Below are 69,545 nucleotides of genomic sequence, written 5' to 3'. Positions count from 1 at the left end.
CCCTAAATTCCCCACTGACTCACATAATGTTTAATTCGTGGATACTGGGAAAGAGGCAGCTCGGGGGCCATACGAATCCATCCTTAACTCAGCTGCACTCAGCCGGATCAGGGAACATCGGGGAAAAGATGCTGAGAAAGCCAGTTCTGTGTGGGCCGGGCACTGGGGGCTGGCCGGGGCGCAGGGGGGTCCGTTGGGGCAGCCCCCAGGGCTCAGCCCTGCAGCCGGGCTCCCAGACCCTGCAGCAAAGTTCACGTCGACCGAAAGCCGCTGCTGAAACATCCCCAGAGCCAGGAGGGCAAAGGCACGGCCTGATCCTGCCCCATGGGGAGTCTGCTGAGCTCGGGTGGACCTGGGGTGCTCTGAGGAAGGCATCCCCCCGCTCCGGTTCCCACCTCCCCCCGATGCTCTCATCGGCAGGATAACTCCTCGCTGTCCCCAAATCCGGCCATGCATGGCGACGCCACATTCTGCCCCGTCCCCCGCTTTGCTTTGCACTGGGCAGAGCCGCGAAGCTGCCCCAGGCGAGGCGGGGGGGTGTCCCCAGCCCCCCGGCGTCCCTGTCCCACGCGATCTGGGGAAGCCTCGGCAGCAGCGAGCAGAAATAATGAATCTGACCACGAAACGGAGATGAAAAAACACTTCAGCTAATGGCTGCCCACGGAGGAGGCTTTGAAGTTTATTGGAGCCAGACCTTCGGGGGCTGCGCGGGTCCCGGGGAGGGAGCGGGGGGGCTCAGCCCCGGGGAAAGCCTGGATTCATCTTCTCCTCCCGAAACACCAGCTGGACATCACGTCCTCGCTGGGGTCAGCCCTCGCCACCACGGCACGGGAGGTTGTGGCAGCAGGGACGCGCTGCCTGCACGCACCGGTGAGGGAGCCGCGTCCCCCGGGCTGGGGGGCTCAGCCCAGTGCTGGGGAGAAGCCCCCCCCAGGACAGACACCATGGGCACTGACCCAGCCATGTCCTGGAGGAGACCTTCCCCACCAGAGAGGTGACACATGGGCCCCCACCACCCCGTCGCTGCCGAGGAGGGGTCCCTGCAGCACCGGGACAGGGTGGGTGCTCCGGGCGGGGAGGGGACCCCAGCTCGGGACACAGCCCTGCAACCTCCAGCAGAGGCATTTTGGGGGGCAGCTCCCCCAGACCCCTGCCAGGGGAGGGCACGGGAGCAAGTCACGCTCCACCACAGCCAAAACCGCGCAGCCACAAAGGCGAGCAGGAGCTGGGGGTGCTGGTCCCGGCTGGGGTTTATGGCCGGGCTCTGCATCAGGGACGGAGCCCAGTTTTCAAACTGCTGCTAAGTGAGCGAGCGGGCAGGCTGGTGGCAGGGCTAACGAGAGGGGCTGGGGGCGGCTCGGGGGGCGCAGAGCCCTCACCTTGCAAAGCCAAATCCGTGGGACCAGGCAGCTGCTCCCCGCGCCGGCCATTGCTTTGCAGGGGAGGAAGCAAAAGAGAAAGTCTCTTTTCCCTGCTGGGATGAAGGATGAGCGGTCCCTGAAGGTGCTGCAGCACGGAGGGGAGCAGAAACCCCTGTCCCAAGGAGCCTGGACGAAGCCCGGACACGGGTGCAGCCCCCCGCTCCCAGCCACCAGCTCTTCCCCACCTCCCCTGCAGCGAAGGGGAAATCCTTAAATCATTTAATTCAATTAAGCCTGTGGTCGCTGCCAGTTGAATAGACGGATCGCAAGGACCTCTGCTCTCCCCTCTCCCAAAGCTGATCCTTCATTTAAAGCATTTTCCCAGGTCTGGCAGGAGGGAGGCTGAGGCTGCAGGAGAGGGGCTGGGGGGATGTTGAACAGCCAGAAAAGTGCGTCCTGGGGGGCCAAATCCTGCCGGGGGGGCAGGTGCTGGGCAGGGCTAGGGGGTTGTTAGTGTCCCAGCGTCACTCAGGACCGGTAGCATGATGGACCTGACCCAGGCGCAAGCAGCCCCGGGGGGGACCTTCCCCCCATCTTGACCCCCCAGCCCATGGCTCGCAGGGCCGTGGCTTGGGAGCAGCAGGGTCTCATGAACGCTGCTGGGTCCGGGACCTCCACGCTCCACGCGTGGGGTTTGGGGCAAGGAGAGCCTGAGGCTGAGCCCTCCCTGCTCAGACCGCCGTCACGCCTCCGGGAGCAGCTGCTCCGGGAGTTGATCCACCCGGGAACGCCGACGGCCATCAAAGCAGAGCGATGCTCCCAGCCTCTTTATACAGACAGTAAAAAGGTTTAAACAAAAGCTGCTAAGTAAATAATAAAAGCCAAAAAAGACTGGAGGGAATTTTTGCCCTGATAGGAACCATCTCCCCCCTCCCGGCCCCCCCAGCTTCGCCCAAACCTCCCCGCTGGGGGTTTATTTCCCCGGGCGACGTCTCAGAAGTCTGCACTGCACCAGCTTTGCTCCCCGGGGCCTTTGAATGGAGGTTTTATGGGAGCTAATAAATATCGAGAGTCTAGCCGTTCAAAACGCCACTTGCCAGCGCCTCACGGGGGGAGCGGGGCTGTGAGGGGGGATTTGGGGGTTCTCACTGCAAGGGGCTGGCAGCGACTCCCCCGGCCACGCCGTGGGTCTGACTTGGCCACAGAGGTTTACGCCTCGGTAGATACACGTAACCCCTCTGGACGCGACGCTCCTCGCTGCTGCCAGCTCTGCCTTTGCCCAGGCGTCGGGATGGGGTCACCTTCCTCCCTCCTGCATGCCCCCCATCCTTCCCCACTGCCCTTCTGCTGCTGCGACGGCGACCCCAGGGCTCGGTGCCATGAATACAGTAGCTTCTTTCCAACCCACCTTGCCACCAGCCGGAGGGGATGGGGACGGTCAGGATGAACCAGAGCTCCCTGAGCCCAGGGACGCTCAGCCCCCAGCCCGGAGGCTGCCCAAGGGTGGGGGAGACACGCTTCATCCGAGCTGTCACCCCCGCCTGGCCCCGGAGGGGACCCCGCACCCTCCTTTTTATAGCTTTTCGTGGCGAAAGCATCCCTGCTGCCAGCAGCTGTCGGCGGGGGGAGATGCTCTTTCCAGAAGAGCCAGGAGCAAAGCTGCTGCTTTTCCCAAAATCCTCCCCAGGCTTTAAAATCTTTGGGAACTCACAGCAGGTTGCCCAAACCCCCTCGCTCTGCACAGCTCCCTGGGGAGCACCGGTTAGCTGCCCACGACGGAGCGCCCCTTCCCCGGTGCACGCACGGCCGAGCCCTCTCTGGTTCCTCCGCTTTCAGCCCGGGGACACGCTCAAGGGAGTTTTTCCCAAGGTTTCCTGTTTTACTGCGGCTCCCTGGCCACCTCCCCCGGGCCCCGACGGCTGCGGAGAAAGCGGGACCTTGCAAACCTGGGAGGGGGTGAAGGTGGGTCCCCACGTGGCGTCGCAGGAGGGAAGGGGCGATCGTGTCCTCGGAGGAGCCCCAGTAAGGACAGCGGCTGGAGGAGGTGCCCGGGGCAGGTTTCCACCGAGGGGAACGTGCCTGAGCTGCTTTCTGCCCAGCAGACGCGGTTAGAGCACGAGCAATTCGCTGCGCAAAGCACTTTGGGCTCGAGGGTTTCCGTGCGGAGAGAGCAAAGCTTTCACCAAAGCTTCGTACAGCTGGAAGGATTGCACTGATTCCTTTTTTTTTTTAATTAAATACAATTGTGGGGGTGAAAAGCACGCAGGACAGTTTGTTTTAATTTTAATATCCTTTGGAGGTGCTGGAAATGGAATTTCCAGGAGGGCATAGCAAGGCCGGGTGCCGAGCCAGGCGGCATGGCTCTCGCCCCCAGCACCTCGCCCCGCTCTCTGCAGCCTCCCCGTCCGAACCGGGAGCAGCTCCCTGCTCCCGAGGGGTCACAGCTCCTTTGCAGCAGCCGCCGGGGTGAGCAGAGCCAGATGAAGGGGCAGCAGGGGCTGCAAGGGCACCATGCAGAGCCCCAGAGATGAAGCAGCACGGGAGCAGACAGACTAACAGCCGTGCCGCCAGCTCCCCCACCTGCACCCTTCGGCCTCGGCACTGGTTCCCTACCCTGGGTGTCCCAAGGAAACCTCCCATGAGCAGAAGATGCAGGAGAGCGACGCACGGCCCAGCAGCTGCCTTTGACCCAGGGTAACCTGCAGAAAGCATCGTTACAAGCTTTCCGAGAGGTGGCTGGCTGAACAGCAGCGGCAGACAGAAAACCAACCAAGGGGGAGAGCAGAAAACCAGAGCAGGGAACCGCCGCCGCGTTTTGGGCGAGTCATTTATGCGGAATAATCACGTCAAGCACTCGAGCTGCAGAGACAGGACCTGACACAGTGGATCATGTTCCCATCCTCAGCAAAGACCTCTAGCCAAAACCGACTGAAAGCTCTGAATTTGTGGGTTCAGGTAGAGGGCAATGATTTTTTTATATGTTTAAATACATCTCTGAAAGAGAAAGGATGTCATGGGAAAAGCTGTTTTCCAGCCGAGTCCCCCATTATCCCACCTGTGCAGCCTCAGGGACCTGGCTTGGATGACCTTGGCTCCTCCACGAGCCCGGAGGAGCTCGTCCCCACGCAAGGATGGGGCTGGGGTCTGCTGCTGCCCACCGGGCACCGGCCAGCCCGACAGCGCGAGGCCGCAGCCTGCACTGCATCGCTCAGGCTACGGCGGGGCCGGCGCCGCGGGGCCCGCTGCCGAGGTCCCCTGCTCCCCGAGAGCCTTCGGAGCTGCAACGCAAGGCTGCGCTGGAGTGGGTAGGAGGAAGGGAGCAGGATGCTCAGTAATTAGATCCCTGGGATGCTGATGTTTCAAACACACCATCCATCTATTTTTTTTATTCTGCCCATTGCAAACAAAGCAGGCAGGCACCCTGCTTGTCCTGTTCCCGAGAGGGCTCGTCTGAAGAAGCCCATTAGTGCTCTGCGGTTTCTTTTCAAGCTCAATGACAGCAACCAGGGACCTCCAGAGCAAAACCACCTCTGGGGCCCAAGCTGGAGAGCAGATCCCCCCAGGACCACCACAGCCTGCAGCCTCCAAGGGCTGGGAATGCCCTGGACCGTCCCCAGGGATGTCCTGGCAGGACACACAAGCACCTTCCTGGTGAAAACAAGCGTGGAAGGAGCAGCTCTTGCCCAGGAGCCTCCCAGGCAGCCCTTTGCTCCTGGGAGACCACTTGTGGAGAAGTTTGGGTCCAGGGCTCAAGTGCCCCGAGCTGGCCAGGGGCTTTTCCAAGTGCTTTCCTGTTGGCTCTACAGCCAAGGGCAGGCTTTTGGCGTCCTACGTGCCCTGGAAAATCCTGTCTCAGGGATGTAAGTGAAGCTGGGTGCACGCAAAAAGACAAACCCTCCTTCCAAGCTGCCCTAAGATCCCTCAGCAAGGGACAGACATGCCTCTTTCTTCCCATGCAATGATTCAGCCCAACTAAGACATAAATTGTCCCCGGAAGATTCCTGTCCCTCTCCATTGACTGGAAGGAGACCAGAGCAGCTACATTATTTATAGAAGCATCTCAGTCTGATGCCTGAGGTAGAGACGCAGCTTCCAGAGCGCACACCAAGCTCCCAGTAACCTCGCTGCACAGAATATCTCAAGTTGGAAGAGACCCGTGACGATCATCGAGTCCAACTCCCTGCTCCTCGTAGGACTACCTAAAACTAAACCGTACGACTGACAGCATTGTCGAGACGCTCCTTGCAGGTTCAAGGCTTGAAAGAGTGGTCAGAGAGACCACATCCAGGTTCATCTCCCCGCTCCTGGAGCTCTGTCTCCATCACTGGAGGCACCTCTGCTGCTAGCGGGGATCCAACCACCCAACAAGCACCCCTGAGATTGCAAGCAGGGGAAGCAGGATGCGGCCCAAGGAGCTCATCACCTATATATGGATTTAACAGGGCAAAGCCTCCAGCATCCAGGCTATGGGTTGCTGCAAGGGAAGCTCCAGCCCTGATTTCCTGGAAGGCTACAGCGTTCTTCCAAGCATCCCTTTGCAGGAAACCTGCAACGGATGAATGAGCAAACGGGTGAATGAGGCTCCCTGCGAGGAAAGCTGCTCCGCTTCTCCGGATCTGGGTCATCTGGTCACGGCAAAGTCTGAGAGCTGGTTGAATAACTCCGGTGCATCTTCCACCGCGGGGAAAGATAACAGCGATCCCACCCTGCTTCTCTGCCTGCTCCGGAGCAGGTTGCATATGGGGAGAGAAGGGAGACAGCCAGTGCTGCTCGAGGCCATAAATTAACCTCAGGGTTTCCTAATGGGACCCTGATTTATCTCCTGTCTCTGTCTGAACTAATTGAGTTCATTCCACTCGGTGATTCATGCCATGGAAATGGGTTCCAGAGAAAATGGGACCTCAAGCGGCTTCAGCAAATCCCTCGCTTTATTAGCCAGGGAGCCGTAATGCTTTTAAAACAAGGAGATTTTCAAAAGCAGCAGCCAGCCCCCAGCCGATCAGTCACTGCCAGCGGCCGCAGCTCAGGTTTCAGCCGGGGCTGCGCGTCCATCCCTTCCCCAGCCGGGGCTGCCAGCAGGACCCGGAGGGCAAAATAAGGGGGTTTGCGGCCCCCAGCCCTGCTGGGGGTGGGCAGGAGGTGGCTTGGGGGCTCAGCCAGCCACCAGCACCCCCAGAGCACTGGCAAATGGGTCCCCTGCCCCTTCCCATGCCAGGGAATGGGGAAGGAGGGGGGTGACAGAAAAGCCACCCTTCGCGGCTCTTTCCAGCCTCTGATCAGCACAAGAGGTGAAATAGGGGCTTGGCTTAATTCCTTGCATCTACACGCTGGGATGCTCATCCCCAGCTCTCACCTACATCTCAGCCGAAACCCCAGCCCCCAAGCTCACCCCCAGCCCCATGCATTGAGCATCACACCCTCCTCCTCCTCCTCTTTTCCATCCTGCTGGCTACAGGAGCGTTTCCCCAAACCTCCCGGCTTTCCCGAGCTCGGCTCAGCCGATTCCAGCAGAAATTCAGCCAAAACCCCAAACCAAGGCAGTCACAGGGACGGCGGCTCGCTCAGCCCTCGGCTCTCTCCCCGCACACACATGCTTGTTTGTTGTGCCGTTCGCGTGCAGCTGAGCGGACGCAGGGGAAGGCTTTTGGCGACAGGAACGTCAGATAATGGTTTGTTTGCTTTCAGCATGTCTCGTGTGTCCCCGGGGAGTCTGAAGGCTCGGCCTTGCAGCCCGGGCATCCCGCCCCTGCTCCTCCAACGTGGCGAGGATGGGGCTGTGCAGCTCTTGGAGACCTTGGAGCAAACCACCTGCAGTTTATGAAGATGTTAAAGCCTCCTGCACCCGCGTTTCCCCATCCCGTGGTGCCGGCAGAGCCCCTGCCAGCCCAGCACGGGACCTCTCCAGGTCACCAAACTTGGGTGCAGGCCTTGAGGGCTTGGAGGGATCCACCTCCATGTGCATCCCAAGATGCAGCCCCACTTAGAGCACCCTGGGGCCGGTTGCCTTGGCCTCACCACATCCACCAAGCACACCCAGGAGATGCTTGCCCCAAAACAGGCACTGCTTCTCCCAGGGGGATTTTCTGCTTGCCCAGCCTGCTGTTGCAAACACCAGCTGCGTTTCCGTGTCACTGTCATGTTATGGACCTCATTAAAACCCTTCTAGAAGCCAGAATAAAATTGCCTTTTCCAATTTCCTCCTCGTCCTCAGCATTGTTTACTTACTTGGAGAATTCCAGCAGGTCTGAAGGCCTGCTTCCCCAAGGAGACAGCGCTGCTCGTCCCAATCAGATTACCCTTATCCAATTCATCTTCATTTATCTGACCTTTATAAAGCTCTCACCTGATTTCCAGAGCACAAGATGTTTGCAACGTACGATTTCCCTCCTTTCCCTTCTTGGGTCTGCTCTATACACGCACCCGACTCCCCGGCAAGCAGCCACTAAACCTGCCATAACCCACCGGGAAACAGTGCATTTCAAAAAAACCAAGTTATAGTGAAGCTGTTTGAGCTGAAGGGGCAGGAGCTGGGCTGGGTACGGGCAGGGCGAGGTGTTGGGTGGGACAGAGCTGTAGGCACCACGCACCCCAGGCACGTATGGCTGCTATGTGTGCAGCGGTGCTGGGTTTGCAGAAGTCAGCGGCTGAAGCCCAGCGGTTCCCACCCGAAATGGGGGAGCTGGGCAGCTCCCAGCCCCGCTTTCAGCCCGCTCCTGCAGATGCTCTGGGCTTTGTTGCAAGGGCCGGCGGCTGGCTGATTTGCATAGGGAATGAAGGCAGCAATTAGTTTACCTCATCATCTCAACAGACTAGGAAATTAGCTCCCTTCTGATTCAATCACAGTTGCTGGGAAGAGGCTCCAGGGACACAGAGGGAGCAGCCGCCGCGCCGAGCACCCGCTCCAGAGCCGCGCCAGGCTCAGCCTAATGGGGACGAGAGCCGCCGTCCCAGTCAGCCCAGTCTCACACCAGCACGCTGCGCTTACCCGCTGCAGCTCAGCCTTCGGCATGTGCCCTCCTCATCTCTGGGCTCATTTCTGCCAGATCCCATATGGGTGAAATACAGGAAGCCTCAAGCGCCCACTTTGCTTGTGGAAGAAGCCAGACCTGGCCCCAGTTCGGCATTTCCCCAGGGACGATGGCTCCTGCTTCACCCTCCTGCCCCAGCGGGGATTCCCCAGGGGAGAGCAGATGCCTTTGCCCACATCTTTCACCCCCAGCCCGCTCCCTCCCTCAGCAAGAAGCAGTAATTCTCCTTGAAGATTTATTCCCCACAGGAATATTAATGAGCCTGGAAGGCACAGAGAAGCCCCTCTCCCCATTACGCTCCCAGGAGCTTCACCTTGATGAGCACTTCTCTGCCAGGCGCTGATCGCAGCCGCTCTCCTGCAGGGAGATGGATGGAAATGCATTTCTCCCAACCGCATCGCCGCTGGTTAATGCATCCAGCCGAGCCACGGGCAGGACCCACCGCAGCTCCGAGGCTCCAACCTTCAACACTTTCAAAAGAGTAGAGCAAGGAGCTTGTGGGTTTTCTGGAACAACATCCCAAAAACACTGAGAAAAGTTTTGCTTTTATATCAGGTGCAACACCTTTGCCCTCCCAGCATCATCTCCTGTCTCCCATCTGCCTTAAAAGTCCTTAATTCAGTCCAGCTGGGCTCAGACCCTGCAGGGCTTCCCATTTCTGGGCTTGCCTGACCATTGCTGGGGTTATCAGCTCAGGTTGTGAAGGTCCCCAGCATCCTCCGAAATGGGAGATTTTTGGAGAAATGTAAGATTTGGGGGAAAAGTAAGGGGAGGGGTCTCTGTTGGGTGAGGCAAAGGCTTAAACCCCAGGTTGTCCCCAAACCAGCCTCCTGGGGATGGCAGAGGAGAGGTGGAAGGCAGGCTTTGGGGTCTGGCCATCCAGCATCTCCCGGAGCAGCACGTGGGGCTGCAGCGGGGTGTCACAGCTCTGCTGGCCCCCCAGCCTGGCTCCCCCACGGCTCTCCGGGCAGAAACCCCCCGCTTTCCCACCTCTGCTCGCAGCCCGGCGATGGCACCCGATCTTCAGCCCCGCGCCAGCGCCCTCCGCCCTCTCCAGGAGGTTTCCTGCCCCGCTTTTCTGCACAGATGCGCAGAGCAGGAGATGAAAAGGAGAGGATGCTGCAGCCGGGGCGCTGGAAGCAGTTGCCATAGGGACAGTATCTCTGAGCGGCAGCGTGGGCTTCATTTGCAATCCTGGCCTCCTCTCCTTCCCGTTTCTCCCTTTCGTTATCTCTGCGAGGAGCCCAATTTGGCAGCTCTGCGACGGCCAAATCCCCCTGCACCGGGGGAGCATTGGGTGGCTGCGGGAGGAAAGCGCTGGATGCTGGAGAGCATCCATGGATGGATGGATGGATGGATGGATGGACGGGGTCTGCCGAGGCGAGCGTGGATTAAAGCACGGAGGAGGCAGGGAAGGGCGATGTGGCCAGACAGCTCCCCAAAAGCCACATCCCTTGATGCAAGCGAAGGTTCGGGCTGCAGAGACCCAGCAGTCGGAGCTGCACCGACCCCTCCTCGCCCCGCGGGGTGGAAGAGCGTCCTCCGACCCAGCCCGGGGAAAGCCCAAAGTCACCCCAAATCCCGGGGGAGGCGCAGGCAGCACCTTTTGCCCTTGCTAAAGGCGATGGGAAGGAGCCATCCATCAAGGAGACGGGGCTGGAGGAACCACATGGCGATCTGAGGAACGGGGCCGTTGGGGGTCACTTGAGACCCCCTTGTTAGCTGACATCATCGATGACATCATTATCCCAGGAAAACGAAGGCGGCTCTCTGGATCTCTTTGTTTCCTCCTAAGTGCTCCAAAATGTTTTGCATTTTAATCAAAAGCAGAGGAGACAGGAGCCCTCTGGCACCAGGATATACCCTGCTCTCTCCTTCCACTCTCGCGGGCTGTGTGATTTGGGTGTATAAAAGGAGAAAATGGGATTATATTTGAGCTCCCTCTGCTCAGGTTTGCCCCGCATCCATGAGAGCAGGGCACGATCTGATGCCGAAGGGCTTCAGCTGCTGGGATGGACAGTCACTGCGAGGAGAGGTTCGAGTTCGTTAGGAAGCTGTAATCTGGTCGAGTTCATTACCCCATTTATTACCTGGCTTTGAGGAAATCTTGGAGAAAAGGCTTCAGTGGGCCCCGGCAGGAGGGATTCATCGTTTCCCTTTTCCAAGCAGGGAAGGGGTGCTGGGTTGGGCTGGGCTGGATGGTGGGGGGGGGCACCGAGGTCTTCGTGGGGATGGGATGGAGCTTTTCATCCCCTCCAGCCCCGCTCAGCGGCTGATGAAGATTTCACCAGTGACTTCAGCGAGAGCAAAACCAAAAAGGGGGCTCAGGGGACCCCTGGGGAGAAGGAAAATAAATGGGGCTGGAGCGTTGCAGCTGTTCTGCACATCCCCGGCAGATTGCAACCATCAGGCTAGCTCAGCCCCTGACCCCGGCACTGCCGGAGCTGCTCTTCCCCGGGCCAGCCTCGGAGAAACCTCGCCACGCTCCAGGAAGGGGCTCGGACCCCCTCCCCAGCCCCTGCCCCTTTCTTCCTGCCCCGAACCAGCTGCCCCCCCTTTGCTTGCTGCCAGAAATGCCTGGAGCAGGGGGAAATGAAGGTGATTTAAAGACCCGCAACCTTCAGGGCCGATGCCCCGGGGAGGCAGGATGAGCGATGGGCAGCGGGGCGGCCGCAGCGATGGATCTTGCTGTCGGAAGGGGGCTGGGACGGGGCAGAGCCGCGGGAAGCGGCCGGTGCGAATGTGCAGGTGGCCACGGCGGGACGGTGGCTGATGCGTTCATGACCGGTAGCAAAGGTTTTGAGGAGCCTGAAAACAGCCCTGGGACTGGCAGAGCAGAAAACACCCTGCTCTGCAAACCGACATTTCCAGTTTCACCAATTCATAAATAGAGCCCCAGTATCTCTGAGCACTTGGCAGATAAACAGCTTATCTTCCCACATATCGGTGAGCAAGGCAGGGATCGGCTTCCCTGCTTTATACACGGGGAAACTGAGGCACAGCAGAGTTAGCAGGCGATATTTCTAGCACAACCACTAGTATCATCCCTGCTTGGTGTGGGCCAGATGCTGGGAGAAGGAAAGAGGGAGGCAAAAAAACCTGCTGGATCTCGTCTGGGCTACGCGCACTCTGAAAACCAGTTGGAAAAGCATCCCACCGTTGGACTAGATGATCGTTGTAGGTGCCTTCCAACTGAAATATTCTATTCTATTCTATTCTATTCTATTCTATTCTATTCTATTCTATTCTATTCTATTCTATTCTATTCTATTCTATTCTATTCTATTCCACAGCTGGCTAAGCATTGAAGAAACTAAAATAAATGCCCACTCCCAAAATAAAAATAAAACCAGCAAAAAGCCCAGCTATGAGTCAAGGAAAAAAATACCCCCCCCAGTCCTGCTTCAGCCCACACCGCCTGCCTTGCTCCGTCCTTATTGATGCCACGACGGGTTTGACATTCATTTCCTCCTAACAGCAGAATTCTTGATCCATCAGCAACAAAACTGAATCAATCAGTTCCCAAAAGCCGGGCTGGTGAGAAGAAAGCCAGCCCTGCCCCTGGCATGTGGAATCAATCAATACCTTAAGCAGAAAAATATTGATAATGTTGCTGCTGCGGACATATTTATGTCCTTTATTATATGTGCCACGAGGAGCGATATTCTCCCCCCTGCCTGGCCCTGCCAGTGTTATTTTAAATTGTACAAAATCCTGCTTCTTTCTCAGGGAGGGAAACCACGGTCTATTTTTACTGTCTCACGATTTTGCCGTGGCTCCATCCCGAGGAGGGATCGAGTTTCCTGGACATCGTCCTCTCCGCTCGCCGGAGATTCCTTCGGTCAGTCCTTATAAGGAACCAGAGATTCATCTCAGCCACTGCCATGAATCCCCCCTGCTGCAGTCAGGGTGATGGATCATGCTGGAAAGACAGTTAAAGAAAGGAAAGAAGGAGGGGAGGGAGGCTGGGAGCCGTCAGGCTGGGGATTAGCAAGTGAAAAAGGCGGAGGGGATGGAGAGAGGCATTAGGAGAAATTACAGGCATGGAAATCAAGGAGTGTAATCGAAACCAGACTGGGACACTTTGATAGTAATGGAAATCAGGTTTTTTTGTGAGTTTGGGGAATGCTGCGTCCCTCCTACCCCGGAGCTGTGCTTTTGGGGTGCTTTGAGTCTTCCCCCAGGTAGGTGCCCAGCAGCGATTTCGGGCCACATTCACACCTCGAGGGTACCTGGGGGCCAAAAGCCACGTGAAATCTCTGCTCAGGAGACCCCAAACAGCACCGGGGCGGCCCCGCGGCCCCAGCCCACGTAGCGCCCGGCCACGGGCCCCGCGTGTCCCCGAGCCCTTCAGTCACCCCACTGCCGTGCACGTCCCCAGCGCCAAGGGATGAATCCTCAATTCATCCTTCCCTGATCCACCTGCACCGGCATCGCTGACAGCAGCGGGCCGCATCCATCCCGGTACGTACAAAGGGCCGGGGCTGCGGTTTGATCCTGGCCCAGCCTGCGCTGGAACGGTGTCATCTCCCACCCCTGGGGCCAGGAGGGCAACATCTGAACCGCCTGGTTTGGATGCTGTGGTCCAGCCAAGCCCGATCCCCACGGGAATAACTGAGCCCCATCCCCACGGGAATAACTCCCTGCAGAGCGCAGACGCCGATTTTACAGAGCACTCCCCATTTTCGCAGGCTGCATCCGAAGCACAGCGCAGATAGGATGAGCAGGCGCAAGGCTCGAGTAAGGAAAAGGGGAAGGTATTCAGGGCAGTCCCTCCCCGGCTGGCTAAATCAAGAGAGCAGTTTTTCCCTGAATGGTAAAACTCTGCCGTGGGCGTACGAGCCCGCAGCCGCCCGGCGTTTACTACGCTTCAGCCGGGGAAGATGCTCTGCAGTTTTTGAGTGGCATTTTGAGATGGAGCTGATCTTCCCATCCCTCCGTCACGGAGGACAAATGAGTGGTTTTGGAGCTGGCAGAGGCGCCGAGCAGAGGCTGGGAGCGAAGAGCACACCCGTGCGCCTGCTGCACGAGAGCCGACCTTGGACTCCATCCTTAAAAGCTTTTAAGTGCCTAAATCCCATCGATCGCAAGGAGAGCCAGAGGCCCGAGGACCGCGGCAGCCCTCGGCTTCCTGCGCTCTAGACGTGGGCTTGGCTCTTGCCAAGTGGCTCAAGGTGCAAATTTCTCAGCGAAGCTAGCCTAGAGAGTTCAAACGAAACGATTTCTTCTCTTTTCCTTTTCTCCATTGAAAAAAAACCCAAGAATTTTCCAAAAGGTACCTTATTGCCACAAATTCCTCTCCACCCCGCAGAGACTGACCATCAAGGAAAGCTCTGATGGCTCCCGACGAAGTGAAGCCCTTCGCTGAAGACAGCAGCAATAACCCCAGAGCCTGATTTCCACCCCAAATCTCCCCCCTCTCCCCCTCAAAAAGGACTTTTCCCAGCGCAACAGGGGCAGTGCAGGGTCCCCCTCGCCTTCCACCGGAGCAGCCGGGCTCTGCCACGCACCAGGACCCGTCCCCTGCTCCGAAAATGGTCCCAGCCCACGGTCGCAGGGGCTCTTCTGCTCCCCCCGGGCTTTTCCTTGCAGCCCTTCATTTATGCTCTCAGCCCTGGCTGTGAACAGCTGGGATGATATTTTCCCAACGTGTATTATTTATTCATCGTTATTTATAACTTACCATTACTGTGTTACTGTCTTTGTCGGGAAAGTAATTACCTATGCTTTTTAGTAAAATCAATAAAAAGTTTGAAGGCAGGAGCTCGCCCCGAGTGTTTAACTTGTGCCATTTCTGGGGCTCTGATGAGCCCCGGAGCGCGGTAGGAGAGGGGGAAAGCATCACCCGCGTTTGCTCGGACACCTCTGGCTTTGGAAGCGGCTGGGGGAAGACCTGGGCGAACATGAAAAAAGATAACGAGGGAGAGAGACGGTTGCTCCAAGGATGCTGCGTGCTCTGTCCTTGAGAGAGACTTAATGCAATATTTCACCAAGCTGTAATTGGGCATTTGCTAATTAAAGCTTCCCTTTTCGGGGGCGGGAGGGAGGCATGCTGCTGCACAGCTCTCTCCCTCCCAGGCAGCGATGCCGCCCGGGAGCCACACGCTGCCCCTCCGGTGGGGGAACCCCCCCATGCGTGACCCCCCCCAGCCTGAAGGAAGGTCAGGAGCCAACAAAAAAACCCCAAAGCTTTTTTTCTTATTACAAACTGGCAGCTTGCAGCCAAACCACTCCCCAACCTGCTCTCAGCAAGGCAAACCCAGCTCTGCCGGCGGCCAGCGCCGTGCCAGCCCCTGCGGCATCGTCCCGCTGTGGCAGAGCGGGTCCAGCAGCATCGCTGAGACCCAATTTTGGGCCCCTTCGATGGCCACGAGCCACCGCGGGAGCAGGACTGGCCGCGCTCTGGCACACGGAGCCCATTGCAGGTAGATGTAGCTGTCGGTTGACCTTAGGGGTTGCAATACGGCAGAGAGTGCCGTCTTCCACCGGCAGCCTAAAGGATGCTCCCCCAGCAAATAAACCCCTGGAGCCTTTGGTTTTAATTCTGAGAGGCGACAGCAGACTTTTAAGAGGCTCTTTGTCATCTCATGGAGCCAGGAAAGGGCCACAACCTTTTTGGGACAGAAAAAAACAAAAGCGTGCGGGGGATTTAATGAAAAATGTTAGCGAGTCCCTTCACCAAAGGAGCCGTGGAGGGTTAGGATGGGAGCAGAAGTTTTCACTTACCTTCGCTGGCCACCAGCCCAGCCTCGTGCAGATGCAGCCCAGCTGAGCGGCCGTCTCCGTCTGCCGGGCTTGGCTTTACATCGCTGGTACTGGTTTTTTCCCAGGGTGACTCCCGTGGTGGCATCAGGCCATCGTGCAGCACCCGTGCTCGGGGTGGTGGCAGGGAGGGAGGCTCGGGGACCGCTTGCCCCAAGCCCTGTGTCCCCGACAAGTGCATCCCGCAGTGGGAGGCCACAGCCCAAAGCCCTGCGGGGTGGGAGGATCTATCAGAGAGGCCGAGGAAAGCAGCGGGGTTTGCCACTTGCTGTGGTGGAGCACCAAAAGCAAATTAATTGCGGGAGACCCAGGCTGCTCCCCCCGCTGTGCCCAGCCCCACCATATGTCCACAGGCAGCTTTGCCCCGTTTCCATCCATCGGTGCGTTAAAAAGAGAGCGAGATGCTTGGCTTATCGCTTCCCTCGCTGCCCACCCAACCTGCGGGTGGGCATCCCGCGCCCCACGGCCCCGGCCGCATCCTGCCTCATCCCTACCTGGCCCCGGCACAGCCGTCTGGCCAGCAAACCCATCGCCATGTGGCTCGCACATGTGTTCCCGCGTCTCCGTGCCGGAGAACAAACTGCAGCTTTGGCTTCGGTTTAATCTTATTGAAAGGCACGGCTGCGAATGAGGGACTTTCCTTAAAGCCCTTCCCGGCTGCCGGTCAGAGCAGCGCAAGCCGGCTGGGAACAGCCGACCTCGTGTGCCTCGGGAGGTCGATAATTTGCTTTTCAAGAGGAAATCCAGCTGAGCTGCCCTCAGCCCCGGGCGCTTTGCTGCCCGGAGGGGATGATGTGACCCACGGGAGGAGCCCACGGGGCCGTCGGGAGCTGGGGGAGCTCGAATGGCTGCGGTGGTGGGAAAGGCTGGACCGAGCATCGCTGTGAGGAACCCCAAAAGCACCTGCAGAGCCTGGAGGGGCAAGGAAACACCTGGCATTGGCAGCACACAAGGTTGAATCCACTGTGCAGGGGACAAAGTGGGAGAGGGAAGGCATCTCTCCTCCGCCCCGGCCACGGGAGCTGCCCCGGGGGCCAGCGACAGCGTTTCTGGGCCATTTCCAGCCACGCTCCCTTACCAAAGCCACCAGAAAACCCACTTCATTTTTCCAGTGAACCCCACAAAGAGCGTTCCTGGCACTGACGCACCAAGGCAGGGGCCTCGCCGGGACGAGGGACAGGCCCTGACATTTCCAGCTTCCATCACCCTGGGGTCTGGGCTGGGCAGGACGCCAGGCAGAGTCGTCCTGCGAGGAGCTGGAAGCACTGGGGCAGAGGAGAGCAGCATGCAGGGAGCAGGGAGATTTTCAGAGGCCAAAGGACGTCAATATGGAGTTTTTTTTACTGCCAAGGGTGGATTTACTAAGAGGAACGGGCAGCCGCTGCTGTGGACATGGCAGCATTGCCTGCCTGCTCCCCGCTGGGGGCTTCTCCGTGTCGCCTGGATGGCTGTGACAGCCCTTGGGGTCTGGGTCCTGGGGGTGCCAGCAATCCAGGCACCCGTGGGACGCTGGCCCTTGTCCCATGCAGCCAGAGGAGGTCTGGTCACCCCATGCCAGCCACAGCCGCTGACCTGCCCCGAGCCCCTTGACGGGGCTGCAATATCCTTAACGAACCCATCATGCAGACGGTGACTGGTGGAGGGACGGAGTGAGGGACAGACAGACAGATGGACGTGGGCATTTGAGGGGATGGAGAGAGACGGATGGAGAGCAGAGGAGGGTGCATGGAGATGGATGGATGGGCCTGAATAATTGAGGGGCTGGAGAGAGCTGGGCACCCCAAGAGCACTTCGTGGGAGGGCAGCGGGGGCCGGGGGGGTCCGGGCTTTGTGTGCCGGCAGAGGAGGGTGCTGGCTCGGCCGCTCGCCGTGATGCTCCGGGGGCGGAGAGGAGGAGGAGGAGGAGGGACTTGCAGCCTTTTTCTGGCTGCCGCCGAGGCGGTGGGCGGCAGAGGGAGGGCAGCCCGGCCGCGCACCGGCTCTCGGGGGGGTGACCGGCCCCGCCGCCCTGCGCACCATGGCCGGGCTCCTGCCGCTGCTGCTGCTCCTGCTGCCGGCGGTGAGTGCGGGGGGCAGCAGCCGGGGGGCGGGCGGGGAGCGCAGAGGGTCCCCGGGAGGCGCCGGGCAGGGGTGGGATGGAGGCTCCCGAGGCACCACAGCGGGGTATTTGGAGGCTCCCGGGGGTGCCGGGCTGGCAGGCACGGGGGGTCCCAGGCGTACCGGGATGGGGAGCGCCGAGGGCGCAGGGCGGGAGGTCCCGGCGGTACGCGGCAGGCAGCCGTGGGGCTGGAGCATCCCGGGGGCGGCAGGGCTGGAGGGGGGGAGCCGGGCGGGGGGCCCGGGGGTGCCAGGCAGAGCGCTTCTGGGGGCAGAGGGAGGGGGCCCGGGGGGTGACGGGGGACCCACAGGGATGGCTTGTGCAGCCCCTCTGAGCCCTCTGCACCGAGCTCTGTCATCCCTTTGACTTAGGAAAAAAGGATGACAGCCCCCACTCAATAGGGGAAGAGGGGGGGGAGAAGACACCAACACCCCCAGTGCCCTCATCCCCTGCCATCCCACATCCCCAAAATCTCCCTTAGACCTTCCCAGCTCCACACTCGCTGCCCAGAGTGAAGGGTGAGACCCTCTTCCCCCCGGGGTGAGCCCCCGGGACGGGGGGCACAGCCTCGACATGTGCGGGGGACAAAACTTCAGGGCATGGGGGGCCAGGGAGGAGGGAAACGCCCGGAGCAGGGAAGGACCCACCTACCTGGGGCAGAAACAGGGCTTTTGTTGGGGGAGGATTTGACGGGGGTCCCAGAGGTTTCCTTAGGCAGCAGGACACCTTTCGGGCAGGATATTAAAGCTGGTGCTTTAGCAGTTTCATGCAGAGACCGAGGCTCCGTGCCGGAGGGTCTCCTTCCCCTGGACACCCGCGGTGCCGAGCATGGGATCAGGCTGGCCGAGCTCCCCGGGAACACTTACGGCAGCGGGCGGGTGGCAGGAAAGGCAAAAGCTGTCCCAGCCATATGGATTCAAATGATTTCAGCCCAGGGAATTACCCGCCTCGGGCAGCCCCCCGCCTGCTGCAGTGGGGCCGGGCTTCGGCGTCCCCCGAATCTCCGCAGCAGCCTCCCCAGGTCAGGGCTGAGCCCAGCCCTCGCCAGCCGGGGCACCCGCTGTCCTGGGGCTGGATCTGCCCCCCGGGATTACACCGGCCGAGCCGGGGGGACTGGGGGTGCGCACGGGGGGAGCCCGGCTGCTCCGCTGAGCCCTCACCCCGGCAGGTCCAGATGTGCACCCACAGCTGTGGCTGCAGCCTGGGGGCCACCCCGAACCCCGGGCACCCCGAGTTCGTTGCTCTTTACCTGTGCTGCTTGGCCGGTAGCTCCGCGTGGGAAGAGGCAGAGCCCTCCCAGTCCTGCCGTGCCAAGGGCTGGCCGGATCCGCAGACCTCAGACGTGGCTTTCTCTGCTGCCCAAAGTTTGGGGATTGCTCGGAGCCAGGGGTTTGGCCTTTCCTAGACAGGGTGCTTCACCAAGAAAGGCAGAGCCTGTCTGTCAGGCTCGCGGGCGGTTCGGATCCAGGCTTGCCGCTGGGCCCATCTCCAGCCGTAGCATCCCCTCCCTTCCCCGCTCCGGTGAGAAGCGATTTTTCTGTGGCAGGGCTCCGGAGCTAATGGTGCCGCGCCAAACTCCCGCCCCACATAGCTCCCTCCGAGGCCATCTCCTCAACCGGTGGCATCTGCTAGGACACGAAAACCCACTGACACAACTCCAAAAACAATTAAAAGCTTACAGAGGTGTTGCTCGCACCCTCTGTCCGTGCCCCCCTCCTTGGTCCAGCTGTCAAAATGCTTTATGGTGTTAATACCTGTGGCTTTGTCAACAGGAGTTGTGTTAATAACATGCACATTTCAGCAGGCTAATGCAGACCATGTGCCCCTCTTATAAGTGTGTTAATCTTTATGGGGCTTTCGGTGCTCGAGATGGAGAACTGAAAGGGAAATGCAGGCAGGGCAGGGGGGTGCAGCACCTGGGACTGGAAGTTGCATTTTCTACAGTATTTAGGAGTGCAGAGAGGGGGAATCTGGGGGGGGGGAAGGCATTGGCCACTCCTGGCAGCCCTATGGAGAGGGGACATGTGGCCAGAGGGGGGCCCTGGGGACAGCTGATGGGGGTCCGGATTTCGCACGGAGGAAGCGGCGTTGCCGGGTCCCATCCCCGCGGGCGCACGGAGCCGCTCGCAGCTGCCTGCGGTGTGGGAGAGCTGGCCGCTGCCGGCCCCAGCTGCGCTGCCCCAGCCTTCCCAGCACTATTTATAGCCAGGCTCGTTCGGCTGCTCCCCCAGCCTCGCTCACGGCTGCTGCTGCCACAGCCACGGGGAGGTGGGAGGGGGCAAACCCCTGCCCAGGCAGGGGGGATGCGCTGCAAGTCGGGGCTGCAGGGGATGGAGCAGCGGGGTGAGCTCCAACCAGGTTTGCTTGCAAAGCCCCACCAGCTGGATCTGTCCCCCCAGGAGAGGGGCCAAGCCCCTTCCTCACCCCCAAACCTATTTCCCCGCTGTCATTTGGGGGTGCTGGGAAGCCCCCCACCCCACGCCAAGCCCTCCTGCCTGCACAGCTGGGGCCTAGCGCCGGAGCGGAGCGGGCTGCCAGCCTGGGCTGGCGAAGCAGCGCCAGGGAGGAGAGCACATGCTTTCAAGCGCAGGGTAATTGGAGCACTTTGTCATTCAGATGCCTATAATTGGCGCTCCATTGTCTCAGCCGGGCCGGAAGCTGCCGGATGATGCACAGCGAGTCCATAACGCCGCATTGTGCAAGGAGGTGGCCAACTGGCTGACGAGGCATCCAGATGCACGGGGAGGGGAGCTCCTCCAAGCGTTAGCTGAATTTCTTCCCCCAAAATCAGGCTTAGTTGGATGGCAAAAGGATGGTCCAGCCCCGGAACACGTCCGCCTGTGAGCAGAGGGAGCAAAAGGAGCCCTGGCAGAGCTCAGATCACCGTGAGCATCTCAGCAGCCCTGCACCCAGGCAGAGATGGGTCCTGCGCCGCACGGCCCTGGCCAAGAGGTGTTTTGGGGAGCAGCCATCCTGCAAATGCACCCCGCTCCCCTGGCTGCAAAGTGCACGTGCAGGGTGGCTCTGACCCCACCGCTCGTGGCGTGTTTATTGCTTCCATATGTGACGACAGGTTTTATAAGCAGACACACTTACTTCCATTAGACAGTAACCTTGCTGAAGCTCTCGGTGCTCCCTTCAAAGGCTTCATTTCCATCAGGGGATCTGATTTCTGATCCCCATGTGCAGCAGAAGCGCTGTGCAGAGCTGCCACCCAAGCTCTCCAAACCCTCCATCGGGGCCGGCAGGTCTCCCCACCGCCAGCCCATAGGCAATGCCCTGCCTTCCCCCAGGGTGGGAAGGGCTGAACCCTTCAGGATGGTAAAGCATCCTTAGAGGAGACAACTCAGGTGACAGACAAGGGCAAATAATGCTGTAAACCCACAGAAAAGCCCACATCCCCCCCCAAAATACCCACCAGCCCCAACTGTGGAGACATGGCCTTTCCTGACCTCCCTCCAGCAGCAGCAGCACTTGGCAGGGGCTTTCTTGATGAGAGAGTTTTGCATAGGAAAGTGATTTCTCCCAAGACCTGTACTTCATGTGAGCCCCCTTTAGCCCCGACATCGGACACCCACCCCAGAGCGGGACCCCACCTGGATGGGACACACTTCGCCTGCCCTTGCAGGTGGGTCCCATAACAAGGGTCACCCCCCCGGCTCTGTTTTCTCCCCCAGGGACCCACCTGGGGCTCCAAGGACAAGTGCCCCACCAAGATGTACACGACGAGCGGGGAGTGCTGCAAAGCCTGCAACCTGGGAGAAGGGGTGGTGCAGCCCTGCGGGGTCAACCAGACCGTCTGCGAGCCCTGCCTGGACAGTGAGTACCCGCTCCCCTCCGCGAAGCACCGCAAAGGGGCTGGCACAGGGTATGGGGGGAGCTTTGGGGACCAGGAGTGTTAGCAGGCACTTGGGTCTCCCCACGCGCATCCTCTTTCCCTCCTGGAAGTGTTGTCTGGGCACAATTTGTGCTGTTTGCTTCGATCTTTCCATGCACAGCCCTTGCACAGATCAGCTCTGCCCTGCATGCAGCCTTGCCAGGCCGCCCGTCTCTGCACTGACACCAGGGTTACTGCCAGCGTTTCCCCAGAGCATCTGCCCTGCAAATCCCAGCCAGCGATGCAACATCTCCCCCTGTTTTGGGACCCGTTGGTGCCAGGCACCTTTGCAGATCCCCCTTCCAGCACTGTTCCCCTCCCAGTGGCTCCCTGGCTACTGGCTCGTGGCCAGCATTTGCCTCTGAGACATTCCCCTCCCCACACTGACTGTGCATTGGTCTCAGATCCAGCCACGGGGATGTCTCCCAATGAGCCACCTGTATTATTTTTCCTTAAACCTTGTAAAGACTGCAAAATAAAAGCAAGTTTGAGAGGGGAGAAGCAAATCACATCGGTCCCCAAGAGAGAGGGGAACAGTTTTCTCCTGGCCAGCTCCAGGCGCATTGCCTATGTCAAATGCTTCATAAATGTCGGTCGGAGATGTGTGCTGGAGACCTGCTTAAATGCTTACAGATGAAGTGGTCCAACTATTACTGTTTAAACAATGCCATGATAGGCATAAGCAATCTGCCCTTCAAATTTACTGCTGCAAACCCTTTGAAGGCCTAAGGACAAGTATTTGTAGGAAAAGCTGTGCCAGCCAAGCCCAGATTGCTCCAGGGATGTGCTTTGAGAGGGGGAAGGGACAGGGTATGGCTGCGGAGGAGCAGAGAGGAGGCAAAGTCCGGGGCAGGGGAGGGAGAGGGGGGAGAAGCAGTGTAAGCAGAGCAGCGCCAGCACGGAGCAGGGGATGGAACAGTGTCAGGGCAGTGCTAAAAATACCTCTGCTTTCCTGCAAAATCGATGAACAGTGCTTACCCTCCCAGCGCCTGGCTGCAGGGGCTGAATCCCACCGGCTGCAGCCTCGGGGCTGCTGTGCAGCGTAACCGCGCCAGGCTCGGACCCATCTTGCTGCGAGCTGCCAGGGCATCCGCTGTGCCGTCCATCCCCATGAGCCCTTCCTGCAGGGAACCTGGCCGGGGTGTCGGGCTCCAGCTCCCGGGTGTGCAGGGCTGTAAATCCAGAGCATTGCTTTGCATTCCTCGGGATGCTCAGATGAGCCAGCTTCCCGTAACACCCTGCACTTCCAGGCTAGCAGATGGCTTGTCTCCCTGATTTTTCTGGGAACTGAGGAGATAAAGAGAATTTCCACCCTCCCTAGAGGACACGGAGGTTATGGAGAGACCCGGACCGTGACTTTGGGCGCAGTGCTGGAAGCCCATGCATCAGCTGGGGTGCGGGTGCAAGTGCCATTGCTCTGGTTTGCATCCCAGCCTCACGCATTTGCATTTTTGCGGGGAGATTAACATCAGGCAGCAGCTCTGTCGGGTCAGGGAGCTGAGCTGGAAAGTACCAGGACAAAAGGGTCTGGCCCCTTCGTCCCTGTGGGGATGCGAGCAGCCAGGAGCAAACATTGCAGCCCCAAGGCCTCCCAGCATCACACCCAGGCTGAGAGCAAAGCCCCAGGGCAGCACTTTGTGCCTTGCTTGGCTTTGCTGCTGATGGGCCAGCACAGCTGAGTGCTCCTGGCCTCCAGGCAGCTGCTCTGGGACTGCCAGTTCCCCTCTCCGTGCCTCAGTTTCCCCTACAGCCCTCCACTTGCCTCCCAGTCCAGCATCTCCCAGCCCTGCCGCCCCCGGCTCGGGGTATCTATCTCCCATGTTGGATCCCACTCACTTACGCAGCTGCACAGTGCACGCCCCAGGGCAGGATCAGGCAATTATCATAAGAAGCAGCACCAAGGGGGCAACCCGCTGCCTCAAAGAGGGGACCAGGAACCACAACAGGGACAAAACCCCTGCAAACCCTCCTGCTTTATACCCCCAGCCTTGCCCCAGCTGTAGCCTTTTATGCATTCATTAATGGCAGCATGGGCTAATCCCCAGAAGCTCGTCAGCTGGGAGCTGCTGGGTGGGGGTGACCATGGGGTAACTCATGGGTGCAGGTGCTGCAAGGGGGCAAATGCTCCCCCCAGCTCTTCTCTGACCCCTGAGCGGGATTTTGGGGTGGGGAGAGAAGGAGACCTGCAAACCCCATCGTCAGCCCTTGCCGGGATGGGGAGATGGTCCCTTTGGACCTGGGCTCACGGCGGATCCTGCTGCCGCAGGCGCTGGGCAGGTGCAGGCAGCCCCGGTCCCGGCAAAGCGCCCTGCCTGCCAAGCGTGAGCCGGCGGGGAGGAATGCGGGCACGGCCCTGGGCCGCCGAGATCCCCACCTCCACCCTGGGCTGCCTCCGAGCTCTCGCCTTGGATTTCTTCCCGATCCACCAGCCAAATTGTTTTGCAAAAATTTGCTACAACCAAAGCACCACTCCTGCCAAAACCCATGGGGCCGGAGGGGCCAGAGGAGATGGTCCCTGTGTTAGCCCAAATGGCCACTTGCTTTTTTTTATTATAATTTTCCTTCTCCCCCGCCTTGCCAGCCACCCCTGATTGCTGCCTCATGATTTATTTATCCTCCTCGCCAGCCTCCATCGCTGCGGGCGGGAGGGAGGGGGCCCTGTTTGAATCTCAGCTGTAATTGCTCAGCTCAGATACCTTGCTGCCACTGAAAATGTGCCCACTCAGCCGTATGCCTTTCCTGGCCACTTCCCCACTCTAATGGTGCCTATCAATAATTCAGAATAATGCAAAGGATGAGCCCAGGTTAATGGGAGCTGCGCACGCTGGCGGATGACCCGGTGCTGCTCTGGCTCTGCTCACTCGGCCGGGCAGCGGGGCAGGGGCTGGTTGCCCACCCCGGGGCAGAGCCAAGGCAACAGCTCGGGGCCGGCAGCGGTGGAGCGGGTTCATCCCCAGGGTCCTGCAGTTCCAGGGAGGGCACAGGGCCGGCCCCGAAAGAGGAGCAGGACACTCAGACACAGGCACGGGGCAGGGGGAGATGTTGGGGGGTGGAGATGTCATGGCTGTCACTGCTCAGGGTTCACCGTGGTTCACCTCTAACCCTGCCCATCACCAGGGTCTCGGGGCTCTTCATTCCCCTCTACCTTGAAAGCAGACAAAAATTAAGCACCTGAACAGCTCTGCCCTGAGCCTGTCCGTGGCTCGGTCTCCCCTTGGCCACCCAGGGAAGCTAGAGGCCACTGAGGGTGGGAATTACCGTCTCCCACAATCATTCTCGGGAGACAGGCAGGTAATTAAAGATTAGCACGTGGCTGAATTGACTTCCCAAGGAGCAGGGCTAGCAGAGATCTCCCCGACACCTTCTCCATCAAGAAGGCTTGGCTTTCCCTGGGTGTTTCGGACGAGGGAAGACAGGGCGTTGCGGCAGCACGGGCTCCGGGGGGATCGATGGGAGGCAGCCGACGCAGGGATAGCAGCTGTGCCCTCCAGGACGGGAGCTGACCCATCTTCCAGGGCTAAAAATATCTTCAAACACCTTTGGGAGCGGGCAGGGGGAGGGAGAGGGCACGGGGGCGGCTTGCCGGGCTACGGGAGGAGGATTGATTTCCCCGGCAGAGTCAGTCCTGCAGGGTGAAACCGGAGAGCAAGAAGGCTCGGGGTCAGAGGAGAGTCAGCAATTAGCGTTGTAACCTCCTGTTCACATCACGCCCCGCGTCGGGGACACGCGGCTGAGGAGGGGGGCACAGGGTGGCAATACCCTGAGGGACCCCCCGGGCAGGATGCGAAGGAGAAAGCGTTTGGGGTGCTGGGGAGCAGCGATGGCTGGAGGATGCCCATGGCGACCATCTGGAGCTTGAAAATGGGGATTGTGCTCTGGCCAGGGGCAGGGATGCTCGCCGGGGGACACGGGCACTGAGCCCTGGGATGGGCACGGTCAGGGCAGCATCCAGACCTGCCCAGGCTGCAGGAGCTCGAGGGCTGGATCCCCGCTGAGCTGGGGAATTGCTGCAGAAAGGGTGTAATTGTTAATGGGAAGTGGAGCCTGCGGGCGGGGGGACGCTCGGTGGTGTTGGGGTGCTGCAGGGGGGGACACCTCTCCCTCTGGCCCAGAGAAGAGGAAAAATGGTGAAAAGGGAGATTGTCCCCATCAGCAGCTGCTGCACAAGCCCGTCTCCCCAGCTCAGCACCATTTGGTGATGGGATGAAGCCAGCGCTGGGGAACAAAGTGGCCACAGGGATGGGGACGCCATGCTGGGACCCTGCTCACCTCACCCTCTGTCCCCTGCCAGGTGTCACCTACTCGGACACGGTGAGCGCCGTGGAGCCATGCAAGCCCTGCACGCAGTGCGTGGGGTTGCAAAGCATGTCTGCGCCCTGCGTGGAGTCGGACGATGCCGTGTGCCGCTGCGCCTACGGCTACTACCAGGACGAGCCGAGCGGGAGCTGCAAGGAGTGCCAGGTGTGCGAGGTGGGCTTCGGCCTCATGTTCCCCTGCCAGGACTCGCAGGACACGGTCTGCGAGGAGTGTCCTGAGGGCACCTTCTCCAGTGAAGCCAACTTTGTGGACCCCTGCCTGCCCTGCACCACCTGCGAGGAGAACGAGGTGCTGGTGAAGGAGTGCACGGCCATCTCGGATGCCGAATGCAGAGGTAACGCCGCCTTTTCTGGGGAGAGCCATTGCGGAGGGGAGAGCTGGGTTGGCCGGCTCTCCTGTAGCGCTCCTTGCCTCAGTTTCCCTTTGCACCACAGCAATGGGGAGGCAGGGGAATGTCCCTGGGTTCGGAGAAGAGGACCCCAGTGTCCAGCTGAGACCCCCAGCCCTTGGGCGTTGCAGCATGCAGCTTCCTACCACGGCAGCGCTTGCCGTGAGCCCTCACCTCCCTTGCAAATCCCCGGCCCCAGGGTGTGCCCAGCCCTTTCCAGCCACTTCCTTGGCCAAGCTCCTGGCAGGATGCTGCCGTGGGTGCAGGCACTCTGCCGGGTGGCTTTGGGTGTCCAGGAACAGCGAGCAGAGCCCAGAGGTTCACCAGTCTCAGATGCCGTGCTTGCCACTGCCCGAGCCTTCATCAGGAGGGAACTTGGCAGCCGATGGGTTTCTGATGGGAATTAACTGCCCTGAAGAGCTGGGGAACAGCCGGCCTCACAGCCCAGGAGGGTTCGGTGCCCAGGGGAAGGGGGAGAGCATCATACACTGGCAGCAGCCCCCCGCCATGCCAGCCTGCACCCCACTACCGTGCACAGCCTCTCAAGGAGCGGCAGGGCTGCTTCGGCTGGGGACACCCCGGTTGCTCCTTGGCAGTAGCAGCGTGATTCCCTGTCCCGAGCCCGGCCGAGGAGAAAAGAGCTTTGTCCCGGCCGCCGCTGATTCACAGCGCGGGGGCAGCCGGCGCAGCTCCCTTGAAAGGGTCGAGTAAATGGAGCCATAAGTCAAGGAGCACAGGGCCAGCTTTGTTAGCTGGCAGCGGGGCCCTGCCGGAAACGGCCCTGACGGCCACCGAAGCGCCGCTCCAAAAGGGCAGCGGGGTCTGGCTGGGGGCCGCGGCCGGGAGGGCTGGCAGGGCGAGATGCCAGCTCCCCGCCGTCGCACCCGCTCCATCCTCACCGGGCCGGTGGCTGTGGCACAGCCCCGTGGGGCTCGCTGCCAGCGGGCGCAGGACAAGCCCCTGGAGAGGGATGGGGGCGGTTTGGGAGGGAGCCGGCACCCAGGGGAGGGGATGGGGCAGCCACAGGTGAGAGCGTTTTCCTGGGGCAAGACAAGACGTATCCACTCGCTCCGCGGGACACGCCTGGGTGCGGCGGGAACAGGGTCACTCCCAAACGGGGCCGGGCTGGCAGGGTACGTGGCTGCAGACAGGGGCCGGGAAAGGGGCAAATCCAGGCTGTGGTGCTGCTGGCAGCAGACAAGCCTGGCTCTGGGCGAGCTGCGGAGGCACCTGGGTTGCCTTACATGGGTCCCGGTGCAGATGTGCGGGGATGGGACTGGGCTGGGGCTGGGGCTGCTTCCCTGGGCTTTGGTACCAGCGATGGGAGCCTGGGGCTCAGTCTGCAGCTTGCACATGGTGGAAAGAGCTGCTGGACTGGAGCAAACCCAGTGCTGGGAAAGAAGAGCTTACAAAGCCATGTCCATGTCCATGTCCATGTCCAGCCATGACCAGGCACCATCGGCCATTTGGGGCAGGGGACAGCTTCAGCTTGTCCTGGGGACCAGGGAGGGCCGGTACTGTCTGGGGCCGGCGGACAAGGTGGTTTGCAAGGACAGGCCTGCGGGCAAGGGGATGGGGCAGAGCTGGCACCTCCGCAAGCCCCACAGCCTTTGGAAGAAGATCCCTGCAGAGATCATTGTCCTTTCACCAATTCACCTGCCACAGCCCTTTACAAGGCATGGCCGGCTGCATAACTAATTACTCTTATTTCTTTTCCCCTCCTTCCTGGCAGACCTCCATCCTCGCTGGACAACACACACGCCATCTCTAGTGGGCTCCGATAGCCCCGAGCCCATCACCAGGGACCCCTTCAACACCGAAGTGATGCCCAGCACCCTGGCAGACACTGTCACCACCGTCATGGGCAGCTCGCAGCCCGTCGTGAGCCGCGGCACCGCCGACAACCTCATCCCCGTCTACTGCTCCATCCTGGCAGCCGTGGTGGTGGGGCTGGTGGCCTACATCGCTTTCAAAAGGTGGGGGACCAAGGCAGCACCGTGGGGTTGTGGCAAAGGATTTGGGCAGTGGGAAACAGGCTGTGCCCCCCTTCAGAGGTCCCGCAGCCAGAGCTGTCACCAACAAGGGAGGGGAGGGGACCAGGCTGGGTGGGTGGGAGCCAGATTTCCAAAAATGCGTGAGAAATCAGGTGGTTAAGGGTGAAAAAGGGAGATGGCAGCAGGGTGGGGGAGCCCTCATCGCACCCCCCCCCAGCCCTTGCTCGTTCTGGCACGCCGTGGGCAGCCGTCACGGCCGATCACGCTCAGCAGCTCATCCCTGGCTCGCTGGGTTTGCACCTGGCCTTGGGCAGGCCGGGGCCAGCTCAGCGGCTCCCTGGGCAACCCGGGCTGGAGGCACCCCCATGGTGGGGGGGACCCGCAGGCAGCCCCGGGACCCCCGCGAGCTCCAGCAGCACAACTGCATTTTTGCAGCAGATCCATGCAGAAGGGAGCCCTGCCCTGGTCCCTCGCAAAGCTCAGGGGCTCGGCACCCACTTGGCAGCTGCAAATGCTGATTTAAACTGACCCGGCCGCCGTCCTGGAGAGGTTGAGGCTGCAGGAGAAATGCTTCTCCCTGGGAAAAGTGGTCTCAAGAAACGGGAGCAAAGCAGCAAACCGGCTCCCAGCCTGGGGGACGTTGCCACCAGCTGTCACCTCCCCGCTCCTCTCCCTGCAGGTGGAACAACTGCAAACAGAACAAGCAAGGGGCCAACAACCGCCCGGTGAACCAGACGCCTTCTCCGGAGGGGGAGAAGTTGCACAGCGACAGCGGCATCTCGGTGGACAGCCAGAGCCTGCACGACCAGCAGCCGCCAAGCCAGAGCACCCAGGGGCCAGGTAGGGCGAACCGGGTGCTGCAGGGTGGGCAAGAGCACCCTGGGGATGGGCCTAATGCCGCTTCATCCTTCCCAGCGCCCAAGGGAGACGGGAACCTCTACGCCAACCTGCCGCCCAGCAAGCAGGAGGAGGTGGAGAAGCTGCTGAGCAGCTCCGCGGAGGAGACGTGGAGGCAGCTGGCCGGGGAGCTGGGCTACAAAGAGGACCTCATAGACTCCTTCACCCGGGAGGAATCGCCCGCCCGGGCTCTCCTGGCCGACTGGTCCTCCAAGGAGACGGCCACCCTTGCCGCCCTGCTCGCTGCCCTGCGCAAGATCCAGCGCGGGGACATCGCCGAGAGCTTGTACAGCGAGTCCACTGCCACCTCTCCCGTCTGAAGGGTGGCCTGGGGTGGCCGTGTGGGGTCCCCTTCCCCCTTCGCCCCCTCACCTCTTCTCTCCCCGGCACCTAGAGCCCCGGAGAGGAGGGTGGGAAGGAAGCGGGGGCTCCCCAGGCCCCCCCAGTTTACGGTCCTGTATGCACTGAGCTCCTGTTTTCGGTATCGCCCCCTCCCATCGCCGCCTTCCCCCGGCAGCCCGTAAGCAGTCAGGTGCAGGGCTCAGTCCCGCTCAATGCCCAAAGCCCGTCTGCTGCCGGAGCATCCTCTGCAGCCCTGTGAGGCTGGACAGACGGATGTAGGAATGAGCACCGCGCTCTCAGCCCTCTCCTCTCTCCCCTTCCAGGCACTTCTCCTTCCTCCTTGGGGCTCCAGTTCTCTTCCTCCTGCCCTTCCTCCTTGGCTGACCCTGCCGCTGTCTCCGGCTCTCCTCCAACCCCCTGAAATCCAGCTGCTTTCCCCAAACTGCCAGCGAAGGGCAGGGCTGGGATGGGCGCAGAGAGAACTGGAGCTGCTGTACCGGGATGCGGGGAGGGGTCTGGTCCTACGGCCGGGCTGCGCCACGGGAGGTGGGCTGGGGGAAAGGACTTGGCTTCCAGCAGCCCAACCTACACTGTGAAATTTGGGGGGCGCAGCTCCCACGCGCGCTCCGCAGGGCTTCCAGTGTTTGGTCTCGGTGAGGAGCAGCCGGGACCACCCCAACGTCAGGGACCAGGTGTCTGGGTGCCACCACCTCTCTGGTATTGGAGCTCTGCGAGGGGACACACCGAAGGTCTAAAGGGCTGAAAAAAGTGCCTGCCTGTGGTGGGGACATGACGAAAGGGCTCTGCTCATCCTTCCCCTGGCACCAGCCCCGGCGTCCCCATGCTGCACTGACCCAGGAGCAAAGCCACGCTGCCGTGATTGCACTGTCCCCACTCGCCCACAGACCCAGCTGGGGCTGGCAGTCCTGACCCCCTGCTTGTAAGGGCTCCTTCTCCTCCAGCTCTGTGAAGGGGGGCTCAGAAACACCCCTGCCCGCTCCGTGCAGGCCCTTCGCCTCCGTCCGGGTGTGCGGCGGGCGCTGCCCACCCTTGGTGCACCAACTGCCTCCCCGGAGCATCCTTGGGTGGCCCCAGCACCTCCCTTTGATGGGACCCCACCGCAGCCCCGGGGAGGAGACATCACTCACCGCCTCCGTGTCTCCAGAGCTCTAAGCGCATTTTCTTGGCATATCAGCTCCCTGCCCAGCACCCAGCTCTCTCATGGGTGATGCTGGAGAGCAGCCACCGGCTGGGCAAGCACCCCATTCCCTCGGTGAGCTGCCACCGAGCAGCCAGCGCGGTCCTGGGGGATGTCCCCAACACAGCTACGGCTTCGACATCTCGCTTGCCTGGAGCATCACAAGTTTTTTGCAGAGAAAGGACTGCAAGGTGAGCTGGTGCACAGCACCGGTGCTGGGTACATCTGCACCTACGGACTGCCCCTTCGCCTCCAGATTCAGCCAGAAACTCTTTCCTGAAGGCAGAAGGTGATTTTCCTCCCCTCTTTCAGGAGATAAGCAAGACTTGTAAATAATACCATGTCGTTTTACTAACTGCTCGATGTTTCTATGTGTGACATGGGGTGATGGTGCCCACCCTGGCCCCTCTGCTCTTCCTCACAGCCTTTCTGCCTGCAAGGCGAGCTTTCGTTTTGCAGTCTAAGCCCACCTCGTTTCTGGCCTTAAGGACTCAATGGGGAGGCAGGGAAACACGCACACCCCAAAAATCACCACAGCAGGTCCACGAGAAACTTGGGAACATGGAGGGATTTGGCTGTTCCCAGCGGAGCTGCTGGGCATCGGGAGGGAGAGCTCAGTGCTTTCTGAGGGACTGCAGCTTGCGTCAATAGGATTTGAGCACCCAGGTCCTTCAAAAGCTTTGGGGAATTTTGCCCCTATGCTTTGGATGATAAAGCAGCACAGGCTGAATCTGGATCTCCAGGATGGGATATTTGATGCCTCCTGCCCTTGTGCAATGAAAGAGCAAAGATCCCTTTGGAGGAACAACTTTGGCCGCTGGTTGCCCATGCCAAATCCGTTGGTTAGAAACACTTGGCCTTGACAGGGCTGCGAGTCCCACGTCTGAGTCCCAACCCTCTCCCATCACTAAAATCCAAGGAAACTGCCCCAAATTTGCAACCGCACTTGCAGCGGGTGACTCTGGCTTGCGAGCCCCCGGCTGGGGTGTCCGCTCCTTGCAGACCAAACCATCCACAGGGATGCTTTTGGATGAATTTAAGTGTTGCTTATCATCAGGTTGTTTTCATCGATCCCTTTTTTTGGTGAAGCAACTCAAATACGAACTAAGGGCGACTGGAATAAAGTGCCCAGATCAAAAGGAAAACAAACCGCCCGATTCAGTCTGACAAGCCAACTTGGCCATACCTTGCCAGCTGGAAATTGCTTTTCTTCAGGACAATATTGCCATGGTCTCAGGTTTCAATTGCCATAGTAAAGGGATTTCCTCAGGGCTGAGGAAACGGAGACAAACTCAGCATCCAAAGAGAAGCCAGGGGACGCCTCAAATCCCTGGTTGCAGGAAATAAAAATAAAATTAAAAAAAAAAAAAACAAACAAGGAGGGAAAACCAAGCCAAAGTTAGTGCTCGTCGGTATGTTTTGTGTCCTTTTCTAATGTTTCTGTTGTACAAAGAATGTGTGTTTCTCCACTCACCCCTGTGTAATACCAGTGCCGATTTATTAGCAAGTTTTACGGTGAAGAAGTAGCCGTCGTAGAAGGAGTTGGGGGGTTGTGGGTGGGGCGTGAGCAGCATGAGGTGGGGGGCGATGCACGGGGGTGGCGGGCCGCTGCGCCGGCCGGCTGGGGAGCTGTCCTTGTGTATCCATCGGATGCCAATAAAGAGCATCACTACATTGGCGTGCCGCTTGGTTTTACCCACCCCCGCGAGAACCGAGGTTTGTGAATCCATGATAGGAAAGACGGCCTCAAAGCCTTCAAGGGTGGGTTTTTTTTTTTCTTCTTTCTTCCCCATCTTCCTATTTTAACCTTATGAATGGCAGGAATGTAAAGTCTGATCTTATCTGGTAGAGGAGGATTTCTTGGGAGCGCGTGGTGGAGGCTCGGACCTCAGCCAGGAACGCGGCGTCGGGAGCTTCGCCCGACTTACCCAGCTTCGTACAAGAGTTACACAAGCGGCTGCGGTGCTGGGCAGCGTCCCAAGCATCCCCCCAGCACTGCCCACCGTGCTCCCGCCCCGCTCCCTGGGACGGCGCAGCCGGTGCACTCCAGGAGAGACCTTCGATGTTGGGAAAAAAAAAACTGAAAAAAAAGAGGGTAGCTTCCTCCTCCTGCCCCTCTGAGTCACTTGGCTGCTGCAAAAGAGCATTAAAAGGCTCAAGTCCACTTATTTTGAAGCATGTGCTGCTTTGGGCATGAAGCACCTATTTCTGCACCCCGGTGCTGTTAGCAATGCTGCCCTCGGCACCCCAAGGGGCAGGATCAGCCTCAGGATCCTACACAAAATCCCCAGACCCAGGGGAGATTTATTTAGGTGGAGGAAAGTTTTTGCAACGAGTCCAGGAAGGTCTTGGAGGGCTCAGCTGCCAGGAAGGCAAAGGGATACAGGGCACGTTTCTGATACTAAATACTCACACAGCCCTTGGGCAGCCAAATTAGGGGGGGAAAACCCCCCGGCACGGTGACAGGTAAAACTTCCCCCAAACAAGAGGTTGGCTCTTGCCTCAAAGAGCTTCCGATGGCTCCTAGGAGGGTACGTGTCCCCAGCAAACGTGGGACACGTGGGCGAGGGCAGCTGGGACCTTGCGGGGCTGGTGTTGGAGTTGTCTCGCCCAGGATCGCGTGTGGGTTTGCACACAGAAGTATTTACACATTGCAGTTTATAAGAGCTTGAAATAGGATGCTCAAATGTAGCTGGTTTTATTCTTGGCTGGCCTGGGTCGCTCTCTAGCAGGAAACGTAATGAGGACCAGGACTGCACACACATAAAGAGCGTTCCCTTTCCTTTTTTCAGGCTCCCACACGGTACTGCAAATAAACGAGGGAAAATAATTGCAATCAATCCATTAGGTTTAATCTGCTTCCTCTTAATCCCCATCCTCCCCTGGGAAAGAGGCTGGAATGGAGAAGAGGAGCGGAGCCCGGCTGCGAGCGTGAGCTGAAGGGTTTCTGCCGGGAAGGGAGCCTGGAGCCGGCAGGCGGGACCCGGGGGTGGGCAACGAGCATCCTCCCCACCCCGACTCTCCCTGCATCCCAGGCCAAAGCTGTGCTGGGGGGAGAGGGAGGGACGGAGCTTTGCGAGGTGGTCTTCATGTGTGGTATCAGCTGCATCAGATGGTCCTTGGGGAGAGCAACCTGATTTATGGTTAGTGCAGCACGGGGCGGGGGGAAAGAAAAAAGAACAATAAGATCTGGAAAGGAGCCTGATGTTTGCATCGGCTGCTGAGCAGGGCTGGGGAAAGGGCCCTGAAAAACTTCCTTCCCCTTCTTTATGGGTGCCTGGGGAGGGAGAGAGCAGCCCCCTGCTTAATCTCGCATCTGCTGGAAGGAGCTCTGGAGGGGGTCCCCCGGCTGGGGCTGGACTCACGCGCCCACTCTGGCCACCGTCACCCCCAGCAAAGAACCACCGCTTTGCTAAACCACTTGCCGTCCCCAGCACGAGGTCTCAGATAACCTCACCGGTCACTGAGAAAAAGGAAAAAAAAAAAACCAAAACATTAAAACCCCAGGATGGATGGAGATGCTTTTCATTTTCCTCGTGGCTTGGCTCCTACAGGGAGCTGGGACCTTCCCTTCACGGAGGGACAAAGATGGGAAAAGAAAGCTGAGCTTCCAGAATAGCAGCAGGGCTTTGCAAGTGAAACAACAGCTCATGGCACCCAGCTGCAGCTGACAAACGCTAATCTCACCTATATTTCTTCCCTGTCCATCTGTCTGCCTCCAGAAGCAAGTCGAGCAAGCGTTCTTGCAGGTTCCCCCAGCAATTCAGCCTGGATTTGGGGGTGCAGCCAGCCACAGGGAGGGGGGATTTGGAGATGCTTCATTTCCAGACCCCAGAGACAGCCCTGACCTGCCAACAGCCCCGTGGTACCTGCCCCGAGCGGGGCACGAGGGCCAGTGCCGGCATCAGCAGCCCCATCTCCCTGCTTCACACCCCCAGGCAAAATCTGCCTCCCATATGCCGGCGAGAGCCACATTCCCAAATAATGGGAAGCAGGTCAGCGGCAAAGCCGGGAGCGCCGGCGCGATGGCCGCGTGCCAGCGCCGGGCACAGCCCGTCCCCGAGGCTGCCTCGTGCCATGCGAGCGCAGGGGCTGCTTGGAGGCCGGTGGGATTCAGGCGGGAGGTAACAGCCCCCGGGAGAGCTGCGTGGCACCCTTCCTCTTTTAACCTGCTCTTAGCTCCTCGCCCCAGGCTCTTCCAGCCCTGATGGGGAGAGACGGGGCTGAGCAAGGTACGGGTTTAACCCATCATCACACCTCTATCGACCAGGCTCAGGGAAACACATGCATGGTCCAAACCTCGAGTAATTGTGGATGCTGTTGCAGCATCCAGAAGCTCCAGCAGAAACCGGGGCTGTGCCTGGCCCAGGATAAAGCTGGCCCAGGATAAACTTGGCCCAAAAGGCAAAGGGACAAGCCAGCGGGTGAGAAAGGGGCAAAAGCACCATGCCCAGGTGCCTGGCAAGGCAGGGCAGAGGTGGGAAAAGTCCCTGTGTCTCAGGGTGTCCCCACAACCTCATACAGGGCAGGGGACACCAGGGAGTGGGACAGGGGTGTCCTGGCACAGGTTATCACAGGACAAGGACATCTGGGCAGTGGCAGAGCCAACACCAACCCCTGCAGCCACCTCGCTCGTAACCACCCCTAATTCAATGCATCTAAGAGATATTGCATCTCAGTTGCTCACCTGGGAAGGAGGGACAGCACTGCCACACCAGCGGGAAGGGAAGGGAAGGGAAGGGAAGGGAAGGGAAGGGAAGGGAAGGGAAGGGAAGGGAAGGGAAGGGAAGGGAAGGGAAGGGAAGGGAAGGGAAGGCCCTGCTTCTTCCCCAAATTTCCCCCAGGTGATTCTGCTTTGCTGCAGCTGCATGCAAACCCAGAGAGGTGGTGATGGGGCTTTACTTTAATGGATGTGGCCTTCCTGGAGGGAGCAGGGAGAGGTTAAACAGCCCCAGATGGATGCGTTTGGGGGGAGTTAGCAAGGGAGAGGAGGTGAGAGGGGATAGAGCGGCCAGGGCAAGGCAGTGGTTCCCCCCAGGCACATGCCATTCCTGTTGCTGCTGTTGAGTCATCTCAGCAAGACCCAGCACAGAGGGTCTGGCACAGCGGGTGTGAGATGTTGCCCAAAATATGCTGAGAAAACCCATGTCCGTCCCAGCAACACAAGAGTGAGGGTACGATGGAGCCACCCAGGGCACCCCAAAATAACGTCCCCAGCCAGGCAAACCGCAGGATAAATGGGGGAAAACACTCCGGTTCCCCTCAAAGCATCACGCTCAGATGTAAATTGCCGCTGGCTGGTAACTCCACTGACATTGCAGGCTCCTCTGCAAAGGCTGGCTTCATCTGAAGCTGAAAAGAAGCCACCTGGGTATTGAGCAGTGCTTTTGTTCTGGCAAAGAGACAGCAAACTGCCATCTCGGAGCACCGGGAAGGGAGCAGAGAGACACAGAAGTGGCCAAATCCCTCCGATGGAGGTGTCGCAGCAGCTCCCCGAAAGTCTCCCCTGCTCCCATGAAGGGCTTCAAGCGCTGCACAGCACCATAGCGCTGAGTAATTTTGTTGGAAACTTGCCAACAGCTCATTTTCCTGGTCTTTTAATTATTTCCTTTATTTGAGTATGAAAGGGAAAGGGGTGGGGGAATGATTTACAGAGACTGGGAGAAAGTGGTCAGGTTGGTTTCCTTACAAACACGGCTGAAGACAAAATCACCGAGAGCAGGAAAAAGCCTTCGAGGGGTCTGGAAGAATTGACTTTCTCCTGTTTCCAAGGGAGGATGAGGCAGATGAAGATTTTAATTCCCAGGCAAAGCGAGATGAGCTTCAGCCAGGACACTGCTGCTTCAGAGGAGTCTTCCAGGGTCCCTTGCTCCCAGGGTGAGCATGCAAGCCTTCTCCTGGGAAAATTGCACCACTTGGGTGCAAAACCAGGCTGAGACCCAGACTGGAAGGATGATAAAGAGGTTTTAATTCCCTCGAAAGGGGAAAAACCCCATGCAATTCATTCCAGTTCATCAGCTCCCCTTGGCCATTAGTTGGTGACTCATTTTCCCCATCTGAAAAACAAAGTGAATATAAATCCTCCTCAGATACAAGCTCCCAGGTTAGTTTATTACTCATTTTAAAATAAATATTTTATTCTTCTTTTTTTTTTTATCTCCGGCTGCTGGGTGTTGGAAATGTGTCTTTGTTTTAGAAACAAAACAAAATAAATCAGAATAAAATTTTCATTAGATGCAAAACGAGACTGTTCCAAACAAAGCGAGCAGAGCGCAGCCTCCGATCCCGGCTGATGGTTGCCGGAGTTTTGTGTTGCAAACTCTCGCGACCGTCAGCCGGGACCAGAGGCTGTGCTCTGCTTTGCAAAACTGCCAGATTAAGTACTTAGAAATACAGATTTCTGGTTTTCCAACTAGGGAGGCCGGGCTGGGTGCCAGACGAGCCGTGGGAAGGCAGCAAACAGCGGCCAACTCCAGTGCACCGGCACTGACCCTCGTGCATGCTCTCCCTTCCCATCCCCGGGCACGTCCTTGTCCCCCCTCGGTGGACAGATGCTGGGAAAGGACCCATTTTTGCAGCCCGTCCTCCAAAGCCAAGCCAAATCTTAGTGCAGCCGCATCTTTCCAGCTCCCTGCATCACTTCATGTCCCTGTGCTGCCAGGGATGGGTCACCACCACGGCAGCCTCATGACAAAACTCGCTAATATTCATCAAGCTTGAAGAGGGAAAAGAAAGAACCGATGTGAGGACAGCGGGGATTTTGCTCGGCTCCTGAGCGGGGAGGAAAGTCTCCCTCCCTGCAGGTCCAGCCTGTCTTTAAGCTCAAATCCATCCCACACAAATTCTCCCCCCTGTTTCCCTTGTGCGGTTCCGTAGCTGGAAGGGTTTTGTTCCATCTCTAATTGCTTCAGACCTGCTTTTCAGCCTGGAATAATCAGGGCTTTCTGGAGAGATGCTTCGGCTCAACCCTGGAAAATACCCAAGGCAATGCACACACAACTGCGAGGCCAAAAAACCAGAGGCGTAAAACAGTTGCAGATACGTGCGTGGATAACCACCACCACCAGCTCCAGCTGAAGCCCAAACTGGGGTTTTCCAAAATAGCCCGAGGGAAGCAGCATCCCGCCCACGTGCCTGGACCACGCAGGGCACGTGCATCCTTGCTGCCCCTCGCCCATTCCGGTGACCTGAGGCCAGAGGTACCAAAATGGCATTTTGGGGGCTAAAACCTGGTGCAACCTGAAGTACCGGCGCACTTGGGCAAGGTGCTGGATGCGGGGGGACGTGAGTCCCCGGTGCGGTAAGGGGCAGCCTGGGCTGGGGGGTTTGAGCAGGGTTGGTGGAACAAGAATGTGGGAGAATCATTGAGGAGGGAAACAAAGTCACCGGGGCTCTGGCAATGCCCATCTGAGCCGGGCACGGAACCCCGGCACCCGCAGGCCCCTCCGAGAGAGGGGCCACCCTCTTGCCACCCCCCTGGCCAGGCTCTGGGCTCAGGGGTCCTTCCAGACGTTGCCTTACCTTCCTCCCCCCAGTTTGCTGCTCCTGCAAGGTGCTCCCAGGCACCCAGCGCTGCTGGAAGGGGAATGAAAAGTGAGGCGAGGTCGATGGGTGCTGCACCATGCCCAGGAGCGTGGCTGGGGATGGGGGGGTGATGTGCAGCCACCCCCCAGCCCCATTCCCCAAAGGGAGCCCAGGTTGAGGGCACTCAAGGGGACACGGGCTGGGCAAGCAGCACAATCCTGCTCTCCAGGGCTGGGTGAGAAAAATATTTGGCCCCTGCAGATGCTGCCCAGGGGGTGTCGATCGCAGCCACACGCCTCCGGGACCCCCCCCAGGCAGGGCTGCCTGCACAGCCCCAGGAAAGAGCCGCCAACCAACCCATTTCCTTCCAAAGAGCCTCAATTTTACACTTGAAGTGAAAGGATTGAAACATTTATGATTGAGCCCAGGCTAAAAGTTCCTGGGAATTGCCCTTGCAACCATATGGATTTGTTCCCTGGCTTAAAAAACACAAACACAAAACCCCAAAGACCCCAGCCCCAGCTTCCCACCCCCTTCCTTCCTCCCCTCGGCTCAGAAAAAGCCGCTCGCTCTCCAGCCACAGCCGCTGGTTTCAATTATCTCCATGATTAACTTTCTTCATTTTACAGGCGATTCCTGCCAGGCGCCCCATTTCCACCCCGCTGCGGTGTGGGGAGCAGCGTGGCTGGGGAGGGCAGAGCCGCAGAGCACCCCAGGGTGCTGGTGTGGGGGTACGGCGATGCTCCGGCCCCGCTCAGCGATGGGGAGGACAAACCTCTGGGCAGGCTGGCGGGATGCTGAGCTGAGAGGCTGCAGGCAGGAGGAAGGGGAGAGGGAGGAGGAAGAGGATGGAGGCTGAGAGAAGGGATGAATGGGGTCAGGAAAGGTTCGGAAATGTGGGATTTGGGGAAGGAGAGAGCGGGGAAGAGGGGGGACCTGGTGCTGGGCTTGCGAACACAGCAAGGAAGAAGGAAAGAAGGAAGGTGTGAATGTCAGAGAGGAGACAAGAAGGGAGCAGCAGGTGATGTGTTTTAGCTCATTGCTCCCGCCCATGCTCAGCCCCTGGGATTCAGCTCTGAGCCCCACCAGCCACCCCCGTGGCACCCATGGGTGCTGCGCCAGGGCATTGGGGCATCCCTGCCTCCTACAACAGCCGTACCCAGCACCCGCGGGAACCCGGCTCCTGCAGGGCGCGGTGGGCTGCAGATGGCTGTATCCAGCACAGCGCAGCGCTGACGCCCTTCTCCATCCCTCCCTCGCCACCTCCTGCCCCTTCCACCAGCTCCAGGCACTGCTGAGGATGTTTTGGTCCAGAGATCGCAGGGAGCCTATCGGTCCCCATAGCAGGGGGGTCACCTCCAGCCCAGGCCCTTCCTCGGACCCTCCACCCTCCACAGCAGTGGGAGAGGAGCAAGGAGGGACCATGAGCCCCTTCATACCGGCCAAGACCCTCGGGGGAAGCCACAGGATGCCCCAACCCACCTCGCCCCAGCCATAAATCCTGCCCCGATTTCCAGCAGGCGCTAGAAGCTGATTTGATTCTAATTTCCTTCTCTTGACTCAAGATTGAGCCTTTAATCCCTTCCAGCAAGCAGTCCCCGACCGTACCACCTCCTCCCTCTCCCCTTTTCCTTCCCGTCCCCCCACCAGCCTCCTGCCCAGGCTGGGCAGCAGCGGGGCCAGCTGGGCTCCATCGCCAGCCCCGAGGGGCTCCCCCACCAGCCCGGTGGTTATACGACCCTTCCCCGGCTGCTCAGCCATAGGGGAGGCGATTGCAGCTCACATTGCTGCAAAACCTGAGATGGGTCCCCCCTTGTGCCGGAGAAGGGCAGGATGGAGAAACCAAGGGGCAAATCTCCGCCTTTAAGGGAGGACAGAAGGTTTCAGGGCTGCTTAACCCAGGAGAGAGCGGTATACAGAGCCGGGGAGTATGCTGCGGTGTGGAAATTTGCTGCAGGCTCATCACCTCCATGCCTTTTGGGCCAAAACAAGCAGCAAGAGGTTAAATCACAGCTGGGGGAATTCCAGCTGGATGACTGGACACACTGGGAGAAAGCGGCTGCTGCATGGCCATCGCTGTGGCTTTGCTAAGACCGGCCCGGCTGCTGGGGAGGGCGATGGGGCAGATGGCTGTGGTCTCCCCACGCAGGGTTTGCTGTGCTCGGCAGCCCCCGTCTCCCTGGCAAACATGACGTGAGGATGCGGTGGATCCCCCCAGCCATTCCCACACCCCTCTCTGTCCAGCACAAGCTGGAAGCCGGCACCCAGCTGGGGCTGCATGCAGACAATTAGCAGATTGGAGCATCGTTAAGGGTCCGTGGGCTTCTGCCAAGATTTCCTACCCATCCCCATCTCCCCCCATTCCCTGACGGCCCATCACGCCTGGGCTGCTGCGCTCAGTCCCTGCTGCCGAGTGGATGCAAAGCCCTAGCGCTGGCTTGAGAGGGAAGATGCTGATGTGGGAGAAAAATGGATGTTAGGAAAATATGGGGTGTTTGGCTCTGAAATCCGGGGACAGAGACCAAACTCCGGAGGTGGGGGAGCAGTGACGACTTTATCCAGGGAGTTTTGGCTTACAGGAACGGGCTGGTCGAAGCTGCAGAGCATCAGCACAAAACCAGGGGAATCTGTGTTTCATTTACCTCCTGCCATACGCAGGGGTTACAGACCTTGCTGGACTCGGCGGGGGAGCAGAGACGTTTTGGACCCAGGGCGGGGGATACAAGGGGAAGGGGAGGCAAGGTGGGTCACCGACCTTTCTGCACCTCCCCGCTGTAATCCCAGCCTGGGCGACCGTAATCACCCCCTTTGTCCGGATGAAAAGCGGGGAGGTTGGGTTACCAAATTACACCCATCTCGCCCTCTCCTTCCCGCTTCGTCCCGCGCCGGCTGCCCCCGCTGCCGGCTATGGTTACCCCACGGACAAAGGTGCTGGCAGCAGGGGGCTGGGGGTCCCCAAACGGGGACACAGCCTGGCCCACAGCGCTTTCATCTCCTCCCCACCAGCCTGGGGAGCAGAGATAACCCCTGCCCTGAGCAGACTGCCTGGCCAGATAAGATCAGAGCCAGCAGGTAGACAAGGCTCGGCCCTTTGGCACCTGAAACCAGAGAGTTTCTCCAGTGCCTTCTGCCCCTGCAACTCAACCCGCTCCCTCCCCTCGCTGTGCGGGGTAGCACAGTCCCGAGCAGCTCCGGCTCCAGCAAAACTGCAGCCGTTCCCCTTCGCCTGGTCCTTGCACAGCTTTTCCTGTGCTTCCCCAAGCCGTGCCGCCCCTTTGGATGCAGGGGACAAAATGGGAACTCCTCTGGCACATTACATCCCGCAATGGGCTCAGTGGCTTTGCCAAGCAGCTCAAACCCGGGCAATCCCAGCAATGGGAGCACCCTGGGAAACCAGGCTGCATCCCAGAGCGCTTGCTGCGGTGGTTACATACAGGTTAATTCCTCCACCGCCATCTCCCCCCGACCCGGTGCCCTCGAGCCCCGAGCCCCCCCTGCCCCTCATGGTCCCCACAGCGCCTGGGAAGCATCTCCTGGTTGCAAGAAACAAGCCCCAAGGTGCTGCTCGGCCCTCACACGAGCACCCAGGGCCAGTGCTCTGCCAGGGCGGGAGGAAAAGCGTCCCCCGGCCACGACAGCATTTCTTGGCTGTCGGGAAAGGTTGTTTCTTAACACAGTTGGAGGCTCAGAACAGGGGCTGGGGAGGAAAAAAAAGCATCGATCCAACCGAGCGCTGCTCACTCTGACATCCCGAGCCTTGGCCAAACTCGGCTCCGGTAACACTGCCTTTTCCTCAGAAGGAGACGCAATATTTGTCTGGGACGAGGGAGCTGGAAAGCTGGGTGTTTCCGTGCTTTCCCCACCGGCCCCTTCGACGGCAGAGGACTGGGACACATGGCAGATCCCTGCGTGGCTGTGGGCACCTCCATCGCTCCGTGCAAGGTGGGTATCGGTGCTCGTGGTCTCAGCCCGCTTGGGGACGGGCTCCTGCAGCGTGGGATTAGTGCACAGAAAGCATCTTCCTCCGGGGACGCGCGCTTTGAACAAAACCAGGGGTGCGGGGACAGAGCAGAGGTCCAGCACCCAGCAGCGAGCGTTAGACGGTGCTTTTCATCAGAGACCTGACAACCCACTGAAACGATGACTTTGTTCCCGAGAGAAACCTGCCCCTTCTTTGAAGTTACTGGAAGTCCTCTAGAATAAGAAGGCTTTTACAGAAAGGATAATTGCTCTTCATTGCACCAAGAAGCAGCAGGGAGAAGGAATCAAAGGCAAACAGCCTCCAGAGCATCTCTCCTGCGGGTAGGAGAAATATTGTGTCTGGCTGCCCCCGCCGCTCCTGCCCGCCCTGCTGATGCTTCGGTCACCTCTTGGGTTTCATTCATGAGGTTCCCAAAATAACTTTTCTTTTCTCATCAGGACAGGAAGCCGTAAGAAACAAATCAAAGTCCAAGCCCGCTCCAAACGCTGATTCCTCCAGCGTACCGGGCCAGCTGAGGCTGTGAGAGTCTGGGTAAGCAAGAACAGGAGAAAGCGCTTTTTAATTTCCTTGAAGCACAGCGAGTCACGCGAATTTTGGCATCGATGCTTGCTCTGCGCTGCGTTCACACGCTGCCTCCGGCTCCCAGCAGTGTCGATGTCGGTAAATTTGCCCCCTCCTTTGAAGTTTTGCGTCGCAGGGACAGCTTCAGCAGCCATCACCCAAGCTGCTGCTGTGACCCCTGGACCTCCCTCGCTCCCAGCCGTGTCCCCAAAACTTAAACACGTCTATTTGCAGCACCCCAACATGTAGGAGTGGCTCCCATATGTTCTGGCGGAGCAAGAACTCAAGGTAGGGCTTCCAAATCCCTCCCCAGCCCCTGGCCACTGGCTCCTCCATCCTGGCAAAGCTGCTGACCCGGGAACCGCCGACAAACCACCGGGTTTTGGCTCCGAAGCGCTGGCCGGGAGGATGATGCAGCCGAGGACCCAACGTTCCCGAAGAACCCTGCCAACTACCCTGGGGGCTCAGCCACTCCCGCTCACACCCGCGACCCTGCCAGGGCTCTCCCCGTACTGCAGCGACCACCGTGACGGCAGCCGGGGCTGGGTGAGGCCGGCTCTCGCTGGCCGGCACGGCTGCTGCTGGCAGGGATGGCTGGAGAGATGCTCAGCCTGCTCCCGCGCTCCGTCCCGGCTGCCAGGGAGGATTTTGGCCAGGTTATAACCACGTGATGCTGCAGTTGTTGCAGTCTGGGGGCTGATGGCCGCTGTAGGTCCATCCTTATGCCAAGGTGTGGGGCGAACCCTCGTCCTCAGCCCCTGCCTGGCTCCAGGGCACTGGCAACAACGGAAACAACAACAAAAAGGTCAAAATGCCCCATTTCTGCTGGCAGGAGCCGGCACCGGGCTCGGACCACTCCTACCTGAGGAAGGGGAAGGATCACAGCAGAGCGGTCCCTTTCCATCAGAGACCTGACAACGCGCTGAAAGGATGACTTTGTTCCCCAGAGATGTTCCTGAGATGCTCCAGCAAGGCCCCGGAGCCGGGGAGGGGGAAGGCGAGAGCTTCGTGCAGCACATCTGGATCTGGACGAGAACATCTGCCTACAGCCCACTGGCTGCAAAACACCGAGCGTGCAGCGAGGGAACCGCAGACTCCCCCGTTTGTGGGACAGCGTCTGATCCAGTACAGAATTAAAACCAAATATTTTCACAAGATTCCCAGGAAGCACAAGGGAAGGGGGGGCGAGGAGGGGATCCCCACGGCCACCAGCGTGTCGGAAACGTTCACTTTTCCCTTCCCTTTTACATCTCTTTTATATGCTTGTTAGTCAGTGGTTTTAATACACTTCTGACCCACCCTGTCATATTATAAGACTTAATACTTGGCGCTGCAGGAGTTGTTTAATGCATTGAGTCGGGCCAGGGCGCGAGGAGAGCCTGAACCCCATCTGCATGCGTGGAAAAGCACCGTTGCTGTAAAAACACATGGGAGCATTTTGTTCCTTCATTGGATGACAAAAATGCATTAACGGATTATTATTATTAAGCTAGGGAATGACAAATAATCCACCTCTGAAGAATGCCCTAGTGAGAAACAGCTGTGTAACATTTAGTTATAGCAAATATTTCCGTGAGGACCAGCAGCTGGCTGGGACGGACCGGTGTTGGGAGCCTTGGGGAGCAAAACAAGGGGAAAGAAGTGTCTTATCAAGAAAATATTTCATCCATCAGGTGACTCAGTTTGCTCTTTAGCTAAATGAAAGGCACCAAAAATAGAAGGCATTCAAAGAGTTTGCAGTGAATAAATAGAAAAGGGGGGAAATCGGGTTTAATTCTGGCTTCCAGGCTGCGGGGAGGGCGGCGAGCGCAGCAGCAGCCCCTGCAGAAATCTGGTCCGAGTTTTGTGCTCATAACAAAGCTGCAACCTCAACGAGTTTCACATGGTTTTGTGTTTCTCCTGCAGCATTTTCCACAGCCACAAAAGCAGGGACTTGAAAAATGACCTCAAAATTTTTATCTGAATTGAGAAATCTCTCCCTGGCTGCTCTGACTCATCCCGTCTATGAACGGCCGGAGCATAAAGCAGGGGCGAGGTTAACACATGCACTGAAAGTGTGTGGCACAACCTGCCTGCGGATGTAAATCCTTTCCAGCCAGGGCCAGAGCTTCGCTCCGATTTCCCAATGCCCACGGCCACGCTTCTCTTTCCTTAAGCAATGGCTCAAGCGACACAAACCCCCGTCCCCAGCCCCTCTTTGACCGCCCACGGGGCCACGGCAGTGCGATGCTGCTGGGAAGAGAGGTGGGATGTGATGGGGACCACGGGAACAGCGATCCCGACCTGCTCATGTATTTCTAGGGGTGGCGGGGAAGCGATGGCTTGCTCCCAGCGCTGCCTCTTCCATTCAGTGCCGAGAGGCAATTCTGTGATTTTTGTTGCATGCCAGTTAATTAAAATATCTCTGGCTGCTTGATGTACGCGGGGATGTGACAGCACCGTGTGCCCATGGGGTCTCTCCGTCGTGTGCAAAAAAGGGGCAACGCATCAGCGCTGCGAGATGAAGCGTCTTGAAAGAGCTTAACACTGGCTGCCTCCAGGACCCGTGGGTGTCTGCGGTTCAGGCCGTCGCTTCAGCTCTCAGTCTCCGAACGGCCGGTGCCTCCAAGGAGCTGGCGGGGCACATGCTGCCGGCAGCATCGTCCTGTTTGCAGCAGGATCAGGCCCCCGTTTGCAAGGAGGGGAAGGAGATGGGAACGATTTAGCCCCAGACGTGGGGCTGCTGCAGGGCACGGGGATGGAGCAGCCGAGAAGCGGATTGCGATGCTCCAGGGCTGCAGCAAAGCGTCGGCTGGCAGTTTGTCTGTCCCGGACGGGCTTTCGGCGCTGATCAAACACCGCATCACCCCACGTGCCTGCCCCGCCGGGCTGGCTTTGCAGCTGAGCAAAAGCTGCCTTTTGACAAGTCCTGTTTTTTCTCTGGAGCGGGAAGAGCCTGGGAACATCCACCTCCCCGACACCTTCGTGGCACCCCCAAAACACACTGTCCCCCCGGCTCCCTTCGCTTTCCAACCTTCCCCAAAACAGCATCTCCAAGAGCCTTAGCAGGTTAAATGGCAAAATGCATCCCCATCCTCAGCAGTGGGGCCTTATCCCAGGAAAATCCAAAGGTGGGACCTCATCCCAAAGACATGGCTGCACTTGCAGAGCTCATGGAAGATTTTGGACGGGGTTTTCTTGAGTTTCCTCCCCTCTTTGCTAACAGAAGCACCATGGGACCCCAATAAGCGGCACCCTGTTGCTTTGCACTGTACCTGCCTGCATCTCCAGGGCTTTCCCCAGGTCCTGCTCTCGCTGCTCCTGCCGCCACTGACCGCGAGCTCTCTTTGGATATTTGGGATGGGAGAAGGCTCACCTGAACAAGCAGCAGGTTAAACCCGTTACCGCCTCAATGCCACACTTCCCTAGGAGCGAGGGGAAAGGAAAACAGCTTTATTATCCCTAATTGAAGTGAACTCGCAGACCTCTCCCTCCCCCCCGGATGCAGCGAGAGCTTCCCGAAGAAACGGGGAAGGTCGTTTTTCCCAGAAAATATTCCCTTCACCTTCCAGCCTCCCCCACACCTCCCACATTAATTTAAAACAAATTAAACTCTGGCTACACCTGGCTCCCTGCCGGCAGCCCCGGCTGGATGGAGGCCTGCGGGGAGTCCCGGGGGGATGCAGGTGAGCGGGGGCGGGGCGGGAGGGCGGATGCGGCTCCGTTCACCATCACCTGGGCCTTGCAAGGAGGGTGCCAGACCCCGCGATCCCCAGCGTGGGATCCCAGGGGATCTGCGGATGGGCGGTGGGTTTTGGCTACGTGACCCTGGCTGGGTCTGTGTGGGGTGTTGGACAGTGGGAATGGGGGTTCAGGATGGTATTTTGCAGGGAAGACAAGGCTGTAAGTAGCTGGGAGGGCTTTTCTGCTTGGTTGGGATTTTTACCAGAAGGAAGATAATGTCTACGAGCTTTTCTGGGGGAAAAAAACCCAACCGATGATGAAGACAAGACCGTTCAGTTTTACTGCTCCATAAATCAGCCCTTGGGCCCCCGGCCTGGGGATCAGCCTGGCGATCACCCGGGTAATCATCACCTCTTCTCAAACAAAGTCCAGCACCAGCACGAGTGGGAACGGGAGGAAACATTATCCCGTCTTCCATCCCTGCTCCCCCCCTTTCCCTTGGGAGGAGGTTTTAGGTTTTCAGTGAAAGTCACTGTATATACTTATAATTCTAGTTTTTAGCAGCTGACACTTCCCCTGCTTTCCGTCAGCTGCAAACTCTCCGGTTCCCAAAGAAAGGAAGAAACAAATAAATAAAAGCTGCTATAAAAACAGCCACATTCTGCGAAGATTTGGGGTGAAATGAAAACCCAGCTTCCTGTTTACCAAAAAAATAAATGAGAGGGGGAACGTGTTTGATATGACCTTTAAGCCAGTCCGTCCTCCAACCCTGCCTTTGCACTGACGACCTCGAGGTTTGGCTTTCTACCTCCTCTGCCCTCCACAAAGAGAGAAAATCTGGAGCAAGCAGGGAAAAACTCAGCTGGGGACAAATGGTGCTGCCCATTCGGGGCTGGGTGCAGGCAATCCCACAGGAGCTTCGGGCTCGCTTCACGGATGCTTTCCTGCATGGATGCTCTTTGGAGAAGGTCGTGCTCCCACCAGCCCCCTGCCTCCGCACCCTGGGGGGCTGCAGGGATGGGGCAGGGCTGCCGAGGCCCCCACCCCACCGAGGCCCCCCGGGAAACGGCCTCACCGACACCCGCGGGTGGCTGCCTGTCCCGTCGCTGCTGGAGCATCACTTCACTTTCCTGACACCGCCCAGCGCTGCTGGCTTTCTGCGTCCTATTTATTTTGGATGGATTATCATACAGTTTTTGGAAACACAGCCCGCTCCCCCTCCGCATTCCCCACCGGTTCCCTGCAGCAAGGAGGCTCGATCGGCGCTGAGGCCGTGGGAGCCTCGGAAAGGGGCTGAAGCAGCTCAGAAAAGGAGCCAGGAGGTTTCCCCGGCCCCAACAAGTTGTGGGAAGGGCCGTGGGGGCTGCAGCCCAGCTGTGCAGGCTGGGCGGACACGGGGGAGGGCTGAAGGGGACCCGGAGGCAAAAATCTGCTGGAAAGAGCCTGTCCTGGTCCCCTCCACCTGCCCCACGGACAGCAAGGAGCCCAGACATGAAATCACTCCCGCGACCCTACAGAAATGCCTTTTCCCCGTGACATGAGCAAGGCACGGCAGGCAACAGCTGGGACGTCTCAGCTTCTGCCTCTTACCTCCCGTTGCTCCCAGTTTCGGGTCCGAGGTTAGCATGGCCCGTTTCCCCAGGCTGTGGTTTATGGTTGCACTGGTGCCTCGCTGGATGTGTTGCCTTCACCATACCTCAGCATTTCTGCCCAAAAATCACCTCTAAAATCTGCCCAAGGAATAAAGAAAACTACTCTGGGAGCTCCTCCAGGCACAGTGACACATTGGCGCTGATTCCAGGAGGTTTTCCTTGGAGAAACCAGCTCCATGGGTGCATTTTCCCAAGCATTTATGCCCGGGAAAAGAAAGGATGGTGCAACAGCCCATGAGCAAACAGGTCCATGAGATGCAGTTGGATGAACACAGCATCCCAAAGGACTTGCTTGCACCAGGCACCAGCTCTGGGCTGCCGCAGGATCAAGTGTTATTCTGTGGATAAATGCCCCTGCCGTGCCCCACCGGACACCGCAGAGCCACGGTAGAAGCCAAGCACCCAGCTTCTTTCCCAAATTTCTGCCACCAGCACCACCCCCAAGAGCAACACTGCCATTATCTGTATTTTCAGGCTTGTGGACCCATTTCCTAGCATGGATGGGGTGTAGGAACCGGTTGTCTTCTCCACACAGAACCCTGCCACGGGCTCGTCCCCAGCTGCCACCGTCCCCTTTCCCCAGCCCAGGGTGGCTGCAGCTCCCCGTCCCCTTCGCAGCCTTTCCCGGGGATCTATATCGGATCAATACACGTCTAGTCAGGAGGTGAAAGGTGAATACATTAAAATACACTTAGTAAACACCATCTGCAGAGCTGGTGAGAAGGTGAAGGCAAGAAATCATTGTAAAATAGCCCCTGGAAGACACATAACAGGAGAGCGCTGTGTCCAAGAGCCGATAAATCTCCAGCCGTGGGTCTGAGCTCTGGAGGGAGCAGCTTTGGATTGAGCGGGGCAGGGTCTGAAGGCAGCAAATTTGATGGGATTCATTTGCTTTGCAGGAGGGATATTTCCCCAGATCCTCTCCCTGCCCCAGTTAATTTGGAAAAGCCTTGTGTTTCGCAGCAGCCGGGCACAGGAGCGGAGCAGCAGGGATGTGCTTGGGAGCCCTGCGAGATTTTTTGCGCCCAAAGCATCTCTGGTTTCTAAGTGATTTAAACCGGGACCTTGGAGGTGGCAAGAAACATCCCTGGGAAACCCCAGCGCCGGTTTGCAGCCCTTCAGACCCCGGTACCGCGGTCGGGGGGAGCAAACTCCCCAAACCTGCCCATGGGACCGTGCAAAAAAGCAGCAAGCAAAGCCAAAAGGAGAGGGGATCCTGGGGGAAGGTTTGGGAGGTGTTTCGGGGGGTGAGGTAGGACATGTGGAAAGGCCTCAAAGGTACCAAAAAAATGCTTCATTGCACTCAGAGCTGGATTTGGGTGCAACAGATGCTTTGCATAAAGATTTTGCTGGGTTTTACCTTCAGATGGAGAGGCAGGAGGCAGGACGGACAAGCTCCTGGTGTGCAGACAGCATGCCACCCCTTGTGTCTGCCCAAAAACAGCCCCTTTGTGCCACCAGCCGCCATGTGATGGGGACAGGGAGGCTACGGCAGCGCCTGCACCCACCGGGTACCCAAAGCTTGGTTTAGTCCTACTCATCAGATCACAGCGATCCATGCCCAGAGCATCAGCACCCAGGAAAAACAGGGATTCTCGCTCAAATCAGGATTAATTGGGACAAGTGGGAGGCATTACAGATTCAATAAAGTGCTCCTCCGAGCCCTGCTTAGGGCAGCAGGATTTCCAGCCACTGCTACTGGCATAAATTGATCTGGGAAATTTATTCCCTAGAGACTGACAGGAAATGGCTCGAATCAATTTAGACCCAATTATCACACCAGCCACCTCAGAGCAGGGTAAAGAGAGAGCTTTCCTCCCTCCACCGCAGCAGAAGGAGAAACCCAGTAAAAATGAGTGTATCACCCCAGGCGGGACTCGTGGGGATCTTTAAAGATGCCCCGATATTTCCAGCAAAGAGTTTAAGTCTTCAAAACCAATAAAACAACATCCCTGGGGAGCAGCCCAGGGTTTCCATTTGGAAACTTTGGCTCTGTTAGCAGGCAGACCAGCTTCCCAAACCCATGGAAAACACCTTCATGCCTGCACAAGAAGTAACATCAAATATAACCGGTCTAACCGAGAGCTCCCGGAGATGCTGACATGGCATATGGTCCTAGCAGCTACATCAGCTTCTGGAGAGCAAACCCGAGCTGATCTGCTCCATCCATCCGTGCTCTCGTAGCAGTGACCGTGGCTTGCTAACACGAATATCTCCTTTCTTCTTGGCAGAGGTCCCAGCCTGGGGGCGGCAGGTAAATACAGGGACAGGACGGATGGGACAACAACGTGGGAAAGTCTGATACGTAAAGCACAACATATGTGTGCTGTGCATCCTCGGAGGAGGAGCACACCTCTCCTGCCCGGTGACACGGACATCCCGCCCAGCATTGCAATATGGCAAAACACTCAGCGCCGTCACCCGCTCGCCTCCGAGCTCGGCCCAGAAGCATTTGCCTGGGCTGAAGCTCTGCAGACCCAGCGTGGCTGGCCCCACGCCGTTCCTGATGGCCGCGGGAAGAGTTAACACAGATGTTAGGAGGCGAAAACGGAATAGAGGATCAGCAATAAATCCTGCCTGCCCCCGGCAGGGAGCAGAGCAATAAGAAAGATGAAAGGAAGCAACCCAGACCTCTGCTTCCATCGATAAACAAGAAAACAACAGCAAAACAACTCTGGGATGAACCCGGCAAACGGAAAGCTGCCCGCACGGCTGCCGGGGGCATGAGGCCACCGAGCCACGCTCGCACACGTGTTTGGGACGTGCCCTTTCGCTTCAGCCTTCTGGCTGAAGCTTCCAACAACCAGAAGCAACCGTGGATCCCACGCAGCGACAGCAACCCCTGGAAAAACGAGAGTCCCTTCGGGATCGTTTGCTACCACCGACCAACCGAAGATCCTTAGAAGATGCAAGAAAGAAATCTATATTCTCCCAGCACAGCCTCCTCCCCATCCCTTCCCTCTTTGCCCTCTGGGCTTTGGTTTCCTCCATTATTTTGTTTGTTTGTTTGTTTTGCGGTGTCGGATAAGGGCCCCTGCGCGGGGAAGGGCTGTGAGAACCCAACCCCTCCGCAAACCCAGCGTCTGCTCCTGCTCCAGCACCTGCAACGCGCCAGGTTTATTCTAACGGGGGATAAAAGGGGAGAAAAAGGGATAAAAGTAGACTGAGAATAGTTGAATGAGTGATAAGTTAATAACAAAAAAAAAGACAACCATGACCTTTGTCAGGGTGGGATCTTTTGCATCATATCCTGGAAAAATGTAATGATGTTAAAGGTTTTTTGGCGCCCGGATCCCAAAAGCTTGCACTTTAGAAAGTGTTAAACAAGCCAGTGATTGCACACCAGCAGGGTCGTGTTTATACTCAGATTACAAGCACTTAACACCTTTTGGTTGTCTTTGCAAAGCAAATCAAACAGCAGATCCCTGCTCCAGACCCCATGAAACGAAGGGTAACCTGCAGGGACAAAGCCCCTCGCAGGAGCTGTTTTCCCCTTGTTTTAAGTCCCATGGGGAAAGTAGCCCTGGGCCAGCACTCGCCATAGAGAGGACGAGGAGACGCTGCTCTCTCGGAGCCGCCAGCCTCGCACCGAGAAGGCATTGAGCCGAATCGATTCTGTCCCCGTATCCCATCTGCGGCTCCCCCCGTCACTGGGACAGCTGGAGGGGCTCAGGCGCCCGAGCGAAGCCTGGTGGCTCCTCTGCCCGGGAGCTGCTCCCACCTGCCCCTGTGGCATCGCAATTACCCGCGGCGGTAACGGCTGTGATGTCAGAGTGGGAGGATTATGACTTCAAAAGGAAGAATAAGCCAGAGCAATAAATGACATCTTTCTCCCAACACGAGCGATGCCCAAATGTGCGGGTAATGCTGCGAATTAAGGAACAGAGAAGGCGCTGGCAGCGCTCCTGGCCACCGATGCTGCAGGCTGCGGGGGGCTGAGGTCACCCCACCGACAGCCCCAGCTTTGGGCAAGGACCACCCAACGCCGGGACCTCCAGGCGTCCCTCGGGATGCCCGGCCGGTCTCCAGGCACGGCTTCACGCTGGATCCAACCACCAGCAGCTCTCGCAGGGTCTCTGGAAGCAGAGAGCACCTGAAGACACCCAATTAACAGGGCAAAGTCTTCAGCCGAGCAGCCCCACAGCCTGCCTGGTCCCGAGTCTGCTCTCTGACAGCAACCAGCCCCACGGGTATCAAAGGGAAACATCGCGGCCCCGCAGCCAAGGGCAGAGCCAGGCCTCCCAGACAACAGCCTACTCTTAATTAACTCGAGCTCAGTCTCAGCCTCTCCTCCAGGACTCTTTCTGCGAGCGTGAAGCGCAGCCAAGCCTCTAAGCACTCATGTAAACACTCGGTTCCTCCAGAAAAAGCCAGTAACTCATGTGACCCACACTATTTATTTTTGTAAGACCATTTCTCCTACCCTGGCACTGCGGATTCTGCTTTTGACACCGACTTTTCTCTTGGAGACCAAAAGGCACAAACCCTTGGTGTTTAACCTCACCGTGCCCTGGGTCCCTGGCTGGGGACAGTCTGCCTGTGCGGGTGAGATGCTGAACACGGAGGGATGGGAATCCTATAAACACCCTTGATTATTCCCTACCCCCTTGCTGCATCTTTCCAGCAGCCCTGCTGCCTGCATGCCTTCCCCAGCCCTCTTATTTGCTTCTGCCTCCCAGTCCCGACCTCCCGAAGGCACTGGGGCCCCCATCCTCCCCCAGCCCGTCACGAGTCAGGAGACTCGGGTGGGCTTCAGAGGAGACCGGGGCGTTTCCCCGCCAACGTGTGTTATCCTTGGCCCCGTCGGTGAAGGCGGGAGGGGAATCTGCCGCTCGCGGAGAGCGAGGCTTGGGGGCCAGGCTGATGGCAGGAGCAGACGCTGGGAACCAGACTGAAATTACAGAACATCTGGCCGGGAGCAGCCACAGCCACCCGGGCACGGTGGCCAAACACCAGCCCAGCTCGCTGGAGTGCTCCCGCAACATGCACCACTTCAGCAGGGCCAGAGCAGGAGCCCCGCTCCCTCCTCTGCTCTGAAACCCAAATCCCTCCTCCCTCTCCCGTCCCGCGGGGTTTCCTCCCCACGGCCCCACCACCCCACGGAGCAGCTCGGCACCGGCTCCAGGGTGCAGGCACGGTGCTCGCCTTTGCTTTCTCCCATCGCTCTCCGAATGGGCTGCGAGACCGAAGCGGTCGCTGCCAGGCTGCCGGGAACAAGCCGGGCTCTGTTAGCGGAGCCTGGGGACAAGCGTGCTCTCCATCCACCCTTTTCCTGGCAAACACTCAGCTGCCATCAGGAATCATTCAGCGAAAAGGCAGGGCCGTCCCTGGACGCTTTTCTTGTAAAATGATATCAAGAGGAACCTCACGCCCGTTTTCCCAGGGTAGTGGCATGTTTGACCCTGTGAACACCAGCGATCCCACTTTGCAAACCCTCCTTCTTCCAAACCCCCCATCCCCTGGGGGGTCCATAAAGCTGCAATGGCAGAAGCGTGGGGAGGGATCCGTCCCCCCGTGGTCGGCATCACCCGGCTGCACCCGAGCGGGCGATGCGGGGGCACTTGCATTGGGGGGTATTTCCAGACCCACGTGTTCCCAAACGCTCTGGGGAAGGGAAGAGTGGAAGGCACCTCTCTCCCCCGCATTCCCAGAGAGGCATTTTTGGCTGGGAAGGAAATGGTTGCATGTGCTCAGCCACAGCGGGAGCCAAGCCCTGATATTTGGCTCGGCAAGAAGGTCACAAGAGGCAACCCGCTCGCCTTCCTCCAGCCAAGGGAGGCTGAAAGCCCAGGCTCCAGCCAGACACACGCAAGACCCCCGTGGCTGAGCTGAGGTGCCCACCAACCCCGCGCCGCACATGGCGGGGCACACGGGGGCCCGGGGGAGCTGCCGGTGGTGGCCACGATCCTCAGCAATGAGGGGTGGCAGCCCTCGGCCAGCCAAAACACCAAGCATCTGGCTGCGCTTCCCACTGAGGAGATCCAGACTGAGCAAACACAGAAAATAAAGGATAAAGCCATCGATTGAGGAGGACAGCTTGCCCTGGCCATCGCCCCTCGGCACAGGGGCACGGCCAGCGCTTGACTCACATCTCCAAACCCTTCAAAGGGCTCTTTGTCTCCCACCAGCACCAGCCCGCTTGCCCAGGAGGGGGGCAGCGGCGTTAGCCCGCCCGTGGGGACGCTGCGAGCCCCGGGGATGGCGAGGAAGGAGCTGCATGCACCCAGGGATGCTCTGCTGTTCCTTCTGCAACGGGATGGTGAAGCCTTGAGGCAGCTCTGCTCGCCCACACCAGGCTTAAACCCCTTCAGAGGGGGCTTGAGCCAGGGGCCCGTTGCCCGTGCACGGGAAACACGTGCACTCCCCAGCATTAAGCTGATATCGCAGTCGTTTCGCCCCCCACATTTGGGGCGCCGGCTGTGCAGCCCAGGCCCCCGGAGCCAGCTCGCTCCGGCCGCAGACTTGGGAGCTGATCCCTCCAAAGGAACCTGCCGCTCTCGCAGTCCCAGCCTGTGATTTATTTAATTGATCTTTGGATAAAATCCTACATATATTTCCAGTTTCCCTGGGAGGTTTGGATTCTTTTTTCCTTTTTCCCCCGCTTTGGCATCAGCTGTGCTCTCCCTGCAGGGTCAGAGAGGAGGGGGAGTGGGGAACGCAGCCGGAATCAGATTGCAGCCTTCACACATTTCCAGGCTTTTGGAGCCGTGTTTCCCACCAAGAAAGCTGGAAACCTCAATCTGTCAGGCCACCTAAACAGAAACACATGGTTGCAGCTCAGCTTGCCAGCCAGCAACGTAAAGCGAGGAATCAAAGCGAGGGAGAAATGAAAGGGCTGACCCACGGGAGCGGGGTAGGCAGAGCCAGCGCGGGGCAGCCAGCCGGGGACGCGGGCAATTCGGTGGCTCTCGCAAAGAAGAGGAGATGAAAGATGTCCAGAGCTGGAAAAGAGCAGAGGAGTTTGAAACCTCAGGGCAGAGAGGAGAGGGATGCTGGCAAGCCTGGGGAGCCCTGCCTGAGGGGATGGGGAAGAGCACGGCTGTTACACCCGCTGCAACCGGGGGAGATTAATCGAAATTTCCATCAAAACAGGAGCTACTTGCATGTGGGTTGTGCAGCTAAACACACCATTCCAAGGAAAAAAAAATCCCACAGAAGCACTTAAAATATTTGCATTAAATACCCAACAAGCCTATCAGGATTAATAGCATTACAGTAAATTCCAGACAAATTAATAACCATTAGGCCGTCACGTAAAAGCACTCCTGGAGCTGGCTGGCCTAAGCCTCACTGTAAATCACTTTGCTATCAGTAGCCAATCCTCCCTTCACAAATCGAGGGCTCCTTTTGCCAGCAGCGCCTCATGATACAAATAAAAACATCCAGACGGCATCGCGTGTCGGCAGCCCGGGTCCCCGCAGCCTGACAACGAGGTGCATCTTCACGTTATCACAAATAAAAGCCACCAAGACTCCCCCCAAAAATTGGGCATCACTTTTTTTGACTTATAGTATTTTTTGCGATCCAAAAGCACGAGGATAAAAGCTGTTCAGGAGCTCAGCTCTTACCTATTTGCTGTTATGTATAGGGCAAAGCTTTCAGAAAGGTGCCCAGGGAGGAAGAGGGATGCTTTGGGGTTAATGGAGCACTGGGGAGGATGCCTCTGATTTCCAGCTGCCACCAGTTCACTGCAATGATCTTACCCAATTAATCCACCACCCTGGCTCAGTTCCCTCCCCTTTCCCACCCAGCAAAGCAATTTTGCATCCAGGGATTTGCAGCTGGGTTGTCCCGTCGGCTGCGCACAGCTGGCCCCAGACCGCGACTCATGCGCCCGCCCCAGCCCCGTCGGACACGGAAAGGGAGAGGGAGGGTTTGTCTGTACTGCTGCCATCGCTGGTACAAACCCCTCCAGCCTCAGCTCCCAGAAAGTAGAAAAGATGAGAAAAAAGCTTCCCAAAACCATAAAAGATGAGCAGAAGTGGGGGCAGGGGGCGGATGGGGAGAATTAACATCTCCAAAGCAATTACATCACCGCGTCTCCCAACCAGCTTTGAAAACGTTGACCTCTACCACATTCAGTCCCTGAGATTAATTACCTGGGTTAATCGCAGCTGTAATAACTGCCTTAGTCAGCATTACGACACCCTCTCGTCCTGCGGGTCTGCTTCTTACCTGGAAAAATGATCCCTTTTCCCTGCCCGTTCAACAGGACTGGGGGGGAGGAAGCTCCTGCCTTCCTGCAAGGCTTTTTTTTCAGCCAGGATTTACCTACTTTTTTTATGCAATCGTGGTTTTCACCCTGCCCTCCTGCTGCCGTTGGGTGCAGGGAGGCACCCGTGGGTAGCTCATCACCCGTGAAACCTGCCGCTATTCTCCCAAAAGCAGCTAGCGGAGGCACCGCTATTTCTGTCGGCGTAGCTGGTGTTTTGCCCCGGCCGTGTAGAGCAAAGAAATCACCAAGCCCTGATTTCCCACCTTAAGGGCTGGCCGACACTCAGACAGATGTTTTCTATAAATAACAAAATAAGGAGCACACAAGCTGCAGAAATAGGGAAAGCAAATCCAATTAGGTTAGAAAAATTCTTTGCTGGGCCTTGCAAAAGGTCTGTGGTTAATCATCTCGCAGGGTGCATCTCTATCAGAATAAGAGAGAGACTTTGGGGTCCTAGTTCAGCCTCTCCTTTGGGGTAAAACCTGGCTGTGGGGGCAGGGAAACGCATCCCCATCCCTATCTCTTTGTCCACTTTAGAAACAAGAATGGGAAAATCTGAGCCAAAAAAGGGATCTGCCAAGAGAAGAAGGGAAAGAGAGCTTTGGAGTTTGCTTGATTTCCTATAATAAGGATTGATTTTTCTCCCACTGCTCTCTCGGACTTTGGCTCGGGATCTGGGGCTCCCCTGGGAACCGGACTGCAGTGTAGGTTTCACTTAAATGGACAATTTGTTGCTTTAACTTGCTAAAACCTCAAAAGCCACAACAGGGCTCAGTTGTACAAGCTGTTTCTTTCCTGTCTCAGGTCAAGCGACAGCCGGCAGCGCGGCCCCTGCCAGGTTAGCCGGGAAGCCACGATGCCGGCGGTGGCTCGCGTTTTCAAAGAGCCCCCCTGCGATTTTTGGTGTTTGAGGTGGGCCAGCTCAAGACCTCTTGAAAGCAGCCCCAATTCCCTGGTGCAAAAGCTTTTAATCTAGCGGCAAAAGCCTAGCTGAGATGCAGCGGTGGGATGCTTAAGTAAAGCAAATTCAGCCTCCAGATACGATTTTTGTTCCTAAATCAGAGAAAAAATTAACCAGCAACTGGTTGGAACGAAATTAAAAAAAAAAAAATAAAAAGACAGAGAGATCTTCTCATGAAGTCATTCAACTGAGGCTGGAAATTGTCCTAAACGGTCGGCTCTGCCGATGAGGACGGCAAAGCCGAGCCGTGGGTTTCTGTCCCCGCTCCAAGGGCTCCTTATGCATTTTGCATTAAGCAGTAATTGGATAAAATGCATAAACAGGCGCTGGCAGAGGAAGGAAACCCAGGGCTCCCCCTCCCTGGGGTGCGCGGCTCCGCACGGCCTCCGGCCGCAGCTTTCAGTGAGGGGTGGTCGCCGGTGGGGAGCCGTGCCCTGACCCCCGGCCACTCGCCTATGGATGAGGGACACGTGTGAATCCTCCACCAGCAGGAAAGAGGACCGGGATGTCGCCTCCCCCAGCCCGGAGGAGGACCGTAAGCCACCCCACAGAGGCACCAATAGTCCCCACGACTTCTATATGCTCCAGTTTTGGGTGCTTCTCCCAAGCTAGTCTGGGTTAAGCAAGCACCCTTAAGCAAGCATCCCCCAACACCCCCTGAGGCTCATCTTTGGCTTCGCCTAGTTGGGAGGAAAAAACAATCTTGCATTCACTGGGAGACTTTCTGATCTAATAAATCCTCCTTCCTCCCCAGCTCCCATGAATCGCTCCCTTTGCGGCCGCTAGAGCTCGAGGCGATCGGACAGAGGCCGCTCGCCGCTTCGTCCCGTGAATTAGAGCATCAATGGACCCAGAGCCTCAGCTGCTTCAAACTGGCCCTGATCCACGAGCTGCTCTACGCTGTCTGGGATCCGGCCATTGGAGTAATTAGGAAAGCCGCATCGTTATCCGAAGCACGGTTTTCCAAGAGCAAATCCATCTGGGTTATTCCCTGGGGAGTCTGAGCTTGTCAACACAGGCTTGCACAACGCGCCGCGCTCTGCCTCCTCCCACGACGGCAAGCACGGGGTTTGGCTGTGGGAAAGGGGTTTGGAGAGAGCAAACAGCCTGGTTTGGGGGTAAAATGGGCGATATCACACCAAAAAAGCGATGCCGAGAACAGTGTTGCAGCCTTTTTGCTTGTTAAAAGCCACTTTCCCCCCCACTGACCTTCCAGCTTTCTCAAGCAGAGCAGGAAAGGCTTAAAATGCAGTGAACTGAAAAGCGGAGCCTAAAGAAAGGCAGAAATTCCCCCAAAGTCCTTGAACAAGCAAAGCTCGATGCCGCGGCCCCGGAGGGCAGGGAAGTCACTCATCAATCACGGCCCCGGTGCCGGGACCTGCTGCCCGCGTGGCCCCGTCCCCTCCTCGGGGACAAGGCTGGGCTGGAAGCGCAGGTGTCGAGGGGGAGATTTGCAGCTTTCTGGCTGGATTTGTTGCTTTTCGGCGAGGATAAGGCAGCCGGAGGGTCAGGGGGCGAGCGGAGCCGGGGGGCGGTGAGGCACATGCAATCGCTGCAGTATTTTCACTTGGGGTTCCAGACGGTGCCTTATTTTGGGGAAGAAGCCAAGCACAACCGTGGGCTGCGTCTCAGCACGTGGGTCTGGGTTGAATGTGTGCATCCCAACGCAGCCGGCTGCTCTCAGCCTGCATCTCCCACGAGGACGAGTCGGCAGGACTGAGCCCCCCGGGAGACCCCAATGCCAGGTCACAGCTGAAGGCTCAGCAATGGCAAATGGGACTGGGCTTGAAAGGCTCAGGTCCGCCTTTCCATCACTGCTGAGGTGGATGGAGGATGAAGACCGGTGCCATGATGGAAAGAAGGGGCTGAGAAGGCAAAGCCCCCCGGGAAAGTGCAGGGTCTCAGCCGCACGTCACCCCACGGGGAGCCCCCGAATGCAGAGGCGAGGGCAGGACTGGGGCTGATGCTGCTCCGGCCCCACAGCACACAGAGAGCAATGGAGATGTCGCTTAAAAACACACGTTCGATGCAATGAGTGGTCACCTCCTTTTTTTAAAGCCCTGAGCACCTGCTCCATTTGCCTCTCTCCTCCTTCACGTCTCCCCAGCCTACGTGCTGCTCAGCCCAGCAGCCAAATCCCCCCACCTCTGCCCCGATCAAGCCCAAAACACCTGGCCCAGGCATCTTTCTATGGGCAACCTGATCCCCGGGACGGAAAGCAGCTCTGCTCCCGAGCCCACCGGGACGGGAGGGCTGCGCTCAGCCAGCGCCGGCCGCCCCCAGCTTGGACCCGACCCAGGCTGCTGATGGAGTGCGAGCGCTGGAAATGCACCACTGAATATCTGCCCTCCGCCTCGCCTGCTGGCCCTTCGCCACCCTCCCCTCCGCACGGGCTGCTAAAGAAATACATTTTTAATCATTACAAGGAAATTTTGGGGTGGGGGGGGTCATTAGCCAAGCCTGCGAGAGTGCCCAGCCGCCCCCCAGGACTGCCGGCTGCTGCTGTGCGTCGCAAAAATGCGTTTCTGTGTAATTAGGTTAGCGGAGTCATTTGAAGTCTCGCTGAGCACCCAGGCAGAGCACGATCAATGCCGAACAGCAGCGGGGAGCCCCGGGAGGGAGTGGGATGGGTGGCCCCGCGATGTGCAGCACCACGCACCCCACTGATGCTGGCAGAACGTATAGTCCCGGGTGGTGTATCCCCCCGTGGCAGCGATGGGCAAGGTAGGATTTAGAGGCAGGTATTTCTTAGATCAGCCAATCCAGCTGAAAAAAATAATCAGGTCAGGTTTAGGGCATGAGAGCCCTTTAGAGGAGCTGCCTTTGCCAGTCTCCTAGAAGAAATTACCTCTCCCAAGAAACCCCGCCGTGCTTGGAGCGCTCAGGCAGATGTAAAATATTAGCAAAAGGGCCCCTTGCCTTGAATTTTTCCTGCTCCGACACGAGGTGAAGTTGGAGCCCTGGAGGCAGCGGGGAGGGCTGGGAGCCCTGCGGCGGCCGGGGCTCCCGGTCCTGCCCCTCGTCCCCCACCGAGCGCACGGGGAGTCTCAGCAAGGGGGGGAAGAAGCGTTTTGAGATGAGGCTGGAAAAGTCCTGGGGGGGGGGAGTTATGGCCCAGGCCGCGGGTGAGAAGCTCTGGGAAAAATGATAATGGGATGGCATGGAAAACAGGGCCAGCGCCGGAGCCCTGGTTGCCTGCTGGACTGCTCAGAGAGAGCAGCTTAAATATTTCCAGTGGGGGGCGGGAGAAAAAAAAAGAGCAGTTTTTCCCCTTTTCCCAATTTTTCAGGAAAAAAAAAATTACCCTTTTTCCCCAGTTCTCATCCCAAGGCACCCTCCCCGCTTCCTTATCCCTTTTTTAATGACAATAAGGCAAAATTTTCCATGGGGAAAAAAACGCCACCACTTGTCCAGCCCACTCTAGCGTTAAGAAATATTAATCATTAGTATTATTACACGGCTCCTAGACAGGGCTTATCTCCCCTCCGCAGCCAGCCCGGGGAAACAGAGAGGCACCAGCGCCCGACACGGGCACGAGCACGGGAAGAGGCAGAGGGGGACAGGGCCGAGGGGGGAAGGTTTGTCTAAAGCAGCTCTTATCTAGAGACGAGCTGCGGGGGGAAACCGAGGTTTTCGGAGGCGAGAGAAATGAGAATCCCTGCCTGCACGCGCTCAGGAAGAGGCATCTGAGAAGTTCAACCATCTTCCTCCAAAATGCGCCTGAGAAATTAAGATTTTTCTAGCAAAGCTGTGTTAATTCAAGGGGCCTGGCGGGGGCATCTCCTTCCTCTGCTGTTAGATACGCACCGGTCGTCTTCCCAAACCTCTCTCTGCAAACGTCAGGTGTTTACAGCACATTTAACGCAAGGTGAGATCCCGGCCTGAATCCCTTGACTCCAGCAGCTACGACTTGAATATCAGCCGACGTGAGGCGGGGGAAAAGCAGCCCATCCTAACGCAGCAGAGCTGCAGACAGCCGCTCTTTTGGGGCCAAAGCAGAGCTTTCAGCCTCCGAGATTTGCTGCTAAGAGGTTTTTCCTCTCCTTGCAGCTCGAGCAGCAAACTGTAAAGATTTCGGCCTCTTCTCTGTCCAGACTAAAATCGCATGGAGGGCATTTTGCATGCGGAGACTTTTTTTCCCCCCCTCTCTTTTCAAAGGCATGCAAACAACTCAGTCCCAGCCAGAGGCATCACAGCGTTTTTACTGATCATTTTAATGTCATTCAGCACTGCCCCGCTCCAAGAGCTGGGGCAAGAAACCCTGACGGCTGCAAGCCATGCAGTTTTTGTGCCAATAGATTGTATCGCGTTTATATTGCCTTTTCACCATGATAGGACCGTGATGTAAATATGGGACATGACCCAGTAAAATGTTACTGGGACGTGAACCCTTTTCATCTCCAATTTATCATTTCGCATCTGCCCTGGAAACCCGGTGGCATTGCTGTTTGCTGAGCCCAGCAGAAATGAGCTGTTAATCTCCGTCCTGCTCCAAAGGAAGGAGATGCTGCGGGAGATGCGAACCATCACCTCCACCAGCGATTCATCCAGCAGAACGCCCTGCATCGCCTGAACGGGCAGGATAAATGGCTTTTTTTTCCCCTTGAGGTTTGTGGTTTCAAGGCACTGGGGTTGTATCGGCCGCCTGCACATGCTCTGCTGTCCTATGGGAGGATTTGCAGGTAAAATTAAATCCTTGCTTTGAGAAAAATCCTGCGCTGTACACCCAAAACACAGGGAAGGGCTGCTCGTGGCTCCAAACCCCATCTCTGCACAAACACTCCTTTGGCACAGCTTTGTTTTTCCCGGGATTATTTCTGTTCCCAGAGAGGCTCCAGTTGCCTCTTTGGTTATTTTTATGAAACGATATTCAGCCTCGGAGGGTGGGAAGGGAAATCGGAGCCACTCATCCCCGGCGGGGGGGACCCCGCTGGGCCCCTCAGGCTGGAGCCGAGCACCCTCGGGGCGGCCAGCCGCTGCGCCGCTCTCCCAGCACCCCCGACCGACGGGGACCCTCTTTCCAAACCCCCCGGAGCAGAAGCAGGAAATTTCTTTACTCCCCCATTTGGCCTGAAAAAACCCAAATGAGCCAACACAGAGAAAGCCAAAGGAGATGGGGATGAAAAATCATCAAAACCCTCCGGAGCACAGCAAAAGAGGACGCACTCGTCCTCGGCGGGTCCCCAACTTTCCCAGGATACACATGATTTTTGCTTGCAGAATGGTGTTTTAAAAGTTTCCTAGCTTATTCAGTTCTCACCCGCGACCTGGGCCATCGATAACGCGGTGATGTGGCAGGTGGGTTTGGGCAGCACCCGCCGCTCCCAGGCCAGCAGGTTTTGGGGTTCGCTGCCCTTGCAGCCCCGGCAGAGGTGGGTGCACCCAGAAACCAGGCGATGCCCAGCGCGGCTCCCTGCTACCCTCTGCAGTCGCATGGCAGAAGGGCTCGCTCGGCTCGCAGCCTCCTCTGCCTCCTGCAAAGGCAGGATTCACCCCCAGTCCTTCCCCAGTCCATGCTCCCGCTCCCCACCGCGGGGTACCCCCACCCCACATCACCCCCAGATGCAGCGGTGCGTCCCCAGTCGCATCCGCATCGCGAGATATTGGGCTCCAGCTCCACCTAAACCCCCAGCTTTGCTCTATTTTGCCAAGCCATCTCCTTGCCAAACCATCTCCCCTCGCTCTTCAGGAAAACCCTGCTGCCTGCAGGTGTCCGCAAGAGAAAAAGGAACCGGGCAGGAACCTTTTAATTTGTTTTCCCGCTTAAAAATCCAAACAGGCTCCCGCAGCCTTAGCAAGAGGTCTCGGCACTTGGCAAACGTGCTGCGATTAGGTGTCACCTTTTGGAAATGATTATTTTTCATTACTGAAAAAGGGAGGGGAAAGACCCACGTGCGCGGCTGGGAGCAGGGCAGAGAGCTGGGGCGGTGCAAGAAGCAGGATTTAGAGATAATCTTCCCAGGAGCAACGTTATTTTATATTTTAGTCTCCAACAAAGTAGCCTGATGCATTCCAAAGGCAAAAACCAAACTGCTCTTTGGAGGTACCCAGTTTACCAGCCCCAGCGAGACGAATCATACCTGACTGGGAGGGCTCAGCTGGATCTGGAGAAGGGCTGAGAGCCAGCAGCGATGGGGCCGTCGGCTCCAAACCTCCCATCTGGCAGCTGAATTCGGACGAGGGCTTTAGGAGAACTTTTCCCAGGACAGTGCTGGAGCCCAGAGCCCAAACATCCCTTTCATATACCTGTATAAAAAAAAAAAAAAATGGAGCTGCATTGTGTACATGAACACCAGTAGATGCATGCACACAGAGTGATACTTTGGGGGGGAATCTGCTTGCCTTGCACATGCAGCAGAGGATGCGGCTGACCGGCCCCCAGGAACCTGCCTTCTCCCCCCAGCTTTGCCCCTGGGCCCCTAAACTCAAATCAGTCTGGAATAACTACATTTACCAGCCTGGAGAAATCTTTTGCTACCTGCTAATGAAAGGCTCTGTGAGAGCAAGGTATGAATTAACCACGTTTCGCATACTTCTGGGTGCCCACAGCGTCCCCCCGCTCCCTGGGGGCTGGGAGCACGCTCCTCCGCGCCAGCCCAGCCGAGGAAGGCAGGGCGCATCCAGCAGCTCCCGGAGAGGAGGCAGAGCGCTGAACCATGGCTCGGCAGAGCTGAGCTGAAATCTCACCGCTGTGGCCAAACGACCTTGGGGTATGGGGCTGCAAAATAAAAACAAGGATGGCAGCCTCTTTCCTAGAGTAACTGGAAGGGGAAAGGGCTGCACCAGGGGATATGCAGCATCTGAGGCTGGATATCCCTCTTAATCAACACCTGAATTAATTATCTTCCTCCCCTTACAGCTGTCAGGCGTTTGAAGGCTTGGGTTCCCACTCTCGCTATGCTCCCTTGCTTCTTTTAAGTCTCTGCAAAAGCCGGTCTCCCTGACCTCCCGATCTCTGCTGTCTCTCCCAGAGCATCTTCACTCTCAGGGCTGGGTTTTTTTTGGTCTTTGGCACTCGCATTCTTGACAGCGCTGCTTTACATGCAGCTGCTCCAGCTTTGCAAGAGCAACATCACGGGTTTACGGGGGCATCAGACCCGCCGGGCAGCTCCATCGTGCCACATCTCTCCTCCTCCACCGCACGAGAGAACCGAGCCCTTTCCCTTCGGTGATGAACCTGCCTGGCATCCCGCAAAAGCCCCCCGGACCCCACGGCATGTGTCTGCCGCGTCGCTAAGCTGCCTCTGCGTACGTGGATTTTGTGGCACGTTCCCAGAGGAACTGCAAACCCCTTCGCCTCGCTGTCGCTGCCAGCGATGCTGCCGGCAGCCGGCCTCTCCCCCGTCACACACCTGCACCTCAGGTCACCGCAACCTTCCTGCTTATAATATATTCCCCCTTCCCGGCCTTTTTTGTCTTTCTAATCTCCTTCTAGCCTTAATTCTGCTGAGGTTGATAACGCCTTGTATATATAAAAAAAAAAATGCTTCCAAAAAGAAGAGCCGTTAATAGAAATTTGCCTTGGTAAACGGGAGGTGCTTGCCGGAGCCTCTCCCCTCCCCAGCTGAGTCCCTCCCGGTGCTCGGGAATGCTGTGGTTCCTGGGCAGAGCGGAGCCCCCCGCGCCCCCGGGCTGAGCCCCCCCTTCCCAGCGCCGGGCCCGCTAGAGGGCAACAGAAACCCAGGAAAGGCGAGGCGGAGCCGGGCTGAGCAGGGGGGAGAAAGGGCCTGGCACCACCGCCAAGGCTTCCTTCAACGCAGCTTGCAGATAAATCAGACCTAAAAAAAAAATATATATATATAAAAATTAAAACAATATCTCAGCTGCTCCCCTCTAGCCCGGGTTGCTTCGCCCGGGCGGGATGGGCATCGGCATTGGGCGAGGCGCGTCCTCCGCCTCCCCCAAAATCAGCCCCTGCTCGCTGCGATGGCAAGAACATCTCCTCCCAGAGAGCCGGATCCCCTGGACCTGGGAAAAAAGGTTTCCCAAAGCGCTAGAAACACGTGGGTAACGTTTAATTTTGGAAATCTGCCCAAGCTGAGAGCACATCGTTAGAGCAGCCCCTGGAGCCCCAGGGCCGGCCGGCCCCTGGTGCTAGGTGCTGCACAACGAAATGCAGCTGGGAGAGCCCCGGCAATCGCACCCCTGCAGCGCGTCTCGCCCGCTGGGAGAAGCCCGTGCAGGACAACGGGGAAGGAGCAATTTTGGTCCCTGGCTCTTCCATTATTGCAAAACCCAGCAGAATAAACTTGCAAAGCCCACTTTGGCACCCGCCCGCTGGAGCTGCGGCTTCAGAGCAGCCAAGCCGAGCAAAGCCAGAGCCAAAACCTCAGCACCAACTCGCCCCGTCCTCATCAGCCACCCGGCGAGAGGCCGGGCCGCCCCTTCCAACCCTGCCACCATCGCGGCCTGGGACCCTCCTGGGGAAAAAGCGGCAGGAACAAGAGTTTTCTTTAGCTGTTCTGATAGCATCACCATTACCTCCTCCCACCCCAATCCCATCCAGTTTTACAGCACTGGGAACATATCTGCCAGTGTTTAAAAGGAAACCTGTCCCTAAATGCTGGCCCAGGATTCGCCTGGGTGGTTTTATTTCTACCGTCGAGGCCTGATTTGTGCACGGGAGGTGCAGGAGCCCACTTTTACTGAATGGGCCCCCCAGACGGGCCACGCGGGCTGGGACACATCCCTGGGCTGGACTGGGGGACACATCCCCACCGCCGCCCCGGCAGGGTGGAAGCGCCAGCCCCATGCTTACCACGCACGGGCTATTTAAGTAGCTCCAGAGGGAGCCGTCGCAGCACAAGACGAGCTAGAGCAGCTCCTAAATCAGTCCTTCTTTATGCCACTCCAGTCCCCAGCTCCCTCCAAACACCAGGAAACCCAGAAAGTCACATTAAATCATTTTTATCCCTTGTTCTTCCTCCTTGTCCTGAGCCACGCTGGCCTCAGCTCAGCCTCGCCGAGTCGCGAGGAGCCAAATGGGAGGCGCAGAGCTGCTCCCCAAACGCATTTCACCAGCCAGAACCGGCGTGGGAATAGATGGGATGCACCCAGCACGGCGGAGACGTGGCGTGGACCCGAGCCCATGCGGCACAGACGGCTCCAGGAAGGCTGTGCAGGAGATGCAGTGCCTGGAGTGATTGAAAAGCAGGTGATGGCACAGGCATTTGGAAGTTTTATGAAGATCTTTTATCGAAATCACAGTAGTTAGAGACGTGCAGCCTATTAAAGGGATCCAGCACGCCGCTGGGGCCAGGACAGCATTAGTGTCGCCGTATATCCTGCAACGCTGTGTTCCTTCTGGTTTTAGGAGGCCCCAGGGTCCTTCCAGCACCACTCTTGGATGAATATTCTGGAGCTTAATAGCCCTGGCTACCGGGAAGCTTTCTTTGAGGGATTCGGCACTCCTTTGCTCCCTTTGGCGCAGGTTGGCCGGGGGAACCGGGCTCGCAGGGCTCCTCACGCTCCGGTGGCGTTAAGGAGGTGTCTTGTCTTCCCGTGCCCCAAAATGCCACCGCTCCATGGGAGCAAGTGCCATCAACACTGAGCAGGTTGCTCAATAGCAAGTAAAAAGGGATTCAACCCCCAGGTAACTCCCGTGGCCTCTGGCTGAGATGACGTTTCCAACCTGATTCACATCTCCAGCAAACCCAGGAGGCAACAGGCAGCGCCGCAGGCAGGGACCTTAGATGCAGGCAGCGGGCAGCAGCCACCTTGCAGATTTGTCGCCCACCTTCCTCCCCGCCCCAAAACTGCAAGAGAAACCTCCCTGTCCAGATCCCAGCACTGCAATCGCAGTCAAAAGCTGGACCAATTTGCTGTGCAGATGGGAGTGCTAGCAGGGCATTCGGCGAGAGCATCCTGCATCTCACAACGTGCTCTTTCCCCCGTAGCTTGTTCATCTTTAGCATCGCTGCAAGATCTGGCTTTCCAAAGCAGCTCAGGAAAAGAGGGAATACAAAAAGGATACAGAGAGGAAGGTGAAATGATGTAAAGAAGAGGAATCGTTGCCTAGGGGTTGAGAAAATACCGGGTTTAATTCTAGTCCTGTCCCTGGCAAGTTATCCCTCGGTACTGCAACTTCTCCTGCTGAAAGATGGGAGGACAACTGCTGCCTTCAGTGGGCAAAGCCCCCAACGAGCAAATCTGTCTTTCTGTAACAGCAAACCAGTGGCTTCTGTTTCCCTTTTAAGCGCAATGCTATCTGCCATCCTTTTACTTCTGGGATAATAAAAAACCCAAACCGCCAGGCTTGGGGGAACAGGAGCTGCGTTTCCTTCTTCCTTTTATGATTTCCCAAGTCGAAGAGGAGCAGAGCCCCGGCATGGCTACGATTCGCCACCTCCCCACTCTGCCGTGCAGAGGGAAGGGGGAACGTTACTGCCCAGACTTACACACGCATGTCCATAAACACAAAATCACAAATAAATTCAAAATAAACTTCCTACCCGGCCTGCGCCTCTTGCAAAGGAGATGCCGGACCCTCCAGGGAGGAGGGAAAAGCTCCACATCCATTTCATGCAGGTAGAAGGGGCCACGCACACAGACTGCAAAATCAAAAGACCCTGGATATATTACAATTCTATTTTTAATGATTTTAAGAGCGGGGAGGGAAAGAAGACTGCACGGCCACATGGCCACGCGACGGGGGAGGAAGCATCGCTGCAGCAGCCAGTATTAGAGAAACAAAAATTAAACCTCCCCAATAAATCCAGGCCCGAAGAGTTTCCCCTCGCCTCGTCCATCACCTCCCAAAGGGCGCAGCCATCCTGCCCCGTACCCGCAAGCGGGTGCCCCCCCTCGCCGTACCCGCAGCCTCCCGGGGGGACTGGGCTGGCAGGAGCAGCCCTTTGCCTTTTCCTGATGGCCGGACTGGAGGGACCAGGATGGGGAAGAGCTGAGCCCCGGGGCAGAGGGTAATGCCACGGTCCTGCCCGTTCCCCTGGGGCGAGATGAAGCAGTTTATAAGGACAGAGCCAGGGACCCCGGTGGGTCCCCTCACCCCGGTTCGCTCCCTTCGTGCCAGCTCTCCACCACCAACCAGCCCGGGATGCTCCTCTCCAGGGACCCACGGGGACTCCTTCGCACGACGGCTCCCCAGCCCTCTCCTTCAGCGCACCCAGCCCTGCCAGAGCCCGCTGAGCCCCCCGGGCCCCCCAGCACCCCCTGGGGACCCCCTTTTTCCCGGGCTGCTCTGCCTGGGTTGCAGGCAGCAAAGGGTTACGCTCGGGGGTGCCGCTCTGCTCCCGGCACCTGGCAGGGGAGGGAGCGAGGAGGGGATGGAGCGGAGTTTCATTGAGTCTCCAAGAAGGCAGCGAGGAGCAGGCAGAGGAGCAGGCAGAGGAGCAGGCAGAGGAGCAGGCAGAGGAGCAGGAGCGGCGGCGGCAGCAGGTGAAGCCGCCTCCCGGTCCGGCACAGCGGGGTGGGAGCTGCCGGAGCCACCATGGGCCGGGGGGGGCCCTAGGAACCGGCTCATAAAGGGGGAACGACCCCTTCCCCTCGCTGACGTCCCTCGCTTAAAAAGAAGGGAGGGAAAGGGGAAAAAACCAAAACCAAAACCCACCCAAGCCCTCGCTGAATTTGAGACACGGCGAAGGCGGGCGGCATCGGCTGGAAAATGCATCTCCCTCGGAGCTGCATCGTCCTCCTCATCCAGGGGAGCATCTCTCTGCTGGTGAGCGCTGGGGACAGGGAAGGGGGGCTGCAGGGGCTGGGGGGTCGGGCTGCTAAAGGGACGGGGGGGGTGACAGCCAGGAACATTCCCCAAATCAATTTGTCCACCACCCCCCACCCCATCCCCTGAAAAAACAAGCGTCCCAAAACTTCGGTTATTTTGCAGCAGGTAGCGGGGGGCAGCAGGCAGGGTGGGCTGGCAGGCAGGGCTGGTGGCACAGGGAACGTGTGAATCAATCCCTCCTGATCACCCTAAAAATCTGCAGCCCCCCCGGCGCAGCGGTCCTGGTACAGCTGCTGGGGGCAGCTCGCCCGGAGCCCCGGCCCCCTCCGGCACAGCCCAGCAGGCCGACCTTGACCTCGGCTTCCCCGCGGCCAGGTGAGCCCTTCGCACCCCAGGGATCACAGCGGGCGTTTGCTCGGCAGCCCAGCACCGAGGGCGATGGGGCTGCAGAATCCGCCTCCCGCCCGGGCCCCCTCCCAGCCCGCTGGGTGCCCACAGCCTGGCAGCGAGGCGGCCCCCCAGCCCCCTCTCTGCTTATTTCTGGGGTCCAGGGCTGGTTGCAGGCAGAGCCCCCACGCCGGCAGGAGGAGAGTTTGCAGAGGAGCCTGTGCACGGCTGTTAGATGCGAAAAGCATCTCCCTGGGGTGAGAACTCACCTCTGCGCTTTGCTGTCCCTCGTGCTGCCCCGCTGCTCCCAGCTCCATCTCTCCATCGGACCATGGCACAGTTTGGAGGTCAGAAGAGGGGTCCATGGGACGTGCTGTCAGCAGCGAGACCGGTGCAAAGGAGGCAAGCACCCTCGCCGCAGCTGTGCATCCCCCCCCGTAGCACCCTCTCCCCGGCATCTGCAGAGATCCCCCGGGTGCAAGCGCTCTGCCCCGAGAGAGGTGCCGCTGCCAGCCTGCACCAGCAACGAGCGCAACGCACCCGTCCCGGCTGCTTTCACACATTCCCCGAGCAACCGTGAGAGGAGAACGAGAGCAGGGAAAAATCGCTACTAGCAGGGAAATACGGACTACAGAGAAGAGTAGAGAGGAAAGGCAAG

At 58.3% G+C, this 69,545-nt stretch overlaps 2 protein-coding genes across 2 annotated transcripts in view; both read left to right on the top strand.

Annotated features, from left to right (window-relative positions):
- Positions 1-17,168: 17,168 nt before the first annotated feature.
- Positions 17,169-29,042, top strand: NGFR (nerve growth factor receptor; the record flags this gene model as incomplete). The annotated part of the gene is made up of 6 exons (XM_082331707.1): positions 17,169-17,210; positions 20,927-21,068; positions 25,418-25,777; positions 27,564-27,807; positions 28,505-28,665; positions 28,741-29,042. 6 exons carry the CDS (start codon positions 17,169-17,171, stop codon positions 29,040-29,042), a joined length of 1,251 nt encoding a protein of 416 aa, XP_082187833.1.
- A 39,398-nt stretch (positions 29,043-68,440) lies between these two features.
- Positions 68,441-69,545, top strand: part of NXPH3 (neurexophilin 3) — a gene marked incomplete at its 5' end in the record, with an annotated part of 1,986 nt that continues 881 nt past the window's right edge. The window contains one exon of the mRNA XM_082331668.1: positions 68,441-68,497. Coding sequence (XP_082187794.1) covers positions 68,441-68,497 — 57 coding nt within the window. The remainder of the gene's footprint in view (positions 68,498-69,545) is intronic.

This window comes from Platalea leucorodia (genome assembly GCF_965183815.1).
Source record: "Platalea leucorodia genome assembly, chromosome: 22".
Taxonomy (NCBI): domain Eukaryota; kingdom Metazoa; phylum Chordata; class Aves; order Pelecaniformes; family Threskiornithidae; genus Platalea; species Platalea leucorodia.
Note: the sequence above shows the minus strand (reverse complement) of the source record. Positions and strands in the feature narration are given on the sequence as shown.